Raw genomic sequence first — 66,171 nt, forward strand, 5'->3', positions numbered from 1 at the left:
GAATCTAGCATTTGGCCAACTGAACATTTCCTTTCAGATGGGCAACTTTTAGCATCACCTACCAACCTTGACCCCTGGTCTTGAGCTTAGAGAAGAAAAGCTGTAGCAATTTCCCATTATTCCTTACAACGGGCACCTGAGCTACTCAGAAAAAATAAAAAAAGATAAAAACTTGTGTAAAACCTGTGGGCCCTGTGCAGCAATTTGACTGCCACACAGCCAGTGTACCAATTATGTCATACAGATGGCATGGAGCACGGATCTCTAGCCTGAGGCTTGCCCAGGGGGCCTAGGGATGCAGCAAATCACCTTTCAGACAGCCCACATGTGGGTGAGTGCCGGACCTTGGCCTCTGAGAACGGCAGTGACTGTCAGTGGGATCTGCCTTCCCAGGTCCCTGAGCTGCCACATCTCAGACACATGGCCAGGGGGGCAGGAGGCTTTGTTCGGCAGTTTGGACAGGACACAGCTTCTGTGACTGTTCCACAAGCACTGCCCAGTGAGCACATCCATGAGTTCCCCTACAGTTCTCATTGCTCCCTTCTTGTACCTTGGTGTAACTTCCAGACATCACTGGTTTGCAGCAGTGCCCTTTCACCCCTAGACCAGAGAATGAACACTTCCTTCTTTGCCATTCATGTTTCACTGACACTATGAATATATCAAAACCCTCTAAGCACTCAGCTGAACACCCACAAAACCTCTGACTTGACGATATCATGCCTTTTCCTCCTTCAATCTACCTTTGCAATTGTTTCTCACAGAAACGTCTCCTTTGTTTGGGTTTGGTTTTTTTTTTAATCACTTAGCAATCTGGCAGGTACATACTCAGTTATTTTAACCTTCTTTAGGAATAAACCATTATCTTTAGTCAGCCTCAAATTGGAATCTGTGTGTCACCTGGTTTGCTCTAAGAAGCTGAAAACCCTCCCCGTCGTCATGGGTGAAATGTGCGTAGTACAACCTGCCTAGATACATAAATGACCTCAGGCACTGTAGTACATGACTCATCACATCCAAGAAAAGCGGGATGGGATGTCATTCCCACAATGCAGGTGGGAACAGCATAGGAACTGAGACACAGGCAAGGAAAATGTCTTAGGCAGAACCACGCAAAGAAGTTCTTACAAAACAGTGCTTCAGACACCGGTTCCTCATATCTCAAGCAAATACCCCAAGCAGGGGAGAACTCAGAGAACTGGAATCACTGTCTCAACTCTCAAGACTGTTTATTCCATGCAGCTGAAGAAAATGATGGTTGGCACCAGGCTTATGCTGTGTCTGTCCTTTCTCTGACACTCTGCAGTTTGCTAAAGAAGATTGGCATGTGGTTTACCCTGGCAAAAACGTTTGCTTGGAATATATGTTGACATTGACTAGTGGTATTGGAAAAAACCAATTCAGCTGCAGCCTGAGTCTTGGGGACCGGAAAGAGCTGGAGCCCAACTGCCATTATCTCACTGCCAGAAACAGAATGCCTCATGAGGAAATGACAACCTGAACGTGACTGCAAGTAGCAAAACAACTCAGGGAAATGCAGCAGTTGCTTCAAAGGGATGGTATGTAAAGGCTGTCTAATTTGGAGAAATGCTGTTTTCCTCAGAGGATAATGGGATCTGACGGCCTCTGTGTCCTTAACAGTGTTTTGGACTGCCAGTCTAGGGTGGCTGTTTTCTTCTTCTGTGGAGTGGGAGGTGATACAGAATAACTTTCATCTTGAAAGCCCTTTGTGATTATTAATTTTTATGAGGAAGGGATCAGCACCTGGAAACAGGCAAGTATAAAATGCAACATGGCCACTCAGCTAAATTGACAGTGGCCACCCAGGTCTGGGCGCAAAATGAATGGTTCCATGCTGGTACTTCAAATTCACAGGCTGTCTGAAAAGGTTAATTCTCAAAGTATCAGCTGAGGAAAGGGCCCACAGTCCTTCTGTTATAGGCATTTGGATGTAATGAGGCAGTAAATTCGGCTATGCTTGGCAGTCACATGTGCTGTCAAGGCTTTCTTTATTCATGTAGTCAATAGAGACATGGGAGAAATTGTCAACAACTTTGGAGGCTTCTCCAGAGAGCTTACCAGCAACAGGCAGCTTAGTTGGGTAAGACACATTTGAGGGTGCTGTTGTGAAAACGGTAGTAACAAACATGCAAGGTGTGAATTTTCACAAAATAGTTCCATTTGCCTTCTTGGAAATTGGGAATACATGTGGTTCTCAGCCAAGCCAGTGTGAAAGTGACCAGTCAGAATTCCAGGGGGGTATTTGATGCAAGTTGCACATTTCTGCATCTTCTGTTTTTCATAATTTTTAACCAATGAGAATTGTTCATCCCCCCCCCCCCCCACTATCAGTGACTTTTTCCCTTGCTGTGTTATCAACAGTGCTGTCTTTGAAACCACGGCAAACAAAATATCATTTAACAGAAACTGAGACATAGGTGAGTATCAAACCACTGTGGATGACACCGAGGGGTCTCCATTTTTTTGTTCAACAGATTGGACCAGAGAAGGGCACTGTGCACTTGGCTATAGCTGCTGTCCTGAAAGCTCTGTGAGCCAGAAGGAAAGGTGACACCCATGAGACCTCAGTGTAAGTATGCTCATTAATTCAGAGAGATTCCCTGCTCCTGGTTGCTCTTATTTGCATGAGGTCTTGATTTTGAAGTAATCTATACATATGATTGGCTTTAAAGTATCAAATAAAGTACAGCATTGCTGAGTTCTTGGACACTCTGCCCATGCTTAATTTTTGCAGGATGGAAAACTGTAGCCGCTGCACAGCGCTTAGTGGTGAAATTGGTCGGAACATTACAGAGTAAATTTGTGGAACTCTGGCATTTCTGAAAGAAAATATTTTTGCCTAGTCCTGTTTCTTCGTATACCCTTCTCTTGATTTCATCTTTCTTACTCGCATATTTTAATCTGAGATTTTCACTTTTTAGCTGCTTCCCTACTGAATATGCTCTTGATCTGGGAGCCAAATCTTGCATACTTAGCATGTTACTATTTATTAAAAATAGCCTTTTTAGGCAGAGATGTGAGGTGATAAAGACGGCCTGGTTAGAAAGGAAAATTAGTGAACGAAAGATATTGTCCAGTCAAGAAAACTGACAGAGAAAAGTCTGCCAGCCTGGAACTGTGAGCCTGGGGACCAGCCCTGTGAACTAGTGAAAAACATCCTTTAAAACGGCAGCTGGTCTCTTTGAAGTGCAGCTGAGGTACCTAGAAACCAGAGACATCCACAGACACCAAACAAGGAGACACTAACAGCAATTTGTCGTGTGAAGGTGAAAAACAGTCTGAAGAAATAAAATAGCTCTGAAGGAACAGAAAACACCATCCCCAATTGGCTGTGAAAAATAGAAATTAAACAGGATCTATTGGCTGCTCAATGCCCCACTCCCTCTGTGCCAGTTTGGACAAATTTGGAGGAAAATATTCCCTGATAGAAAGCAGGTTACGACCATCCCTCCCCCACCAGGTTCGGGAAAAAAATAAATTTCCGTTGGATGAAAGTGAAAGAGATAAAAACTATTTATTTAACAAACACACAGGAAAAGGATAATAATGCTAAATAATAAAACCTCTCGCTGTGGAGAGAAACCTGGGGAAATTTCAGAGTCCTTCTGTAGGTGTAATCTCTTTCCTTCTCCTTGGAGCTGGGTCGTGGGCCCACCTCCAGGGTCTCAGTGGAAAATTCTCCCAATGTGTTCTGATGTTGAAACAGTCCAGAAGAGAAGAAGGGAAAAAACGGAAGTCACAGGAAAACAAAGTTCAACTCTCCGTCTCCCTCCGGAGAAAAGGAGCCAAAAGCTGGCTGAAAAGCAAGCAGGGTGCTTCCTCTGCTCTTGCTACTGCAGCGGAAGAACGCAGAGAAGAGTGTATCTGTGTCCTTGAACAACTGCTTTGAAAAGTTCACTTGGTTTTTTCCTCTCCCCCCCTCTCAGGCTCCATTTAAAGGCACGGAAAGGCACAAAATTAATTTCTGGGCATAGAGCAGCGATAGGGGATACACAGCATAAAGTCACCCCAAGACACCCTCTTACAACTATGTGATATAAAAAACACTTAATGTTTATCCAAAAATGAGCCTGAGAACTTCTTGGCTGAATCCCACACAACCTTTCTATGAGCATTTAGGCTCTCCCTAGGGACACCTGGCTAAAAAAAGAGTCTGTGATATGGATTATTTTGGAATTGGGACTTTACCAGTTCTCTTACTGTCTGGGTCTGTCCTCCTCTCTTTCAGGAAGGGTTGGTCCCCCAGGTTTTTCCTGCCTTTTGAGATGGTTTGGTTGCTTTTGAAATCTAATTCACTTCATGTCAATAGCATAAATATTAATATAAGTAATCATAAAAATATCTGCTGTTATGTTGTTGATAAATTTGCTTCATTCATGATAAATAGTAGTTATCTAAAATAATACAGAACTACTTGGCTGCTCCTGTCATTGGCTGTACCACAGTACTGATTGATGTTATTATTGATTGATAACATGCTGTTGTTTGATAACATATATTATTGATGGCAGAGAGTAATTTGTAATAACTTGATATATATTCATTCATATTCATTTTATTAACCATAGAAATGTTTTGTAGTGGAAGTTTTTGTGGTATTGGTGGTAATCTGTACTAAAGAAGAGAAATTTAGAGGGCAAAGCTTTCACATACTTGTGTATTACAGACTCTCACAAACCCATAGTCATTATCTCTCCACACCTTTTCCAATAATCACTCTACCAATACTGCTTCCATAATGAAAGCAGGTCAAAAATAATGTTTCGTCCTTAATGATTTTCAATAGAAATTGTCAAATGTTCTTGTTCACTGTTGTTAACCACTTTGCTTTGGTGTCAGGAATTCATTTTGTGTGCCAAATGTAAATGTTACTTGTACTTTGCAACATTTCATCATAAAGACAAAAGCACCTGTGTGTTATGGCATCACTGTGGTCCGAGTTATTTGATTTGTTTTGTTTTCTACTTTATGTGAAAGTTACAGGTTGACATGGTCAGAAAGTCTAAAGGCAACTGGGCCCTATCAGAAGAGTACATGTTTTAGCTGGTGTCCAGACTAAAATGGTCTTGCAGCTCATTTCAGACAGAAGCTGTGTCCCTGGTGGGGAGTGTTGCTTTCTGCCCAGAGAAGTCCTTCCCTCCCAACAGACCCTCTTCACGTGTCTGCTCTCAAGCAGAGATGCAAACTATCCCCTCTCCTGGGGAAGCTGTACAGCTTGTCTTGCCCACCCTCACGTCACAGCTGGCAGTGGGGACTGATGGCTAAAGCTATAGGAAGCTGTGTACTTAAAGACCATGCTTTAATCTGTAGGTCTTTGTTTAGGAGTTGGACAAGAAGCTGCTTTTCTTTAAGTCTGGATAATTGGGAGTTTGGCTTAGTTTTTTAAATGGTTGGGGGCTTTTTCACAAAAAACCTCCTTGCTGAAAACTAAAAATTTGGTAATTGAATTGCCTGTGCTACCATTGTCTGCTAGTAAATGCTTGGGCTTAATGTGTTGATCTGTTTGCTGGAGTGATCAGTCATTTTGGGGGAAATTTCCTTCAGTATTAAGATCTAAAAGATCCTGTTCTAAAATAACTTGCTATTTCCTTTTCTGAGAGCAGGAGGTATGAGAATAGGGTTGCTTCTCTGTTTTAATTTGACAGCTAAAATAGTGTGACTTGGCTTTCCTGTTTAATCTCTTACTCCTGCTTGGATAGAGTTTAAAAAGAAGCTGCAAATGGCTTATTATCAAGTACTCACAGCCATGAAATTAGGCAAACATGCATTTGGCAGTGCAACACAAGCTGATGAGGAAGGGGGTTGTGAAGGTTTAGAATATCTGCTGTTTCAACTCCCTGCTTGCTTCAGAAAAATAGAGAAAAGACTGACAGCCATTCCTCAACTGACTAACATTACTTAATCTTTTTTTCATCATACTGTTTTATCATGCTATGGGGTTTTTTATTTTATATGTCATGCTTGAAGCAGGCTGCCAAGCATTTGCTATTCTGCATGGAATACATATACATTACTGGTGTGCTAGCAGAAGGGGAAGCTTGTGGTAAGTCATCTTTCCTTCAAAGCTGGAGTTTTGGTACCCTCCATTTTCCTAATCCTGGCCTTGTCTCATTAGTTTTGATGGGAGTAACTCTGTCAGGAATACACCACCAGCCTGTGAGACTGACAGGCTGGAGGAAATGTAATGATCACCTCTGGAGTGTGAGGAGAATTTAGTTCAGTTCAGTCTAATTTGATATTCATTCTTGTTCCCCTACAGAAATACTCCAAAATGGTCTGCTTGGGAAAAAAGAAAGGTGTGAGCTTAAATACATCTGTACCTGATGAAAACAGTTTGCATCTCTTAGAGAGTGGGAAGGGGACTGTGTGAGATGAAGCCTGCTGTTTGTTGGCATCTTCTTGTGTGTACCAGGAGAGCAATGTCAAAACTCAGGTTTGTGCCACACTGGTGATGTTTTGCCATGTAACTCTTTGCACTGGGTTAGCGAGGAGCTTGTGCTGTTCTCTGCTGCTGCCAAGGATTTATCTGCTTTGCAGTTGTCTTGCAATGAAATAGCTAGGGAGAAGAGGGAAGGGCTTATCTGGCAAAATTGGTCTATTTGATTAAAGTGATGGGTTTGGGGGAAAATAAAGAAGTAAAAATGCCTCCAATCCTTCAGTTTTCCCAAAGAACATTCTTTGATGTATTATTTAACAAAATTATGTGCTGTTGACTAAAACACAGCCTGACTTGTAATTGTTCTTATCTGCTTCAGAACAGAAAATGTTAAAGTATGGATATCTGGCTTATTCAGGATCCTCTTCCTGGCTGGGCTTCTCAGATCACCAGTTAAATCAGGTTTGAATGTTCAATTTTATAGCAGTAAGATTTTAAATAGTATGTGAAGTGGGAAATGCTAACAGATGATGATCAATTCTCACTGCTTGCTCCTAAACACTTAGAAGTTTTGCTGGACTGACTGAAAAGGTATCATTGCAGGTCCATTTGGGGAGGTAAAAAAGTGGGCCTAATACCATTTCAGTGATTTTCCCAGTAAGGCAGAGTGTTAATGAATGAGGATATACCCAAGGAACTAACATAGAAATGGAAGTTTCTTTGCTGGTATATTGTGTGTAACAATGAGTTTGCATGGGTAGAGCTGTTGTTGGTTTAAGCAAGGGGCTTATGCACATGGGGCTTCTGAGGGGAGTGCTATGAATTAACCAAAAATATGATCATTAAGAGTGTTAATGAAAATACATAAAATCTGTGCTTGGATAGCTGAGACGCACAGTACCCTTAACCTGTGGTAACTTCACAGATGAGAAATGGGGATGTCTTCTTCAGAGTCAACATGAACCTCAAAATGTGATAAATGATGGTTTATTCTAGAAATTCTAGTTGCCGTCACTTCGAGGGGTACTCTGGAACTGTCAGTAGCAGAGGGCCCTTGGCTTCCTTCATAAACAGCATCCCTATTGCCAGAGAGAGCTGCATGTGCCTTTCTGTCTCAGTTTATTGGTGTCAGATCAAATTAATACAGCTGGTATTTTTCTTTCAGAAAATATACAACTTGGTATACCTAGAAATAATGTTGCCAAGTTATGGGATGTTCACATCAGGATTAGAAAAATTTATTATTTCTTACAGTTAGCTGGGTTGAGGAGTTTGGTTCAGCTGTATGTTACTGATACATCTGATCTCATTTTCTGATGGTTTCTTCTAGCTACTTGTGAGGAAGAAATAAAAAGCTTATTCTAATTTTGTGTAAATTAATATTCTAGATGCAGTGTGGTGGAGTTATTTGGAGACGTATAACTAACTGATGTAGTTTTGCTTGCAGTTGCACACATAGGCCCTGAGAGAAGGCTGGATAATGTATTGTAAACGCCTGTATTGAGTGTTACTCTTCTGTGTTTTATGCTTTGAAAGGACAAACTGGGCCAGGTCTAACTCGTGCAGGTCTGTGGTATGGGCAGTGATGACTCTGCTTCTGTATCTCTTCCCAGACACTCCCCCCCTTCCACTACTGCATAATGCTGCATTGCAGGAGAACAGGAGTGGTGTGGGAAAGCTGAGGGCTGATCACAAGTGAAGATAGACGTGTTTCCGTTGGTTTATGAAACGCCATCGCTGCTTGATTTTCAGAGTAGGATGAAGCTTACTCACAAGGGAGGAGAAGTAACAAGAAAGTTCCTTCTGTAAGACAGTGATGCTAAAATTCTAAAATCTAGTTTATGGATTCCAGTTTATGGCCCCGTTAATCATTCAGAAGTGATCTATTCCATGTTCCAAGTATGCATATACGTTCAAAGTAAAAGTGGGCACTTATCTACAGGATGATATTTGCAGATTGAGATTTATGCAAGAAATGATTGGTCCAGACAAAATAACTATGAATATCACTTTTTTGCTACTATACTATGTTATTTTCTATTTAAAGCCATTAGATGAAATAGCTCTTATATGCATTTATTGAACAAATATTGTCTCTTTCCTTCTTCAAATCCTGAATAATGTCAACAGATGTTGATCTGTTTCAATGAAGAGCAGTATTGAATATGACCGAAGTAGTTGTATTACTAAGAATTTTATCCTGTACTTCTGTGCCAGAAATTCGAGTCTGCAGCAGAACCCCACTACCAGGATTTTCTTCTAGAGGATTTAAAGTGGTTTTTATATCCAGGGAGGCTTCCAGAGTAAAGCCTGTTAATAATTTTTAATGTGTATTTGGCCAAAAATAAGCTGGAAAATAAGTTATTCAAACTAAAATATTTGAATGAAAATGAAGAAGTAGATGGAAGTCACTCATTTTTGTTTTGAAATGCTTCTCTGTTGACTGCTTTGGGTCAGATTCTTTTGCCCCACATGTTCACTGGCACACCACAGCTGCTGACCTACTCTGGGTGCTGCAGTGCAGCACAAAGCTTTCATGGGATGCCATAAATCATGAACCAGGAACTCTGTGAATACAGGATGGCAAAGACCTGAAGAGCCTGCAGAGGAATTATGATGTAATTTTCAGATGATTCATTTTTTATAGACAGAAAATTTCTCCCTTGTGTGGGAGAGAAATTCTGCTTCAAAAACTCATCTTATTTAAACTACTGCACTTTTTTTTTTTTTTTTTTGTCAAGAAGCTTTTCTGCTGAAAATTTCAGGCAGCCATGTCCATGTTTTAGGGTGCTGTACTTAAGTATGTGCTGCCAAGATATACTCATTCCCACAGAAGACTGCTCTACTTCCTACAAGTCCTGATCTGCTTGGTTTGAACCTAGTCTGGATATTGACACAGTCATTGCAACTGTGCATAAGCATAGCCAAAAGTACAATACAGACAGAACAGCAATTCCAACTTTTCATTTGCTTTCTATTTCCTGAATTTCTACCACTTCATAAAAATTTTGCAGTTTGACAGAAAAAATAACTCTCTAGAAACCTTCACTGTATTTGAGTCTTATTTTCCTTACCCCAAATGCTGAATGCAAAGCAAAAATGGGAAATAAAGGAAGCAATAGAGTGGGTCACTAAACCAGCTGAGTTTAAATCCTCATGGATTAAGGAGGCAACTTTTCCAGATGAGGATATGCATATCCAAATGGAACATGCAACTGTTTCAAAGCTTGGAGGTTTAATATTTTACTTCACTAATACTACAGTGACTCCAGTCAGTACTGATGTAATGTTGACACTGTTCCTTCTCATGTTCAGAGCTCAGTTTGAACTAGTGATTCAGAATACTATTACATGTATTCACTACAGGATCTTGATACATATTCTGCACCTGTATTCCCTTAAGAAACTAAACAAATTGTTTCTTTCTTAAAAAAAATACGTAAAAGGACTGCAATGCTTGCATAAAGAAGGCAGCCAACATTTAGCAGGAAATGGGAATGGACTTTTTTTAAAAAATATGTGTTTCCAGTGAAATTGGAAATTTGGTTCAGAATGTGTGCTCCCAACATGTTGCACTTAGCAGCACTGTTAAAACCCCAGATGTACTGTATGTGCATTTCTTTACTGCTCTGCACACCCTGTTACATAATTCTTTACATTGCTTGTGGACAAGAGAGAGCAAGAAAAAAAATCAGTTAAAAAGTTTTATATGTTACATTTTCTATAAAATACATAGAAAACAGTGTACTGTTATTCCATCCTTTGTGCTACTGAGTAACTCCACTGGGAATTCAGAAAACCAGAAGCAAGTCTTGAATGTTTGTTATTTCCCTGCAGGCCTTAACAATGCTAGAAACTGGTGCAGCAACCAGGGAACATGTGAGTATATGTATAAGTGCTTTGGGCTTTTTTCTAATTACTGTTTGTTTAATGAATCTACTACATAACCTTTGGAGCAGGTGCCAAAACTCCTTTGCATGAAATTAAACACTAAAGCTGAAAATTTCTTGGTCTCTATTTCAGCTTTTCCCTACCAAGGTTGCCTCTCTTCCCCTTATCTCCCTGGTTCATTCTTCCCACATGCAATTTCTGTGAACAACCTGGAAATATCTGATCTTTTTTTCACTATTATTATGAAAGCAATTGCTAAAATTTCATATTCCTGCATCAGTGAGAAATATGAAAGAATGCACCCTGTGATTGTGATTGCCCATACGAAGGGTAGAGCGGCAAGGTACAAGATTAAGTCCATGCTGCTCTGGGGAGCACACTGCAGGTCCTTGAGACAGCTTGGATAACATCTGTGCGGAACAGTGCAGGCAGACAATGTGGTCTGTAGAGCACTGAAGGCCTGATGAAGCTCAGAACCCTTGTTGCCCAAGGATAATTATCCAGCTCCCATGTTCATTTTGCTCTGTGGGTTTGGTGCTTCAGCCAGTGTTTTGCTCAGCACAGCAGTGCATGTGTAGACATGACCCTGCAGTAGCTGTATGAAGGAGTGGGGTTTAGAGGGGAGAGGTTCCAGGCTCCTCTAATTGTACCACTTCTATTTGTGCTGCCCTAACTCAGCTGTAAATATCAAAATTCCAGGAAATCATGCTGTTAGCATGTTGCAAGTCATCCTCTCGGTGGCACCAGTGGCACTGCCAGAGGTGCAGGTGGGCCGGGAGCATAGCTGGCAGGGCAGGTGTGAGGGAACAGCCAGAACTGAGAAGGATACCAGACAAGGTTTATGGTGCGAAGATGGCTCTGAGGGCAAGCTCTGTCCCAGTGACAGGGACCAGGGTGAGACAGAGCCCAGGGACTGCCAGCCTGCCCATAGTGATGAAGTTAGACCCAGGTCAAGCAGGGCTCAGCCTATGGTTCAGGGTCTGGATCAGTGAGGTCCATGGCTCTGCACAGGTGTGATCACATCTGGGGTAGCTCAGGCAGGGACTGGGGCTGTGTTACCAGGGCAGGATTGATGGGGAAGGGCTTCCAGTAAGGCTGGGCAGGGCCAGTAGGAGGAAGGGGGATGTTTGGAGTGATGGCATTTGTCTTCCTAAGTAACCATTACTTGGAGAACATGGAGGTGTAATGGGGCCCTGCTCTCCTGGAGATGGCTGAACACCTGCCTGCCCATGAGAAGCAGTGAATTCATTCCTTGTTTTGCTTTGTTTGTGTATGCAGCTTTTGCTATCCCCATTAAACTGTCTGTATCTCTAACCGTGCATTTTCCAGTGTCTTCCCTTCTCCTGCTGGTGGGGCATGAGTGATCAGGTGGGGCATGAGTGACCTGGTGCACAGGGCTGGGCTGTTGGCTAGGGTTAAACCACGAGTCAGGCCAGACCTGTAGGAAAAAGTCTCATGCAGCTGCAGGCCTAACTCTGCACTGCTCAGGGCTTGAGGTAGCCTGAGATCCCTCACAGGCAGGATGCCACGGGGGCCAGCTGCTTCCAAGAACTGGAAACTGTTGGGTGTAGTGGTGCAACTGGCTGCAACCACGCCAACCCCTGACAAGCCAACCAATACCAAACTGTGGTGGTCAGGCACCGAGGTTTAACAACCCACTCCAGTCAGGGTGAGAACCCACAATTCCCCAGTCCGGTGGTTTGCATACTTTTGTATGGCTGGTTAACGTTTTCCGCTTCTTATTTTATGTACAAGGCCATGTATATTCATTTCCCTTAAGTTAATATGTATTAGTTCTGGAAAGTTCTACGCTACTCAACACCCCCATTGACTCCTTCCCTAAATCCCTCCTATGTGTTGTTCCCATTGGTTCCCTTGCTCTCAACCCTGCCTCCTATCCCGTATCCTATTGGCTGTATCCCTTATCCCGCCTTTCCTATCCCCACTATAAAACCCCTGGAAACCCTCAGATCCTTGGCTCTTTGTCCCTCTCCTTTCACGTGGGTGAATTTCTGTGTGGAACCGATATGAGGAGTCCCCTCTCTCCTTCTTGGCCTCCACCTGTGTGCTCTCCCATCAGGCTCAGAGACAGCTCCCTTGGGTGAGGGGCTCGTCCCCCCTCTGCCCCCTTTGTGTGCCGCTGTTACTCAGAGGGTCCGCAGCTGGACCTCCGGGCTTCTCTTGGAGCTAGCACGCGCAGATTGGCTGTAGTCGGGGAGCCCCACGGGGGCAGCAGGGCAGAGTCCTCCCAGCCAGGCTTGTCCCACCTCCATTCAGGAGCAGGGGTGACAGGGAGCAGGGACGTGGCCCCAGCCTCCAGCGCTGAGCACCTCCCTGGGGACAGGGATGAGCAGAGGCCAGGCAGTGAGGAGAACCATGGTCAGACATGGCCCAGGGATGGGACGTTGTTCCACGGCCAGACGTGTCCACAGCTGTAGCACAGCTGGAGGCAGGCACACCTGCCATGCAACCCAGGCAGAAACTAAGGCCTGTGAGCAGAGGGGGTGAGCCCCAGGTGAGACTGGTCGTGGTGAGGTCTGTCAGTGCACTCAGTGCCCTGTCTGACCTTAGGAGGAATTTGTCCGGTATATTTGCAGCTATTTTAAAAGGTTGAAACCTGTCCTTTCCCCCAGGGAATCTCATTGCTAGCATTAGTAGTAAATCACTGCCATCAGCTATATTTAAATACTTTTTGCATAAAATATTTTTAATGAGTCCAAAGATCAGAACTGACTCCTAGAGATATCATAAATAGCCAGGTGTCAGCAGACAGGCTGGTACTTTTTAGAATACCAGTCTCCAGATTAAAGTAAATTGGTTTTTATTGTGCCCATCTTTTTGCCAAGTATTGACACCAAATCTACAGAGCCAAACAATGTGAATTAACAAATTCTTGGTTCTCTGCAGCAACTGGAAACAACAGTGATGACATTAGCATAATTTCTCTTCTGCCAGTTTCTCATGCCAAGCCCTGCTATAAACATATTTAATTGTACTTCTCCCTCTCAGCTGTTGTCTACCAGTAGATAAGACACTTTACTTGCAGAGGGGGGTGTTTTATAATGAATGTCTAGTAGGATGGGTTTGAATTACCCATTAGTATAGCCTTGCTTTACAAATTAAAGGCCAGTCCTGAATTCTGGCTTTACTTGATGTTTTATATAACCTTTCTCTTTTTACTATAGCATCTGAAAACCACATAGCATTTAATGTATTTATCTGCAGAATTCCCATGTGAATAAGGGGAATACAATTATCTGTACTAGAAACATGGAAAATTAACATGAGGCCTGATCTGACTGAACAACTTAGTCAAGCTCGAGACAGGAAATCTGTAGCACAGATAGAAATTGAATCCTAACTCTTATCCAAGTGTATCTCAGCTACAAGGCCATCTCTCATCCTGACTGGTCTCCAGGAGGAAGAAATATTTCCTACAGCAGAATCACTGCTATTTTCACTTTAGCTGCCTCAAAATTGGAATAGCTGCTCATTCACATAGGCAAGCACATCCCAAAGCTCTGCAATCCCAAGCATGCTGAATCCTGTCCCCAGAGTGCCCCAAGCTCCTGCCTGTGGACACAGTTAGGTGACCAAAGTGGTGTGAGTTGGCTCCCAAAGGAGCCTAAATACTAAAAAGATTTTGAGGCAGTGTGTGAGGCAATTATTTGGCAGAGCTGCCCAATCAGTTTGTGTAAGCATTACAGAATAGTCTCATTACAAACTCAGTGTGCCTTTGTGCACGTTAAACCCATGTCCTTGGCCTGGAATGGAGCAGCCATTTTCACTTTCACTTACGAGATTCAACATCCAATTAAGTGGCAGTTATTTCCAAACTCAGTCCAGTACAACTATGCCCTTTGGCACACATTGATTTTTATTCAGTGTACCTCAGTTCATTGTGTCAGGTGTAGTGTCCTTGACATTACAGGTATAAGCTGATTTTTAATACTGACAACATCCTTGAAGTTCATCCAAATTCTCATGTGATCTCTCATTTAAATTTAAATAATTTGGATTTATTGAGACACACACAGGAGGCACACTGTACAAATGCTTTTGTATGAGTTGCCAGCAGCTCTTATACTATGTTAATTTGGGAGTCTCCAGGTCTTAACTTTCCATTTTTTCCCTTACACCGACACAACAGAGTGATATTTGAACATCTTCTACAAGCCAAGGCCTTGAGTTATCTCCAAATTGACAGCTGCAGGCTGGGAAGTGTGAATGAAAGCTTGTCTGTGCTGCTGATGGCCAAAAAGTTCCAGAGAAAGGCTCTGCAAAATGCAACAGCAATGAAAAAATCTTTCTCTCCCCATCCTTCAAGGCAGTCTGATTAGTTTCTTCAGCTGTCGTGCTTGTGATTTCTGAGCATAAGCTTGCACACACTGCTGTAATTTTCATTGTTTCATGTCATGCACCAAAAGACTTTGGATGTCTTGGTGTGGCACTGTCATCTCTAGGATGGATTTGGGGGCCTCTGTCAATTAGTCTAGTGCTTGATAATGTTTGATCATATCCAAGTATCTGAAACGCTTGAAAACAGGTTAGTTATATAAAAAAATTCCAGTAAGAAGTGGCTATGGTGGTTGCTCTTTTATTTCTTAACATATATGTTGCTACATGGTGGTCACAGCATACGCTTGTGACGCTACCCCACAAGCCCACCTTCCTGTGGGCTGCAAAGGGAAGTTAGAAGGGTGGGTTAAACTTCAAGCAGGTGAGTATGAACCGTTTGTGGTTTTAATAAAGGCACTTGAAACCTGGGCTGCATTCCATACTCAGACACTTCACAGGTGCCAGTCACTATGGTGACAAATTGACCAAGCCAGGCTCATTAGAAGACTTGATTTTGATGGCTGGTCAGATAGATGTTTGTCTCAAAAATTCAGCAGTTCTTTCTTTTCTGACCCTTTATCTACCTTAATCAGGTAACTAATATTCTTTGTAGTATTGCAGTAAGGCCAATTTTGCAACATACCATAACACGTCAGAAACAGTATGGGTTACAAAAGCTCATCTAAGAAGGTGGAATGTAGAAGTTGATACTTGACCAAAGTGGTAAGAAATTTCATTGCTATCTCCAGGTTGCTGAATGGCCCTTGGAAAGTGGAGAAACGATACAAGGATGCATCTCTTGAAAGTATCTAGCAATGTCCCATGTTTTGTCTAAAATACTGCTCTGAATATGGCCTGCAGTCATAGTAGTCATCTTTGCAGCATGAACAGTGTTCATATTTTGTAAATCAAAATTCCTTGAGTACCTTCTGTTTATATATTAAAATTCTTCAAATAATCATATTTTTGCACAAGAGCTCCTAGAAGTCTCATACCTACAAATTTTAAAATGTATTTTTTCTTTTACTCACATTAAAAGGATGCTGTGTAAATGCTTTTTACATCTTTCTGATCTTTTGAGCACCATAAACCTTCTTGGTCTTCAAGGTACAAGTATCACTTCAACCGCTCTTCGTAGTAAATTGTGCTGATAAAGGGAAACAGTCAAGTTGTAATTAATTCCTATACTAAAACTAAGAATACACTTCAGAGCTACTCTATATACTCTTCCAGAGCTATAGAGACTGGTCTGCTTATGCATGCTATGTATGTCCATACACCTAACTCCTGAGCAATTTAGGAAGAAAAGTAAAGACTCCCATTCTGAATTCGTCTCTTGGCTAGGTATTCCTGTCCTGGATAACCACTGAGACTCCTAATTCCCACTAGTCAGGCCCTGAGGCCAACTTCATTTCACATCCTCTCTGGCTATATTTGCTAAAATGTCCTGCAGAATCCACCTTATCTGCAGTGTTACATAAAGTGGTTTCCAGTAAAAGGAACTTAACTTGTTAAGTGTAGGCAGACCTGTTAAATGAATTTGCAGCTTAATCTATTTCCTTGTACTTTTAGAGGACTGTTGGAACACTCAAGAACCTTTAACTTGTAAAAGTATGCACATGGTAAGAAGTGGCTGACAGCCCACAGCTGGGACATCCCATTAATGAAAAGATGACTACTGCACTATCTGAGCTAGGTGATTTTAGAATATGAGACTAGTAGAGCTGAGATGAAGTTTATTAGGAGGAGCACGTGACACAGCTCTCAGGTGTGGTGACAAGAGTGCTGGAACTACCTTTGAGTTCAGTAATTTGAGAGAAGTTCAAGGGCAGGTTGGCTACTAAGTGTCCATTTAATGCAGCCTCAGAAAAGGATGAGGTTTGACCATTCCAAGCTTCTCACAGGATCTAAGCTGAAATAGCACATAGTCTGATCATCTCTCTTCAAGAATGATGGGCTACAGTGTGTATTAAGAACCTTTCTAATCAGCAGTGGTCTCTTTACATTTGGTGTGCTTACAACAGGCAGAGATTTTTTTTTTGTGCAATCTTGTGTTGGGCTAAATGTCAGGAAAAGAGAACAACTTTTTGTACTACAAAAAATTAATCTGAACATCAGTGATAAGTATAAGGAAAATCAGTATAATGACATATGCAAATAATTTTTATACAAAGTATGCTTTTCAAAGTTATGATTAGTTTGGTTTAAGAAAGATTCAATGGTCCTCTTTTGCAGGACCCTGAATGAAAGCACACAGATTATTAAATTCTTAGAATTATCTGAAATTGTACACTTTTCCAATATTTATCAGTTTATTGACTTTAAAATTTAATTTAAAAAATTACTATGAATTTTTCCACATGTTTAAATATGTATTGAATATCCTATGTCAGAATATTAACCACAGATCCACTCACAATTAAATTCCTGAAGAGGAATTTTATAAGTTATTGCAGAAGTTACAAGGATGAGGAGAGTGAAAGCTGAATTCTGCTACAATTTAATTAAGGAACTCCATTCCTACAAATACTATGATCTCTAGGTTTTACTGCTCCAGGCTGCAAAATTAGTCCATATGTTTGTGGGATCTGGTTTTAAATGGTGACAGACAGCTGATGACTAATATTATCTGGTAACCTCTCTTTAACTACAGCTCTGTTTAATTTATATCAGTCATTCCTGTAGGGCTGGGGAATAAAAAAATTGCTGCTACAGAGACACTGTGCAGAGATTGCATTTCCAGCAAGGTTCCATGAAAATCTTTTGCCTTCCTGATGGTTCATCTGTGAAGACTACGGGAAGTTTGTTTTTCCTTGCCAGATGTTACCCTCCAAGACACTTTGCTTTCCAACCCTATTTTACTACTAACTATAAAAAACCACACCAAAATTAAATATGCATCATCCAGAGGATTTTTTACGAAAAGCTTTATTAAACATACACTCTTTAGAATATATTTAACGATTTCTCCCACCTTGAAGGAATCCTCTATCGCACATACAAGTTCTTATTTTCAGTACCCAGTCAAGCATGTAAGCACGTGCTACTCACATACAGCAACTGAATGGTGACAGAGAGGGCCACTGGTAACTGAAACAACAAGAAAACAACTTCCTTTCTTGAAACAACTTCTTCAAACTTCCTTTTCTTGAAACAACAAGAAAAGGAGCTCTCTCACAACTTAAAACTGGATTAACATCTGCATAGCATATCAGGAATAACCATCTCTGCTGTACAGCTACAGGGTAGCAGCGAAGGCAGTTCTGGTCCGCGAGTATCTATTTCTTTCTAACAATAAAGCAGATATCTTTTGAAGTGTATAAAAGCACCACCACGTTAGAGAAACTATCTTAGGTACATTTCCACATTAGTATTTAATGCTGGTTTACAGCATTAGACAGCCATCTCCATTTTAATAGGTGGATGAGGATTATAATCTTCAATCTGAAAGTCTTCTGCCTTAAAGTCGCTGATGTCTTTAATCTCACGAAGAATTCTGAGTTTGGGGAAAGGTCTTGGCTCCCTCTGAAGCTGAAATAAAAGCAAGTTTACTGTATAAAGCTAATACTTTAAAGCAGAGACTTTTGTGTTCTCAGTCTCAAATCAGATTACACCATGTAGGCTTTCCCTCCCCACTGAGAAGATTTATACTAAGAAAAAAAAAATTAAAGAAAATTCCAATATAGTTAGGTAGAATCTGCCTTAGTATTTTCAGAGGGAGCAGTAGCATAATTTTCAAGTGAATTCCCTGATCATCCAAATGCATTGCAAGCACTTTCAGTTGGCAAAGCAATCCTGGTGGTTACAGATTATATTTCTTCCAGAGGAAACTAAGAAAATCTGACCCAAAAATGCATTTTTCTCACAGGACCCTTTGGGTCTGAAGCAATAACTAGTTCTCTGGATGGTTTTAAACCATACTAGTAGCGAAAACATTCAGTCTGATCAAATCAAATTCTGATTTTATCCTACTGCAACAAATTACTTCCTGAAGAAAATGTAGCCTTTCTCAGCCAAATAATATTACTGATTAACTCTTTATTAAGAATTTTAAGTTATCCTTTTCTGATATATTACAAAGACATCTTATTTTGTGTTACTGGGATTAGGTGGAATTATTTTCAAAGTCTAAAGTGGATTTGGATCTCTAACTTGGTTCTAGAGTAGTACACTGATGAACATTTCAATCATGCTTGTATTGTATTTGTTTGCAACCTAAAATGAGCAGATGTTAAGGTACTGCAATTATTAGGGTAGAAATGAAAAGCTGCACAAATTAACATCTGCAAAAGGATAATTAAAATATTGAGATAATTTTGCATTGAATAAGCATTGTGGAAGATAAAAGGATGAAAGAATACAGAAAAAGTACTTACTTGGACTTTCAGAGGTTCCACATGGTTCAGATATATGTGAGCATCCCCTAAGGTGTGGATGAACTCTCCAGGCTGAAAAGAATGAAGAATACATGTGGTTTTCAAACAGACAGGTTCCAAGAAAACAGAACATTACAGTGCTTACAGTATTGATTCTCAGCATCTGGCTAATGTGGAATTGCAGCTTCTGTACTGGATTGTATCCTTGAAAGCTTCGAAGGGCACAAGCTTCTCTTACTAATGCATAGTTAATGGAAAATATAATGAAATTTCCACTAGCTTACCAAAAAATTTTATCTTTGAAATCCTGCTACAACAGTAGCTTTGGTAAATGAATGGAGCAACACTGATCTACTCACTGAGACACAAACAGGTGCAGCGGTGACATCCAGCTTTTCCACTCCACTTATAGTAAGTACAACTCACCAAAGCTGGCTTCAGAGCAGTTGCCTCGGCCACTACTAAACAGCCATGGAGGTGTCAGGCACAGGCAAGCACCCAGATGGGGTTTGCAAGCTTGCAAGTTCTGTGACTTAGCAGCCCCTGAGCAATGGAATTTAATGTGAGGAAGTTTTATCAGCTCTTTTACCAGCCTCTGACCAATGTTGATCAGCCCTCAGATCTGAAAACCACCAAAGCCAGGAGAGGAAGTGGCTGAGAGGCAATAGCTGGACATAACATTAAACTTCACCTTTTTTAGTACCTTGGACTAATTCCTGCAATTGCTGTGAAGTCTGATCCTTCCGCGTTGCCCTGTTTTAACAAGTTCCCCTTCTTGTTGCTGGTAGCAGGAGGATTAGGCATAGAAAGGCCTTTCTAGAACAAATTTTTACATGCCCTAAAGAAAAGGGGTTGCCCTTGTACAAGATTGTCATGCATTTAAATTTCTCTTCCAAATTACAAAATACAGCTCTGAACTCAGAGCAGGAGCTATTTGAGCACATACTACCACTGTACGTAATCATCTACAGTAGGAAATCAAAGAAATACCCAGCTGAAATTATAGCTGGAAGTTAGGTGGGCAGAATATCCAAATTAGATAGCAATAAACACATGCTACAAAATCTAATCACTGGCATGTTACCATCTCATAAGGACAAGCATTCAGTTCAGATTTCTAAGACTAATGAACAGGTCAGTTTTGACACTGTCAAGACCTGAAAGCATCTTCTGCTTGACCTGAATTTAAAAATTCTTACACTGCTGATTCTAACTGCCCATACAAACCAGAGGGAATTCACATCAAATTCACAGGACCCTTTTTTACACATATTTCAGCAAGATTTCAAACAGTATGTTCATTCCAGTTTTTCTTGGGCATGACATGAAGAGTCTTATCTTTTAGTCCCTCACTTCTCAGAGAAGATTAAATAAATGATTAAATAGCCTACCTTCAGCCCTGTGACATGGGCTATCATGTACGTGAGCAGTGAATAGCTGGCAATATTGAAAGGCACTCCTAGTCCCATGTCTCCAGACCTCTGGTAGAGTTGGCAAGACAATTCACCATTCAGAACATAGAACTGGCAAAGGGCATGGCATGGAGGCAAAGCCATCAGGGAAATATCTAGGAATTGTGGTACAGAAGGTGGGGGGGAGAAAATAGTAACAGCATTAGTGTGTTATGAATGTAGAAGATGCAAAACCTAAACAAGCATGTAATGAGATCTAGTAGAGAGCCAACTGCACTGTCACTCTTTTGCTTTTTCTCTTGTTTAGAAGCACCTTCTGCCCAGGCAATTAAGTCCAGGTCATGACAAGCTGTCTCCTGGATTGTATGACCAGAAAGTCATAAAGAGATATTCCACAGAACAGATTTATGCCATAATGCTGCACAGCAGTTTATTTCTACTCACCTTGGTGACAGATGAATTCCCTAAAGGAAGACATTAAGAGTAAAATTAAGCATGTATCCTAAAGCAAATTCCAGCTGCTTCATCTTACTCTCTTCCCATTGCAATGTGCTTGTTGAGATATAAAAGTAATGATCAATTAAAAAAAAAAATCAGAAACCAGAAGATCTCTTGAGTGTTTTTCTACACTTAAAAAGTACAGAGAGTAAAACTACAGTGTGGCAAGGAAAACTTTCACCAGTTATCTTCTGAGAATGTTTTAACGTTGAAAATAACAGCAATAGCATGTGGCATACCCTTTCAGACACCAGTGGAAAACACTGTGTGGTTTTTTTGGAGCACAGATCTATCACTGGTGAAGTTAAACATTCTCTTGCAGTAGCTCTTGTTTAGAAGTTGTCCTACAGAGTGAATGGATATCTATGTATAAATAGACCCTATCATTCATGTGATACAGGTTCATCTATGAACCTATGTTCAAGGACAAGATTACAACATAAATAATACTTTTGTTCTCTAGTTTTAAGGGGTTTGTTAACTTTACGATAGATTACATGGCTAAAAGCCAGACACATTGCTTTAATATACTTTTTATGGTTTGTTATTTTACCTTTTTAAAATAAGAGTTACTGTCTTTGAATAGACTGTATGTCAAAGACACTGGTATATCCCTCACTTTAACCTGGAGAGAAAAACTCTGAAGAAACAGTTCATTATTTTTGAGGTCTGAACACAAGGATTAAGTAGCAAGAGAATCAGGATTATAACCCCTGGCCATTTTTACTGCACTCACGGTAGTTTTATAAAGAATGATCAAGGACACCAAATGGAACTGACAGGTGACACAGGAATAGAACATCATTTAGCACACAGCAGTATAATGTGCAACTGCATTCACTTTACACCAGCTGTTCAATACCTTTGGGATTCCAAGCACACATAATGATTCTTCTGTCATCTGGATTGGTTTTGATCGTTTCAATCACTTTTTGCAACTGATCAACTCCTTGGTTGGAATAATCTGAAGAAATATAACAAATAAGATCTAAACCAGACAGATTCAAATCATGGTATTTTTTTAACACCCAGCCCTTGTTCCACTGAAAAGTGATATCCAAATGACAGCTTCTGAAGGTTTTATTGCAACTTGGAAAGTGATTAATAAATTGGCACCCTCTAAACATGAGTTGTTCTTGGTCTTTCTTAGGATGCTCTAGAACTTCAGAAATTCTCATGATGGTATTTTCGTGTGTGCCCCCATCTATTTGGTGGGCTTTGAGTACCTTTAGCACCCACTGAAATAGGACCATCCCTATTTATTCCATTCACAACATCTTGACATTTTTTAAGACCAACTAAGAAGTCTGCATAATCACTAAATCCCAAGAAACAACAGTTACAAAAAATCTGGCTGGACAAAGCATGATATTTTATCACTCATGATGACTTGTTACCTAAATAATACAAGTGCTGTACTGGAATAGACAAGATGTTACCACCTAGTCAGTCATGGTATTTATACTGATTTGCTCATTGCATTTCTGGACTAAAATGCCTTTCTACACATTCAATTTGCATGCTACAGTTCTTCTTCTTATATATAAAAAAAATTATGCCCAGACCAGTGTGCCAGGTGCCAGAATTCTTTACACACTCAAAACCAGAAAGTTTTTGATAGATGAATAAATGCATCCATCTAGCCTTCACAAGTTTCATACATTTCATGTATGAAAACTAAATTTCCATAGCCTTTAGCTGCAGAAGAGAACTTTAATCATGTGTAGCACAGGATATTGCATTTCACCCAATGACACTCACTGGCTGAATTTTAGGCTTAATACCAGTTATGTAAGAAACTTTCTGAAATTAACTGACCATTAGAATGGATTTCAGAATAAAAAAGTCGTTAGTTGTTAATCATTGTTCTGACTCATGCCAGTGAATCGGCATGGCTGGTAACTACATATTTTCTAATAACTCTTATTGCAGCAACACCAAATTATGGTTACAGGGAGACCCAAGCTGGCAAACAAGGTAGTAATACACAATTAGCATCTCAGGGAACTCTTCTGCCAGCAATACCATGCCAGAAGTCTTGTCAAATGGTTATATTAGTTCCTGAAGCTAATTACCTATCCATTAGTAATGCAACTTAAGGAAATCTATTTGTAAGGAAAGCTGTGGGAATTTATCTTGTTCTGTTTTTCCATGCTGTTATGCCTTAGACCTTTTAAGCTGAGAAAATCAGTAAGTTTTCAGATGTGTCAGTTCACAATTTGCATCATTTGTGTTACCATAAAACTGTATTCTGCTAATGGTCAACATGCCAATACCAAGTCTAAAATCTGTACTTAATGTGAGTTTCAATTTGAGGCTGTACTGAAAAAAAAAAAAACAAACCAAAAAACCAAACAAGCAACCCCACCTAGATAACTAACCATGTTGTTAATCCAAATTAAAAAATCACACCAGATAGTGACAATCTGGTTTTTGAAAGCTTTTTCTTAATGGCAGTCCTCTAAACATTTTCTACATCCTCTCCTTCAGTGACTTAGAAAAGATGAATCAATACATTTGAGAGTCAGGAGGCTGGGCATACCCCACAAACCAGTTCCACTGAAAATACCAACAGGTACTGCATCACATCATAACTTGTCACAGCTGTTCTGTCCACAGCATCATCACCTATGGAAACGTCCAACTTTGTTCCAGATGCAGAATGGAAAAATCTTTCTCTTCTACTGCCTCCAGTGAATGTAGTGCACTGATGTCAGTTCTTTCTAGCACAACAATTTCATGGACCCTGCACTGGTATACAGAGATGGCAGCCTGTGCTCCACTGTTATCAAATGGAGCTAGCTCAGGTTTCTGGACCGCAGCACACACATCCTTCCAGCTGTCAGCAACCACATCTGCTCTAGGTAAAAGAGTAACAGTGTGTGCCTCGTGACTCATCTGTTCCACAAATACCCAACTGTAATACACAAAGCTACATCTTTCAGGATAATTAAGACTGAATAAGGAAAAAGAAGTTCACTCTCTCAAACACTCTTTACTCTGGCTATCAGTTTGCTGTGAATGGATCCTGAAGAACAGTCCATTCCATGCAGAATTGTGGAAGTGGTGTGTCACAGCTGTCTCACTGAACAATCAAGACTGTATTTGGATGTGATTACCTGTGTGCATATCTTTGTATTCTGCTCCAAAATGCCTCCACTGGAAACCATACACTGGTCCCAAATCACCCTCCTCTCTGGTGCTGAAACCCTGCTTATCCAGAAACTCACGGGACCCATTAGCATCCCAAATCTTCACACCTTTTGCGGAGAGCTCTTTGGCATTTGTAGAACCCTACAAAACACAGTGAAAAGTCTGCATTCTAATTCCAACACAGAGGACATGATCTGAAACAGCTGTATTAAGCTTTGCTAGTCTACAGTATTTCTCCACTCATAAAGGATGAACAGTGCAATTAATGTACTGGATGAGGTTCCTGCACATGGACAGAGCAAAACTTGTGAGCAGCACATTGGATGGAGTTTGAAGTGCCATGCTGCTGTTCTTTAACTCAGGATTCTCACACTTTGTGAATGCACAAACAGTACAGCCTCAAGGTCAACTGTGGAATGTCATTTCCTAGGCACATTTGTGTAAAGTAACAAGATGTTACTTTACAGATCAAAGAAAATAAACTAACAAAAAATGTATGGCCTAGGCACTGTCTTTGCCAAGCCACCTATAATAAGTTTAAGGTCTTAAAAATCCTAAATGAGATCCTTAAAAATCAAAAATGAGAAAATAACCCAGAAAAATGTCACTGAATCCTGCAAGATGTCCAAATCAGCACACTCAAAAATCCAACAAAGAAATTATGCTGTTTTGGGGAGTGTCTAGTCTTTTACATTAACAAAAAAACCCAAAAAACAAAAGCTTTCAAAAAATGAATGTGTATTTGAGTCCTGCTATCTAGCAAATGATTATGTAGATTCTCCCACAGCTGCATAATATGACAACATATAAAAGAACACTTACATTGTAATGCACTACCTATAGTTGAATTTTATTACAGTAGGTACAGCTATTAGCTCTCATTAGATCTCATTAGATCTCATTTTTTTTGCTACTAAAAAGCCTAGAGTTGACATCAGTCTTACTTCACCTGTGGTTCTACACTGCTTGTTTCTGTTCATATCAAGCTATCTCAATATTAAAAAGCAGATCATTAAATTGCCTACTGTCTATTTCATATTATTATTTCTGATTAAAACACCAAGAAAAGAGACTGCATTAGGCTTTATAGCTGTGGAGTATATTCAAATTAGACAAAACCCTCACTATTTCAGATTCTCTCCCTTAAAAAGAAATAGAAGAGAAACTGTTCTGATTGCCCTGGTAGCAATAGTCTGCACTAAAATGCAGAATGTCTTGAAGATAATGGCCTTCCATGTGCGGTCACAGTATTAGGGGGTTGCACTTCTTCTGCCACTGGCACAGAAGCATCTGCAGTTACCCAAATGCCTTAATCCACTCCCCACCAGTTCGTTGTGTTTATGCCACTCTCGGGCCCACCACTCAGAGAGACACTCAAATACCGAACCTTGATGAACCACAGCAGCTCCTCCAGCACTCCCTTCCAGAACACCCTCTTCGTTGTGAGCAGTGGAAACTGATCTGGAAAAGAGTTTCAGAGTGTCAGCGGGGACCAGCCATTTCCCAGGGTGAACAGACTTCGGCTTTTCTCCACACAGAGGGCAACGCCACCACCTGACATTGTGAGGCTGGGATATGAAGTAAGGATTTGCGAGAGGATGTATAATTCCCATATTCAGATCCCTCGGGTGGGTACGGAGCGGGACAGCCCTGGCTTGTGACACCCCTCCACTCAGCCCGGCTCAGGGGGTGGAGCAGGGCCGGGCAGCAGGGCCAGGGAGCAAGGGCAGGGGGCCTGGGGTCCCGGCGGTGCCCACCTCTCAGGCTGTACCGCGCCTGCATGCCGAACACGGAGATGGTGCCGGTGCCGGTGCGATCCTCCCGCCGGTGGCCGTGCTGCAGGATGTGCCGCACCTGCTGCAGGTACTGCTGCTCGCCGGGCTCGGGGCGGGCGGCGGCGCTCAGCAGCTCCCCGTCGGCGGGCATGGCGAGCACGGCGAGCACGGCGGGCACGGCGGGCACGGAGGGCACGGCGGGCGAGCGGCTCCCGCGGGCAGCGCTGGGCTCCGGCTGCGCGCCTCCCCCGAGCCCGCCAAAGCCCGGACTTCCCGCCAAAGCCGGCTTTCCCGCCAAGCGGCGCCGAGGGGCGGGCGGGGCGGAGCGGCACCACTGCCACCTCCTCCCTCGCCCGCCCCCTTCCCTTTCCCTTTCCCCTTCCCTTTCCCTTTCCCCTTCCCGTGCCCGGGGGTCTCGGCAGTGCCGCTTCCACCGCCACCCGCGCTGGTCCCGCACGGAGCTGTTCCCCCTGAGGGAGGGCTGGCCCGAGCACCTGGCCCGAGCCCGTGCTCCGAACATAGCGGCTCGTTTAGGTTGGATATTCGGAAGAGTTTCTTCGCAGAAAGGTTGATCACATATCGGAATGGGCTGCCCAGGGAGGTGGTGCCTGGAGGAGTTTAAGGGAAAAAAAGGTGGCATGTAGTGCTCTGGTCTAGTTGACCTGGGGTGTTCGGTCACAGGTTGGACTTGATGAGCCCAGAAGTCTTTTCGTACGTGGTTGATTGTGCGATTTTGTGACTTCGTTCTGCTCTAGCGGCACAGTAACTGCTCTGCAGGCTCATCCCATGCTGGAAGGTGCTTTTGGCATTTGTCATCTTTCTCCCTCTCTCTGCAGCCTCAGGCATCCCACATCAGAGCTGAACAAGACCAAAGCCTTCGGCTGGGTCTGGCAGGCCACACGCATCTGGCACTAGATCCCCCCAGCCAGGATATCCTGAAAAAGGCCCGGGTGCAGCCCAGTGCCAGCCTCCCTTGTCTCCCCTGGTGTGTTGCCCCTGCAGTGCCAGGCCCCACGCTCACCTCACCTTCCACTTCCAGCAGTGTCACCCTGACCTGCGCTTCTAAAGCCAAGATCCTTTCATGCCATGCCATGTCATCAGCTTCCTGCTTCATATTTTATTGGCACATTTGCTTTCTCACTAAGGCCAGTACTTGTCACTTGGGTTTATTGGGTCTCATCGTGTTGATGTCAGATTTTCCCACATCCCATTGTCACTTTGCATCCCCACCCGTGTCTGATTGCACCTGTTCCCAATGTGATGTCCTCTGAAAATCTTCTAGGTGTAATCTCTGCTGGTCGGAAGAAACTGATTGTTCTCTGCATATTTCTTTGTTAGTATCTCTTGGAAGTCAAGAATTTTTTAAGTCACTTATCTCTCAGATAAAGCCCAGCTTTCTGACAAGTGATATGTTTACAGGAGTTATGACTGATAATCTCTCATGATTAGGAGCCTGAAATGTGGAAGGTGAGGAGCACAGAGGACTTTCTTTGCAGCAGGCAGAAAATCATCTTTTCCACTAATAAAAAGAGTGAGATGGCTTTTTTCTTGTATGAAGTTTTATACTTAACATGTATGTATAGAAGCAAAGGAAAACAAAGTGTAAGTAGGGTGTGGATATTTTTCTCTGCTCATATCTAACATAGATGTTTCTGTACACTTCGAAATTAATATGATATATTTAGCAGAGCTGAAGTTGGAAATTGTGCATATACCTGTGTGCAGAAAATGCTTAGAAATGCTGGGCACAGCAAATGAAACCAAATCACCTAGAGCTCTGCTTCTAGCTGAGAGCTATATCAGTTCTTAACCTTCATTATAATTTACAAATACCATTGAAAGCTGATGTGTATAATTTAGGGAGAAACAAACTTCTTTACTGATAAAGCCTGTTAATTAATTAAAAAATGAAATCCAGAGGCAAACTGCTGTTTGTAAGAAATGCCAAAGGCAGAAGACTTACTCATTAGTTCATATTCAGATAAGTCATTTAATGTACACAATAAGCATCAAAAGCAACTGGAAGAAGAAATCTAATATTTTCATTGCAAAATAATATGCTACATGCATATGGAAATCTGGTTGATTCAGACTTAGCTGAATGTGCAACATCTGTAGGGATCAGTGTTGAAAAGGCTTAAGCATATGCTTGAATATAAGTATGCAAATAGAAATTACTTATATGCTTACAGCTGATTATGTCCTTAAATCTTTGCATAACCAGAGCCATAGCTTGTTATCAAAGATTACCTTACTGACAACATAAATAACATTTTTTAAAATAAGTTAATATTAAAATGGATTTGGGTTTGGGTTAAAATATGTCTACAGTCTTTGGTTGATAGCTCATATGTCACAGTATTTACTAAGCAACATTATATTTATATGCAGCTATTTTAACCATAGTAATTTAACAGTTAGCTGTGTTGAGCATAGGGGTATTTCACCTAAAAAGCATATACTTTATTTCAGGAAGAAAGATTTCACACTTCTTCTTTCCTAGGAGGAAAAAAAAAAAAAAAAAAGAAAGATTATTAATTTTGGTTTTGAATGGAGAAAAATATGTTAGAAAAATAAGTATATGTGGAATGTATTGGTGTCCTGCTGTAGAAACATGCATAACATAAAAACCAGACAAACAGATTTTTTTTCTCTCTCTCTTTCTGTTCTTATAGATCTGTCCAGTTTTCTTGTAGAGTTTTAACTCTTTTTTATGCATTACAATTACATGTGCTTTAAGTCTTGTGCAAACTGAATGTAAAACGGTGGTGTGATTTTGAAATCAACACCACTTTTCTCAGGTATGAAATGGCTACAGGAGAATCAGACTAAGATTCAGGCTAAAAATCATCATCAGACTACAGAAATAATTATTGCCCTGAAATAATTAGGCCCTGAAGATTAGTATTCTGTGATCTGAAACAGTATTTATTATTTATATTTATAACTGCTTATAAGTTACAGAGAATTTTGAAGAAAAATTGTAGAGAAAGTGTCAGAGCATTTTATTTTATATGTTTATAAATATTAAAATGTTTGTGCTTTAAATATAATATACACATAATTTCACCAACATTTACCTAAGCAAAGTACATGGTGAGGTTTATTCTATTATGTCTAAATTCTGCAGCCCACTTCAGCCTTTCTGGTCGGAGTGATTTCTTGCATCGGCTCAAAACTTGTGCCTCTGACCTCAAAAGAATGGCCAGATTTAATACAAAATGCTGAAATCTTCTTCATCTACTTTGTTAATGTGGAATGCTTTTTCCCTGCCTCCTGAGACTTCTCTTTGTGTTCCAGCAATGCTTCAATTGCTCAGCTGAGCAAGTCAGCTATGACCTAAAGAGAAACTGTGTCCAAATCTGGTCCTTCTGAGGAGATCTGGGGACACTGCAGTGGTTTGCCTGAAAGTCTCATGTGTCTTGTGGCTCTGTTCCCCTGGGAGAGACAACTCTGAGCGTCGGAGGCCGCTAAAGCTGTGCATCCCAGAGTCCCCAGGGAAGGGAAACACACAAGTTTTTCACAAGTTCCACAGCAGTGTGATGCCACCTAAAACCATCCCATCTTTCCTGGAAATTCCCTGTGGGAGTAGAGAATATGAAGCGTTTTTCCTCCCTGCCTCTCTGTCTAGTTTTTCTTTCCTCCTGAAATGTCTTAAACATGGAGAGAGGCTTCTTGTGTGTCCTTTCTACAAAACTGGTTGAAGCCCATGAGCAGGATCTTTCTGTGCATGTTCCTGCAAGTTGAACTGTAGCCTCTATTAATAAACACTGTTAATCTGACCAGAATGCTGCTAATGCAGGAATGTTACAGTAAGACAGTTCTTCCAAGTCCTGGTGGTGGTTCTCACTTTGTACTTCTTTATCATCAAAAATAATATGAGCACGCTCTGAAACATTACGGAAAATAAAAAAACCATAATGAATAGTGGTAATTCCAGTCCGTTCATGATGAATGAACACAAAGACATGGTTTTCAATGCCAAGACACTGGACTGTGATTGTGAGGCAATTCTTTTCTGAAGGAATATTTATCATCACATTACCTCATCCCAGCTGTTACTTAAAGATCAAGGGTTTCACAGTTTAACAAGTCACATCATTTAATATCATTGTGTCTGTGTTTTACAGGCTAGATCATTGAGTGTTTGTTTGTGTTTTCCATAATGCTTGTGTTTTTCTCGATGTATCCTTTCTGAGAAGACAGCCTTGTGTACACCATGACTGAATCTTGTACCAACTGAAGTTTATTGCAAGGTAAACACCCCTAATGAAGAAGTGTGTTCTCTATGAGAGCAGAAAGAATGAACTTACCACTTAAAAATTCTGCTTATACAATTGCAGTGCTTTCCCAGCTACGTATTCAATGAACTCAGGACTCTTTGTATCTAAGTTGGGAGGAACTTTAATGGTGAAAGTAGGTGACGTCAGAATGTTTACATCTACCACGGTTTCGTCTTTACTGGAGGGATCCCCAGGTACCACCTAGAAGAGATCAGTACTTTAGACACTACAAACTACTGTGTGCTTTCAGTTTTGTTTATACCTACTGTGCCCACTGTCTTTAATAGGGGAAAATTAAATAGGGGAATATTTTAGACTTACCTACTTTATTTAAATTGCTTTCTTCTGAAAAGACAGTGGGTGTCTAAATTTATGCCAAAGCTTATTGTAGGTGGTGGAAAGAGCTGACATGGCACTGCCAAGACCATATTAAAGAACTGCATGTTAATATTTATACCATGAGCTACATCTATAAGGAACTTCACCTAATGAAAACTTCTGAGCTGTCCCACTAAGTTCAACACAACATTTGTGTGATTGAATTTATTCATTCCTGTGTGTTTATCTTAATCAGACCTAATCAGACTTTTTCCTAGAACAGGTATCTCAGACTTAGTTGGGAAAGTATGCCTGTCTCCTGTTCCTATTTTGTGCTTTTTTTTGGTGGATTGTACCATCATTTTGTATAAAGTTCTGGTAGTAGTAGTAGTAATTCACTATATGTGAGTGGATTTCTGAGTTAGAAGAGAGAATAAGATTTGTCCCTTGCCCAAAGAAAATGGATTGAATTTACGTTGAATGTATCCTTGTGTGTGAGATACAATTAATCATTATGTATTTATGAAATATTGACCAATGCTGTCAAGCATGTGCAGCTACCACTGCAACAAGCTGTATAACATTTGCGTTCTTTGAACTTTGGAATATCTAGGTACAGCTATATTGCTAGACATTCATCAATCCAATATGGATGTGTTAGTGACTGCTGCAGGGCAATTTATCTGTGAAGGTAATCTGAGGCCCGTCAAAGCTGCTAGTGTCAATTTACTCTTATCAGACAGTGATTCAGGTTAGCCTGTCAGCCATCCATCAGACTAAAAGGATTTAGAGCAAAATGGTTTCTAATCTCAGGAGTTTCAGCTCACTGAGGGATTACCAAGCATACACAAATTCAAGATGAGTAGGAACATTGTGTTGTAAACCCAAACATTACACATGTACAAACATCCACAACCCACAGGAGTGTAAGCACAAGCAAAATGCAGGTTAAAGGCAGCAATAGCTCCCTTCAGAAGACAACCCTTACCTTAACTATGTTGAAAATGTTTTCGGGTCCAATGGTCATGTTGGATAACTCAGACACCCACCCAAATCTTTCTTTCATTTTGTTCAACAAGTAGGAAGTGTCTTCTGTGTGATGCCGAACCACCTGGAGAATCTGTTCATACTGCTCCCCTGAGAGATTAACTAGCTTAAAGGCTTCATCAAACTTTATGTGCAGCTCAGGAACATTTGGGCAATCTGTTAGAAAAGACAGTGTTATGTCTTGTACTTCATCTTTTCTGTCTGAAGGAATGAAAACTGCAGAAAGAGTCTAGCAAGGGGGCATGGTTTGGATTGGTCTTTAAATAATGCTGAAAAAAGGAGAATAATTTTTCTGACTTATTTTGGTAGATTTAGTTTAGGCTCGTAATGATTAAATGGATGCATTATCCCATTTGTTGTATTAAAGTGATTTACCAAGTAGTTCAAGGTTTATATCGTATTTCATGGCAATAGATTTTCTGTTAATGCTAAATAAGATCTGGTAAATTTTACATATAGCAACTTCATAGTTTCCTTACACATAATGGGTTTTTAAAATTATATTTAATTATATTTCATTATGAATCTGCCCCAGGTATATAGACTGCAAGGCAGGGACTGAGGGAGCAAAATTCCTTCCACTGTAAGAGAAGATCAGTTTTGAGTCCACGTGAGGAGCATTAGCGTATCTGAGCTGTGGGACTTGATGAGTCCTGAGGGTATTGGCTGATGTAGCTGCTCTACATGATATTTGAGAAGTCATGGAAGATAGCTGAATTCTCTGGTGACTGGAAAAAGGGAAATATTTCACTGATTTTTAAACAAGGGTAGTAAGAAGCACCCTGAGGATTACCACCCTGTCAGCCTCAGCTCTGTGCCTGGAAAGATCATGGAACAGATCCTCCAAGAAGCTCTGCTCAGGCACATGGAAGACAGGGAGGTGATTTGAGACAGCCAGCACGACTTCACCCAGGGCAAGTCCTGCCTGGCCAACCAGTCGCTTCCTGTGATGGAGTGATTCCATCAGTGGAGAAGGAAAGGGTTAAAGAAGTCATTTATCTGTACTTCTGTAAGGCCTTTGACATGGCCCCCCACAACATCCTTCTCCCTGAATTGGAGAGATATGGATTTGCTGGGTGGACTGTTTGGCAGATGAGGAATTGTGCAGAGGGTAGTGGTCAATGGTTTAATGCCCAGATAGACATCAGGGACAAGTGGTGTCCCTTAGGAGTCTGTAGTGGGACCAGTACTGTTTAATGGGTTCATCAATGACACGGACAGTGGGATCGAGTGCACCCCCAGCAAGTTCACAGATGACACCAAGCTGAGTGGTGTGGTTGACACACCTGGGGGATGGGATGCTATCCAGAGGGAGATGGACAGGATCGTGAAGTGGGCCCAGGTGAACTTCATGAGGTTCAGCAAGGCCAAGTGCAAGGTGCTGCACCTTGGTTGTTGCAACTCCTGGTATCAACACAGGCTGAAAGATGAACAGATTGAGAGCAGCCCTGCCAAGAAGGACTTGGAGGTGCTGGAGGATGAAAAGCTGGACATGAACCGGCCATGTGTGCTCACAGCCCGAAAAGCCTAACATATCCTGAGCTGCATCAAAAGAATTGTGGCCAGCAGTTGAGGGAGGTAATTTTGCCCCCCTACTCTTCTCTCTTAAGACCCCTGGAGTACTTCATCCAGGTCTGCACTCCTCAGCACAGAAAGACATGGACCTGTTTGAGCAAGGCCAGAGGAGGGCCACAAAAACTATTAGAGGGTGAGAGCACCTCTCCTATTTATTAGGACAGGCAGAGAGAGCTGGGGTTATTCAGCCTGAAGAAAAGACTCTGGGGACACCTTATTGTGGCCTTTGAATATAATTTGTGGCCTTCAGCAATTGAAGGGTGCCTGTAAGAAGGATGGGGACAAGCTTTTTATCAGGCCCTGGGGACAAGAGGTAATGATTTTAAGTTGAAAGAGGGTGGACTTAGATTGCATGTAAGCAAGAAGTTTTTTACAATGAGGGCGGTGAAACAGTGGCACAGGTTGCCCAGAGAGGTGGTAGATGTCCCATCCCTGGAAACATTCAAGGTCAGGTTTGGTGGGGCTCTGAGCAACCTGATCTAGATGAAGATGTCCCTGCCATGTTTTCTGGGGAGTTTGTCTAGATGACTTGTAAAGGTCCCTTTAAACCCAAATTATTCTATGATTCTGTGATAGAGGTTATTACAAGGAAGCCTGTATTCCTGTTGAGTGCTAAGACCTAATATTTATCTTGCAATAGCTAGACAGTAGTATGAGGCTAGTATAATCTGCCACGAATTCAGAATGGAAGATGGCTGGTTTTTTCTTTACTAAAATACGGATTTTAAACAAGAAAAATTTTTATACAAAAATTGCTCTGTAAAAATTCAGGGTTTTTTCTGTCAAATAGGATTATCAAGGGGCATCTCCAAGCTGATAGTACAGTAACAAACTGGTATCTGCAATATGTGGGTGTAGATAAAAAGATATTTATAATGATATGATATTATTTTAAAAGCACTTCATTGTATCATTAATGTTTGCCACGCTGGAGATATTCTGAAGAAATTTAGGTTTAAGCATATTCCGTGGATTTTAAGATCTAAATAATTCTGGAAAACAGGTACGTTATCCTGCAGTGGGAGTCCTGACAGCAGTTCTAGGTGATCAGTCTGAAGGTTTTTCAGGTGCCCATGGATGGTGCCGACAGAGCTCTGCCATCTCCTTTCATACTGACATGAAGCCCCCTTTTTGTCCTTCTTGTCAGTTCTCTTTGTGGACAGGGTTCAACAAAAAGTAATTACAGGCTCTTCAGCACTTGCTTTCCTTGCGAGGAGCTGAATGACACCTGAGGTCACCCCTGGTTGTCATCAGGAGAAGTGAGTGTCAGGAGTTTGAGCTTCTCCTCACTTTCTGCTCAGCACTGCTGCACCCAGCAAGGATCGACTGCTGCCTGACATCTTGCTTCTCTGCAGGATGGCAGCTCTAACAAAACATGTAGGTATTTTGTTAAGAGACTGTGGGTCGTCTCTTTGGAACACCAGCGGTATGTTAACAACCGATCTATACTGACACTCTGTGGAGACAGTGGGGAAAGCTAATTGAAATCATCTGGAATGAGGAATGGTTATTGTACCCGTAGTTACAGTAAAAACTCAGTGACTAAATGTTAATTCCAAAAATATGAAAATTGAAGTAGAAAATTAAAACTTCAACATTTATAAACCACTGATCAATGCATTACAGAAAAAAAAAAAAAAAAACCAAAAACCGGCAAAATAGTTATTTACCGTGCAGGAGATTGTCTTGACACTTCTGGCATCTCTCATGAAACTGTGGGCATCCAGAGGAGTTCTCCCGAAGCTCACTGCACTGAAGTCTCTGGCGCCCTGACACAATTTTTGAAAACATGCCACTTCTGTCAGGATCTAGAATGAAGTCATAGTATTTTTAGACTGCCATTAAACTTAGAGTCTTTATAAGTATGCATTCATTACCGAGCCTGACTGCTAGAATATAATTTCTTGCCCTTAATCCAAAGTGTTTTGCATAAATCCTCTTTCCCTACTCCTCCTCTTCCCCTCCCCTTGCCCCACAAAAATAAAAGGAATAAATTATTAAAAAGTAGAAGTCAGGAGAAGATACAAATCATGTTTCCTTTCAAGGAATTCATGCCGCTGTAGTATATTCCCTTATAAAGGCACTAATATCCAAATATCCAATATCCCCCACTAATATCCAAACAATTGCTAATATTATTACACATTATTTCTACAACATGCGAGTTCTGGTAAGATCTTTTTGACCCTTAGAAGTCAGGATGTTTCATAATCACATACAGTTAGATGACAACACAGTACCAAAGCTTATTTCTGAGGTAACATGGCTTATGATGCAGAAAAAACTAAAAACCACTGTTCAAGAGTCACTTAGCTTTGTATTTTCTGATGATTACATAATGATTATGTCACCTGCCACTCGGAGTTATGGCATGTTCTCACTCTGATTTCCTTGTAGACAAGGACCAGCATGTATTTGTCCTGTTTGCAATAGTAAAATATGAGGCTTATTTGTATTCTTAAAGTTGGTTATGGTCTTTTTCCTTCACTGAATGTTATCACCAATGGTATGCCCAGAATTTTCTGGTCACCGGAAAACCTGATGGCTGATCTTTGATTGGCTGGTATTTGATTGGCAAACTACATTGCTGCTGTAGCCTGGAACAAGACTTGGAGCTGTCAAGCTGAACTTAACATCATTTGGCAAGGACAGGGATCTGCCTTGTCATCTCACAGAATTACCCTAATTTTTTAGAATTGATGACTGTGTCAATAAGAGATGATACAAATCACATCCTGACAAATGCTGAGATTGCATTTGTCGGTCACCCTTATGAAAACCTGCATCCACCCAGAATTTAAGTGCTCCTGAGGAACTCCTGCAAATTCTTTGAGAATTGCCATGAAAATCAGGCTGTGTAGGACCTGTAAGTCCCCTGCGACGTTTCTATGAGATTTCTAGGTGACTTCTACTTGTGCATTTAACTGATAGTTATTCTTGACCTGTAACCTCCAGAGCTTCCTTACGTGTCTCACACTAGCATACTGGAAACTGAGTCATTCACTGTAGTTTAGCCATCCCAAAGAGGTTGATGTCACTAACAGTGCAGTCAATTTTCATTTTTTAACACTTGCCTTTGGTTTGTTCTGGCACATCTCTTCTATGATCTCTGTATTCATCAAATACGTCGGTGATCACTTCACTGACACCTTCGAACACCGTCCTACTGAAATCAAAAACTATCTGTAAGAAGCCAGGCATGCCCCAGCCTCTCTGGGAGCCGTCATTTCTGGTGGTGACCTCGGGTAACGCTGGCATACTGGGGGACTCACTCAAGTCCAGGTCAGACATGAAATACGTCTGAAAAGACTGGTCAAATTCTTTCTGCATGTGCATGAAAAAAATGAAACTTCTGTCAAATATTGAGCCTACATCCGATAATAGCTGGCTAAATAAATCTTCCATCTTTGCTAGCTGGGTATCCTCTTTCTCAGGCTTTTCATTAGACTGGATCTCTCTTCCTTGATCCTCATGAAAAGTAAATATGAGTGGAGGTATTTTCCTCAAAAAATCTTCAACCTGTGTGTAAGAAGGAGACAGATCAGCTGCCTGACAAGTTACCAGTTTCTCATTTCTCAAGTAAGTGTCTCTAATTTTTCTCCTTCAAATACTCATAGAAACGATGCACTCTTAATAACTGCCAACACAGCATATTCTCTGAAGTAATTTAAGACACTAGACCCCAAAGAGGGGAAGCGCATTCATTCGAAATCATTAGTTCCAAATCAGATCTGGAGTAAAAAAGTTGCCAGTTGCCCTTTAATCTGTAGAGGCTCAAAGTTATTATCAGCATTTGGGTTTCTTCCAACCGACAATTTGGACTTTATGTTGGAAAGATGTGAGATGCATTTCTGTCTGCTTATGTGCGGTGTAGGGAGCAGAAGGTGATTGTTCTCACCTTGATTTGTAAAAAGCCTGCTCTTTCTCACCAATGGGCAAATCCTCACCTCCTTGTGCAAGCTGAAACCAGCAAAATCAATAAAGCAGTGGCTCTGAGTCTGTGGTTTTACCATGTAAGAGGCCAAGTGTCAATTCTATACAGAGTTCCCTGTTCCTGGGTCTTGGCCACTGGTTCCCTGCTCCCTGCTTTCAAGCACTAATTTGGCCTGAGCCAATGGAGTGGATTTTGAGCCACACTCCATGGCATTACGAAATGGGTGAGGGTTAAGAAGTGCCCCGCTAAAACACACACAGAGGGATATACACAGATATAGACAGATACACATATAGATAAAGACAGTTATACATATTAATTTTTTAAAAAAAAATAGATCATCAGCTTGATCTGACCATTAGTGCAGCTCAGAGGGAAGGTGAAATGTGGAACAACACCGCAGGAACAGCCTAAGCCAGTATTGCTCCTGCTGTCTGTGTGTACTCAGCCACAGCTATCATCTTTGTCTTCTTTTCTATTTCTTTTTTTTTAGCAATTACTTGGGTCACAACACATTTCTTACTTTGAATGCTTCAAATAAACCAAATAACTCATGGAGGAAGTTACTAAGAGGGTCAAAGACAGTGACAATGCAGTGTGTAACTTTTACTGCAATAATTTCAGCATCCACAAACCCTTGAAAGTCCAAAACATCTGTATGAGGTATCTGAGAGTGGTATTTAAAAAGCTAAAAGTATCACCAATAGTCTTAAATTTATTATCTCCCACATTTTAACCTGAATTATTTTAAGAATATGCAGCAATTACAGTTTTGCTTCTGAAGTTCATTGCACTTAAAGCGTATGCCCAAACAAAAAATATGTGATTACAATTTTGTTAAGTCTTTTAGTAATAATAATGTGCCAGTCAGGAAAGCTTATTTTCTGTCTGTTAGAATTAGGGGAATCTCCTTTGCTGACAGGTTCCTTTGTTAAAAGACATTAAGCATTTTAAAGCTGGTTTTGTTACTTAAAGAGTTGATTTAAGATAAATATAGGAAAGAATGACGTTGTAATAAGTAGGTGAGTTTTTTTCCCCATGTAATTTTGCTAACTACAGCTACACTTTTAACTTCACTGATTTTCGGACAGACCATAAAGAATCTATGAGGTATTTTTCACAAACAGTTATCGTGCATCTTAATGCAAGTCCTACTGTGAGAGAAAATATGGTATATCTGGAATGAGTCTGTTGGGAGTCAAGGGAGTAATCAGTTTCCGTGGAGTCTTGCCAGGGTGCAACTGAACTCATTTTGGCTCAGCATTCAATGACCATAATCACATGTAATCTCTACCACATAACTTCATATTTCCAGACCCTCCAAATCAAATTAATTTTAGTAAGATGATATAACTGGCAGATCTGGATATTCAGAAAACAAGATGTGCTGTCTCTCAAACTTTGGGTGAACTCAAGAGTATTCCCCAGATACAAAGTTTCTTCCTACCTTTCTCTTAAATGTTGACACACCATGTTTGCAAGTCGTATAATATCTCATGCAGGTACTTTCTAAACAAGATTCACATTCATCCCATAGATTTTTCAAGGATACTTGACATTGTCTTTCCTCTTCTTCCAATCTCGCCTTTACTTCATCCATAAGTCGCAAGGCTTGCTAAGTAAGGAAAAAGATTCAGTTGAGGGCAATTTTCAGATGAGTATTCTAAGTACTCATCCCAGTGTTGATCACTCATTTTGGCTATTTATGGCTCCTCTTTTTGCTAATCCCTAACCACTAGGGTAGGTTGTCTTCTCAGCTGCAGTCACATATGGAGGGAACTGAAAATTGAAAACCTTTTCCTCATAGCTTTTTTCTGATGTTGTTCTCCCAGGGGGCACAGCCTACAGAAACAAACAGATCTCTACAGTCTACCAGGATTTTTGATGTTAAGAAAAAAACTCACCCATCATTCTGTGTAAGAATTCAACCTCCTACACGGTCATGTGTTCAACTTGTGTTATTTTTTCTCCGTATCATCTGAACAGTATTCATCTGTCCCACAAATAGTCCTTTGCTGTTGCTTTTCCTTACCCTTAAGGGATTGATATTTTCAGGCTAGGTCCTTGCCATACATAAAGTCTTTCTCTAATGCAGAAATATATAGAAGTATAGCATTTCTGCTGTTTGGGAGCATATGAATCAAAAGGCTGTAGGGAGGGGCTTTTTTTCCTGCTCTTGTGGAAGTGTGAGGCACTCCTTCCATACTGAAGGGAAACAAGATGCATTTTACAATGCTGCTTCTATTTACTTCATCCACTAGGGCACAAAGCTGAGCAGGTGAGAAGCAGCATTTTTGGAATAGACTTGACAATGGAAAGAGAGAAGTTCTTCCTATTGAAGTAGAATGCACATCATAAATTTCTCTCTCCAGCTGCAACATATTTTAATAGTTTTGGTTTCCAAGCAACGTTCCAGGTTATCTCTAAGTATGACAAAAGCCTTTTAATTGGTGGGGCTTACTCCTTTTTGTCAGCATTCCAATAGGGAAAAGACTCACATAAAAGAAGACTTCTGTCAGAATGTGCTTGATGGAGACAGTAACTGCAGTTTTCATAATCTATGTTTAGTTATTTTCTGATCTTTCTAATACATTTATTCAGTGTTTTATGAACTCTCACTGTGGATGTAAGTCCTGTGTAAATGAAATCATCCACTAAGATCTGACAAAAGTGTTGATGGTGGGAGTGCACTGGTGTTCCTTAAGATGTTAGGAAGCTGTCAGGTACTTTTTAGCTTGCTAATACAAATAGTTTAAACTAACTAGCAGATGTTGGGCCAGAAAGGAATTTTCCTTCAACCTCGTTGAAACAAAGTTAGGATATTTGTATTTTTTAAAATATATAGTAAACTTCTGTTTCTTCAGATCATCTGAGCACGTGGCTCTGAGCCCAGGCATTGCACTGAGACACTGGAAATTTCCCTGATTCACTGTACTTTCTTTAGAGCACATTATCATTTGTGGCTTTGATATTCTCCTGCAGGTCTGAAGTTTGCAAAGCAAGCTGGAAAACATCGTGTGTCCCCAGATGTGTAGAGACATGGAAGGCAGAACTGCTGGACCTTCTGCACAAAACACTGTTCTACAGTGGCCTGCAGTTGCCTTGGTGTGAATTCAGTGAAGCAGGGGTTTTTAGAAACAAGCAGTAAGTGCAATTTTCCTCTGCTAGTGAGACAAAGGGGCAGAAGCAGATTTTCTCTTGATCCCATGACTGCATAAAGAGATGTACTCTGCTTGTTTTGTACATACAATGTGGTTTATATTCTTCCCAGAATAAACATTAAAAAAAATCCAAACCAAACATGTATGCACTTATGTTACCTGTTTTTCTTCACTGCTCTTCTTCAAGGTTTTCATCAGATCTATGTGCTTATCTTCATTTCTTTCCATCATAATTTTCATCTGCTTAATACCAATCAAAGCTTTCTTCACCTCTTCATCTACATACTTCTCTCCAACTTCAGATAATTCTAAAAAAAGCCAAATTATATAGTAACTTAATCAGATTTTAACACTATTGCAAATTGTCATGCACTGATGCTGAAGCAGAGTGAAATCGCTCTGTGTTTCCCTACAGTGGGAGAGCCAAATCTGAGATAGCGAATGCTGAGTAACACTGAGCCAAGACAATTTCCATCAGATAAGAATCTGGCCCAGAGCTTTTGCAAGGATCATCTGTATGTAACTCAGTATATATATTCAGCTGTCCCACTGCTGATTACTGAATCCCAGAAAAATTGAGGCTAGAAGGCACCTTTGGAGATCATTGAGTCTGCCCCCCCGCCCCACTCAAAGCAGGGTCAGCTACAGCAGGTTGCACAGGTCATCATCCTCGGTTTTGGGTATCTCCAAGGATCATTCATCAGTTTTGTAATGACATAACCTTTATATTTATCTTTGGTCTGGTAGAAGCCTGGGACAGCTTCCCTTTACATTTTAATAATGCAGATTACAGGTGCCTCCAACCTGTTTTCATAAAAATTCAATTTCTAAACTTCCTGTGAAGTAATGACCATAGAGTTTTGGTGAAAACCTGGGCTGGGCCATGTGTTGCACCTTGAAGATCTGCATGACTGCCTATCCTTTATCCGTAGTTGTTTTCTTTGTGGAAATACCCTATCACTGGACCTATAGAAAACAAGTAAAATCACATCACCTTGAGACTGCCAAAAACACATTGATCACTTCTTCTCTTATATCTTTCTTCCTTAACCCTAACTTTTTTTTTGTTTATTACAGAAATCTTATTAACATAGACTGAAGCACAGGGTTGTTAAATGGCTGATCCTCCATAAAGCCATGCTTAGACGTGTGTGTGTGTGTGTGTGTGTGTGTGCTGAGTAGCTGCTATTTTCTAAATTAAGTAATTTTATTGGAGTTGTTTGTAAAGCCACCTTTTTCAGTGAAGTATGTAAGTGTAGAGTAAATATTTTCAAAGATAATTTAAACAAACAAAATAGTTCAAAATCTGTTGAATTGAATTATGGGTTTGGTTTATATTCTGATGATCTACAAGGAACCAAATAACCTATAAAAATCCTGTAAACACTCTTTTTTTTTTTTTTTTGGCAGATGATACTTATCTGTGAATCCCTTTGCTTTCTCATCCTGCTTGTTCTTATCTTCCTGTTGTGTGTGCATGTATTCATTCATGCAGCCAGCTTTATTGTGGTTTCTAAGCTCCACACATGGAAGTGGAACTTCTTGATGCCAGTGAGTGTGGAAATCAAGATGCATTACCCAGCTGGAGACCTGGGCCCAGGGACTTCCATACGTACGCTTAAGGTTATCCCGGAGATTCATGTCCTCCTGCTTCATCGGTACGCACTGGTGACCCTTCAGACACAGCACATGTATTATAAGTATCCAAGAGGACCTCATGTTCTTTCTGTTAAAGAAAAAGGTCAGTGCAGTTACATGTAAACCTTGTCAGGAAGCTCAAATGTCTAGGTATGCTAAGTAAATATAAATACTAAATATAATAGTAAGTATCTTACAAGATCCCATTAATTTTGTCTTATCTATGGTTTCTGAGGTGTATAGCATGCACCTAAATGCTACTCTTGGTGAAAACACGAGTAAGACGCTTGACCCCATTTGTAATTATCTATTTCGATTAATTAGATGAATTCCACTGAGTTTGCACAGTGGTTAACAGAATCAGGACATGTATATATAAAACCAAAAGCTTATGCTGCTCAGTCTGTCCCTTTTCTACTTTGTGAAACACACTAATTACTGATCTCATATTGTGTCCTTAGTTCATATTATAAATACATCCATGCTAAACACTATTGCCAGTTTCAAAGAGGGAAATTTCTGGAATGTTGTTCGCTTTCTTGTGTCCAAATATGCGATTTCTTTCAGAATAAGCCTTAATATAAGAGACGCAGCAATAGGTGTGCCAAGAAATTGGCAACTAGATTAGTTTTGTAAACAAACTGATCAACAAATGAAAGAAATTCCCGCGAAATAAGGGAAAGAAATGCCATTTTCTTTATTTCCCTCCTAAGAGCAGAGGCAAAAGGTTTATTTTTCAGAAACCATGCAACTGCACTTTATAGTTCTCATCTGATTAAGTGAACACAGTATGCAAGTGCCTTGTAGTTAGCCAATATAGCCTTCTTGGGGATGCAATTATCAGCCAAAAGAGCATATGTAAATTAAAAGCCTGGATTTGTTTCTAGCCTGGATTTACTTCTACAGTTACTTGCATATTATACCTTTGCATTTATCGCGAAAGAACAATTAACTTTGCAAAGAAATACAAACACATGACCAAAGAAAAGTAAAAAAAACCAAGTATATTTACCATTAATACTGAAACACCTCTTCTGTAAAATTGCTCCCTGCGTCAGGAAGGGGCTGGCCTGTGTTCTGATCTAATTTCTGGGAGTGTCAGGGATTTTGCCATGTTCTGTTTATCTGATGAGAAGGTACTTAATCCTATTAACGGGACGTTTAGTCATTAGGCTGGAGGATTTTGCATGTTTGGGACTTCATGATCATCTCTGTGGGCAAAACCACCAGGGGGAGTGTTGGGCAGACTTGCCTAATTTAATGTAATTTGGAACTGCTACTTTTCTGTAGTCAGTAGCCTTTTGTCATGCTAGCTCTTCCATCGTCTTGCTTTTTACTTTAGGAGACACCTGCAGCTTATGTTATTAGTGAAATTGATACCATTAGTTTGGCTAAAAATAGCTTTCAACATTTAATCTCTTCAGCATAGTTTTAGCTTGCTAAAAAAACCACTGCATTATGTAAGGGCCTTCTTTGTACACCTTCTGAAGCTACAGCAGTTGAAAAAAAGTCAGGAATCCAGATGCAGGCTGGCATATGAGCAGATTCTGGAATGAGATAAGCAATTTTTGGCATTTTGTACATCATTATACTTGTTTTGAGGGTTTGCCCGCTTAATGCTATTTCCTTCAGTTTCTCCATCTCTGTGAAATACGTCTGAGATCTGACTTGTACAAAGTTTTGGATACTTTGAAATGAGATATTTAAATACTAACAGGTGCTTGATATAAAATACAGACAGATATTGTTAGCAAATGATATCCCGCTTCGTGATACTCAGCAATATTACTCCCTTGTAATCGAAGAGGAGGTGGGGAGAGTGGGTGTCTGTAGCCCATGGTCTGTGACAGCAACTTTAAAACATTCTATTCTGTTTACCTAATCATTCATAAAAGCCAATTGATGATTGATGGCTAAGATCTAGCATGATTAATGCTGCTTAGGCAAGAGATTTGAAGGATTTATTTTTAAACACATAATCAGGAAGAGTGAAGAATCTGTTAGCTCTAATGGGAACTGCAAGTCCCCAGTTTGCACTAAAAGTTAAGATAGCTCCACAGGTTTTTTTTTCTGAATATGATGGATTGAATGGAATATGTATTTTGTTGTGATCTCTATGAATTGCTGTCTCGTTGAGTTGCTGCTAACCCCTTGACCAAGACTCATCACTACCCAAAATATTTCAAGTTCTATTCTCTGGAAATACCAAGCAGGCACCCTTGCAGACCTCGCAATCCCCTGGTCAGACTGTTTCTTAAGGATGCCTGGGTCTTGGGCTGAAGTAGAAGGGGCAATCTCTCTTTCCCTCTGAACCTCATGCTTGGCTCAGGAGAGTGAAAATGGAAAATACATTTGCATAAAGGAAGACAATCTAATACAGACACTTGTGAAATGTGTGCTATTAGCCTACATGTGTAATGAAATCTAACAAAGACTTCAATCTTTCAGTACAAGGGCTTGTCCACTCATTTTTGACATTTCTCTTTGCTAATATTCATTTACTAGTAGCATTCGTTTGCTGGTCTTTCTGAGCCTGACTTTATATAGGGAAAGCTTTACTCAATCTAGAGTAAAAAAGGGTTGTTTCAACACGTCACTCACAGTTCACAGGAGCTTGTGAGAAAGCAGGTGGCCCCAGCCCTGTGGGGAGGGAGAGCAGCACTCCTGCCCCAGGGGAAGAGGCTGGGGGATCTCTGGCACAGATCCCACCACTTATTTTCAGAATTGTCTGCTTTCTGAAGGTCTCCTTGGGAGTCTCTGGTCAAGTACACACTTGTACCTTGCAAAGCCAGTCCTTAAGCTGATGCTGAGACGTAGAGTCCTGGTGTGTGTTGGGCTCCTGTTCTCAACTCAGTTAATTTTGAACATTGCAAAGTGTCTTGCACCATCTTAGATGTTACTCCTCAGACTTTATTCTAGCCATTATGTAACCACATGGAAATAGGCACTGCTGGATGTTATCTATTTCTTTTTACAAAACCACAAAATCCTAGCTCTTTGCTCTCCTGTTATTTCATATATATCTGATGGCTAAAAGGGGAGGTGTGAGGAACCCAAGGGCAAAACTGATAGAGCTAGTATGTCTGTTAAATTTAATCTTGGGCTTAAACTTAACCTTAGAAGTGCACTTAAGAACACAACACCCTGTTCCTGAAAGGCAGCTGTTAATTGTGCTTACTCTGAAAAGCTTTTCCTCTCTCATTTCTGTTTTGAATTTAATTTTTAAAAAAATCTCATCAATAATACCTTCAGGTTTAATGTGAAATATCCGCTCTCTTCTTTTTTAGCTTTCCAAATCTGATTTGCAGTGACCTATTATGGAGATCTCCATTTTTCATCTCAGCTGCCATGTTCAACAGTTTCCTCTTAATATTTTATTTTCCTCTGAATTTGAATGCTTTGATCAGCTATAGTATAGCATGTCATGACATTGTGCTGACATTTTAATTTTTTCCCACTCTTATACAAGCAGATGATTCAGTGCTTATTGATGCTGTTGAAATTAATAAGGTACTCTTCTAATATTGGATCATACTAGAGACAGTCTGAAGAATGGGATCTAATTGTAAAAAGTGCCTTTTTCCCTGCCCCAATTTCCTACCCCTGTTATTTCACTGCTACTCTATTTTAATTGAAATAATATGTATATATTGAAAAAAAAAATAGGAAAATAGCTTGAAAGGGAATTTCAGTTAAAATAGATGTTTTTGCAAGATACTGATAAATTGAAAAGTAAATAATTGTAAGAAGATATATAGACATTGAGCTTGAACCTAGCTGAACTTGAGCAATGAGAGTTGTAGCTGCTTTGTGGATTTTTCTTAGGTCCCGTTGGACGACCTCCACAAATGTGTAACATTTTTTCACCATGTACTGTGACTTCTCCCTTTTTGTTGATCCATTCCACCTGGCAGGATTAAGCATCAAGAAATATGTTGAAATGGAATTTCCTGTGTTGTACATCAGCTATAGGATTTTGTTCTAGTTAGATATTTACACTATTATTTTCTGTTTATAAGAGTTGTTTCCTACTATGCTACACATTTCCTACACATTTCTTTCTGAGCTAGGCCAGGCATGTAATGATCAGGCTGAAAATACCTGTACGTATTTATAGACTCTATGAGTCATGGAAAGTGCTATACACTGACATTAAACCTCTTGGTATTTGTATGAAATAGTCCCTAGTTCTACAAAATCTTAATTAGCTTTATTTGTAAGCACACTATTAGTTCTACTGCTTTCAATTGAAATTAAATCCGGGGGGGGGGGCGGTTATGGTGTAATTACATGGCTAATCTAAAGCATGCACGAAGCTTTGCTAAAAGTTAGTATGGGTTTTAAGGGTATGGAATTGTACTTTTGTGCTGTAAATGTTTGTTTTGTTTTGGTTTTAATCCTTTCCAGTGCTTCAGCAGCCCCTGAGCAGCTTCTGCTTTCTCCTGTATTTAAAAGGCTCTTGGAGCTCCCTTGAATTAGTGTTCAGTCTTTGAGCTCTACCTGATTACTTGGAGTTAGGAATCAAGGCTCCTTCTTTAGCCCAGAGAGAGAGGCATGTTCCTGGGGTGCTCTCAGTCATGCTGGAAGGCCTCAGACAGAGGAGCTGAGGCTGCATTAAGCTGAATATCTACAGTTAGTCTAAGCTACACATCTTGCAAAAATACCAGCTCAGGCCCCCTAAGTAGCACAGCTGTGTTAGCATGACAGGATCCCAAAGTTCACGAGCCCTGAAGCTCAGAGTCAGGCTGACACAATTACCCTGTCTGGAGGAGGGTCAGGCAATGCCAGGTCAGGACTCTGTGCTGTGCTCAGCACAAGCATGAAGCCAGCAGAAGGCAGAAATCAGCCTGCAAAAGTTGGAGCATTACACTGAGTGTTAATGTGGCTTTAGTTGGAACTATTAAGCTACAGCTTTTGGGGTCAGCAAGAGCAACTTCACAAGGCTTAGCTAGCTTTAAAATGCATTTTCTGATTTCCTTTTGCTTGTCTATCCATGGATGATAAGGGTGACTCTGCAGTGTGGAAAAAATCTTCATTTCACTGCTGAAATTTTTTGTTTTCCAAGCTCTTCAGGGCTTTGACACAAAGTTCTAAATACCAGCCCCAGCAGTAACATGACAGCTGTTGTTCACAGGGCCATATAAAGTTTTTTCCCACCTTATCCAGAGGCATTGCAAAAGGGACCTGTGGTGATACTGAAGACTATATTTGGGAAGACAAAACTGTAACAAAAATTTAATTCATTTCAAGGAACAAAAAATTGAAACCTTAGAGTTGAATGAAAGGCAATACAAAGCTGAAACCTAAAATTATGCAGTTGTCTTCAGAACATGTGCTTAGGATATCAGCTACCTATTGAACTTGGAGAAGCACTATTACTGACATTATATTATCAGCAGGAGATACCAAAGTCAGTGCAAGGATAACAATATGAGTTAGAAACAATTTATTAGAAAGCTATGAAGCAAACCTGCATGGTACAGTTACACAAACAGATTTCAGGAAGCATTTAATATTAAAATGCTGAAGTTTTGAACCAGATGTTTTGCAAGGGTTTAGTTTCAAGCTTCCCTAGGAACATTAAAACAAAAAAAGTTTTATTGCATGCAGACATGTAATATATCAGCTTTCAGCCTGCAACTGAAAGGAACAGGGTTCCTTCTGTGTATTCATCTGGTTTGCTTAAGCACATCTTTGTCATTCAGCTCTGTATCACCTAGTTAAAAGAGTGACTGATTATTGAAAACAACTCCAGAGTTCAATGAAATTGAGAGGACTGAGTTACCAGTTTGTGAGGTGCTGAACAACTCCTGAAGATGGTAGCTGCCCTAACCTGCTGAAAAGGAATTGAAGGCACTCAGGATAGGGCCTCAGGATAGTATTCAATGAAGAAACTGGAAATTGCTTTCTTGGGGAATAATATCTGCCTGGTAGCTTGGCCTCTTGTTTCTGCTGCATTTAAGGTGGAACGTGCGCCAGTGCCTATGGGACAGCAAGCCCAAAGAAGGATGTCTGAATATAAAGCTTCCTCAACGTAGTTGATAGTTGGACACACACTGTCCCCTTGGTTGCAGTAGCATGAAGTGGAGGAAGCAAAACTGGAATGCTGCCTGAAGCTGACATTTTCTCCATTTAAAATATTAAGGACAATTTCTAACAAAACCCTTATTGCAATTACGATTAATGACTTCATGCTTCTAAGAGTTGTTGCTTAATTGCGGTTGCACATGTTTTTACAGCTGTCCTTTTATATAACTGGTACCCTGCCCCATGTATCTGCCTCAGTACTCAAAGCTTTTTAAAGCACTGTGAAAAAACATCAGTTACAGAGACCTGAAAAAGGGGAGGAGAATAAAAAAAAGAAAAATTGAGTTCAGAGCAAATGAGAAAAAAAGCAGAAAGGAAAAGGAAGGTGAAATAAGAAAGACTACAAAGTACAAAATACCAAGGGAGACACTGATGAGAAGAGTGTTTCCAACTGGAAGTATATGAATCCATATCCTCTAGCAACAGCCAAATAGTTATTGCAGCAAAAAGAATGTAGGAAGCCCATGAAGGTGCACATGTGGCAGAACAGGACAACTATATAACTCTTGAAATCCTTTCTTGTTCTTCATATTTCCTTCTGCTCTGGTATGAAGCCATTCTGGGGAAGATGGGGGGATTTTCCCACACTTTAATACATTTTCAGGTACTGTGAAGTGCTAAACATACAGAAAGGAATTGTGGAATTCACCAGTCCAGATTTGAGTGTGCACAGTGAGTGTATGCACCTCAGCTAGCAGGAAGCAACCTGATCTACAGGAAGATGTCCCTACCTGTGACAGGGAGGTTCGACTAGATGATCTTTGAAGGTCCCTTCCCACCCAAATCACCTTCTGTGATTTCTGTGATTCTGTGGCATGTATGGTACAGGCCAAAATGGGATACTTGGATATCCTGCTGGATATGGATTTGTGCAACATCTATCATGCATGGAAGCTGGCAGGGTCTGATCCTTCATACTTAAAGCACAACAAACATAGAAATTATTTCAAGTTGTAAAAAATCCACATTTTTTACAATCCAAATTCTAAGTCCACCATTTTCTACCACAACCTGCCGTCAGCTGAGTTGGCAGCTACCACGTTTAAGTCATCATCCTTTTTGTAAACTTGAATCAAAGTGTTAAACTCATAAAAGATGAAGGCAAACTCCTACAGAGCACAATAATATAGTTAGCATTAGGCTCTTAACACTTCAAAATCATGCTAGATTTTCACTTAGGTTTTGGGTCAGCTACATTATAGTGTCCAGCACAGTATCACACATCCTACTTTGTGGACAGTGGTTTGTAGGGATTCCTTATGCTGATGTTTTTATTTTGTTCCTGCGGACAAAGTATGTTTTGAAAAATCCTAGAAGATAGGCTCATAGTGAATATTTAGCACAATGGACGAAAAGCTCTGTCCAAATGAAGAAATCCATGAAATTTCACCTGCTGGAAGAATATTTGGGGTATGCAAATCTGGAATATTGGGACAATACTGTATTTTAAGGAGCAATCTCACTGTATATTCTCAGCACCTTGTAGAAGGGGTTTGTCTCTGCGTCTGATCAACAGACCAGATATAGAAATCTTCAGAAAGTAATTTAAACCATGAGCTGGGTAACACTTAACTTCCAAGCCTGACTGATCTGAAATAGCTGCTTCACATTGTTTGCAAAAGCAGCCAGAGCCCCTGCTCACGTATATGTAGGACACAGGAATGGTCAGTGACCATTACTAAAAATTCATAAATAGTGCAGATGCCTTTGAAACACCTTAGGTGCTAGAAAACTTTCAAAGGTCCATGGTACATTGCAATTTATGTTGCAAATATTATTCAGAAGTATTTTGCTATTGGTGCTGGGGAACAATACCACATAATGCATTTCCATACCTGACCTCAGGAAGAAATGAATTTTCATTTACCCTTTGCCCTTGTGCCTCCAATATCGTATCTCATATCCCCAGAGCAGATGGTTGAAGGCCTGTTCCTCTGCCTGGGTCTTACACATTTAGCTGCACACATAGACACATTTATATATTAAGACAGTAGACAACAGGTCAGATCGTTAGCTCATGTAAATAAGCGAAGCTCCCTTGTCTCTGCAGACAGCTCTGATTCATACCAGCTGAAGACCAGTACATTTTCACTAGGTCTGGATTCAGTAAACCACACACACACAGAGTGCAAAGCAGCTTATTGTTTGAAGGAAACCTTTCTTGTTTGGGGCATTGCTGAACAAATAAACTAGGCAGCAGAGGGAATTGGCAGGAATGAAGAGCATTAGTTCCTCAGAGAAAATAACATCAAAAAAAGCCCTTGGTATCCATCAGTCAGAATTCCTTTAGTGCTAGACAAAAGCTGCAATGGAAATTGCTGTGTTGTAACCTGTGTGATCCCATACTGAATAATTAACTTCAAACACTGTGCTTCCAACACTGTACAGATCAAGTATCATGAGCAAGGAAAGAAAATAAATGAGAAATTAGAAAGAACTTCAATACTATTCAAGCAAAGCGCTTAACCATGCATTTAACTTTTAACCTGAGAGCAGTCCCATGGAAGTCAATGGGATTACTTACGTACTTGAGTAAATCATGCGATTAAATGGTCCAGTGGATCAGGATTTTAAAAATCTGTATGGCTGTTACTTATAATGGATACAGTACAACACAGAAAGGAAAGGAGAAAAATCTGTTTTCCATCCTCTGTTTCAAGTACTGACGAAAGCATGATAAGATCTAGCACTAGGAAGTTAGAGTTGGAAAAATCCAGCCTTGAAATAAGACATTTCCTTGTAGCTGTGAGGAAAATATTGAGACAGCTTATGAGAAGGGAGTGGATTTACCCTCACACAGAGTTCTTATGATGGCATTAAATATATTAAAAGAAAAAGGGGATTAATCCAGATTCTGAGAGTAAATTCAAGGAGCTAAAAAATAAAAAATTAGGCAGTTCTTGAAGAGACACCTCCACCAGTTTATTGCAGCATACTGGTCCACATCCAACCTCCAGCTCAAAAGATTCTTAAACCACTGATTATGAGACAGATGATTTTATATTTCCCTGTTTTTTGTATTTCTTGTAAGCATCTGCTGGTTTTGGAAGTACTACTTGTCTGGACATATTTCTTTTTAATACTGTACTATACATACACACCCATCATGAGAGGATTAAGGTGGCTGCTATTTGCAGTCTTTTCTGGCCCTAAAGTACGTCAGCCTGACTTGTGCTTACCCCTTTTGTTCATGAGTTTGATAGGAAACAGCATTCATTACATTTCATGGCACAGTTGGACAATCCTGTGCTTCCTTCAGGATTTGGGAAGGAAGTGAGTACTGCGCTGCACAGTCCTCTGTGACTCAGTGGCTGTCAGTGGAGATGGAGCCATCCAGGAGCTTCTCTCCTGAGCAAGTCCCAGCAGCCAGGGTGCCACACTGTGACAGAGACACCTCCATTTCACCTCTCCATGGCACACGCTTTCTAATCTCCTAAGGCAAAAAAAAATGTTATTTTAATACTGTCATATCTGGATAAAACTTGCATATCCTGTGGTTAGCTAGAGACCAGACCAGATGACCTCGCTCAGTTTTTTCTGGCTCCAAATGCTGTAAACTCTTGTCCTGGGCTAGGGCCCATCAAAGACCATCTGAGTCCCTGGAAATACTTGTATTGACTCCACTCTGCATGAACAAGACTTCAACTCAATGTACAGACTATGCCTGAGTCAACGGGGGTCCAAAAAGAATGCGGCTCAGCTTGCAGTAAATAGTTACACCTAAATGACCACAAGCAGAGCTATTCAGAAAGGACTTGTAACAGCATCCTCACAGAAATGTAATGTGTGAAAGCTTAATTGGCTGTAGATATCAGCAGGAGATATTCTTCTCAGCTTTCTGTATGACAAGTCTACTGAAGTTAAAAGTATTTATAGTTACTTATGGGGGGGAAATTTGGGGCTGGCTATGGGACCCTACAGATTCAGCCACTGGAAAAAAGCTCTTTCACCACAGTTTGTTCATTTCCCAAAACGAAACTGAGATCAGCCCACGTAATTTACTGGGTTCTAAATGAGAAAAGACTCGTGCTTTAGGCCAGAAGCACATCTGGTATAGCCCTAAGGATCTAGTTCATAGCAGTAATATTTTTCTGCAGTTTTAAGTCAGAGCTTCTGCAAGTTTCACTATGAAATCTCTTAGCTTTAGACCTTAGACATGGCAGAGTGCTGGGAGCAATTAACTGTGCACTTTTACCCTAAATACCAACGTTTAATATGCCTAAGTTCTCTCATGGCAGAGACGTGATCCCTGTTTAAATGTTGGGCTTTTTGTTAAATACTGAGGTGTGATTTTCCTGTTCTTCTTATGCAGTGATATAGAATCAGTAAGAAATAGATGCATCTTTGCATATAAATGGAAGTCATCATTGTCTTAAGAGAGTTGTTTAAAAAGCAGTTATGTGCCTGCCATTAAAATAACCCCATTTAAATAATAAGATATTTAGGAATGTTAGTTGGGACATAAGGAATATTTCACTTTGTACAAGTTACAATAACACACCTCTTCAGCTTGGCATTGTTATTATCTTTATGCATAGGCATAAAGGAAGATTTGCATATGGTGGGTTTGTGCCTTTGTGGGTAGATTTGTCTTCTACACCTTCCATCTGTGGAATATAAAAGCTCAGGACTTTATGAGCAAAAGGTAACTTGAGACATAACCTTGTTCTACTTGGCAATTCAAAATTCCCACAAGACCAAAAATTTTAAAGAGTATAAAGATTAGGGTCTGTTTTCTCAAAGTGGGTATATTAAATTAGGGAGGTAGATGGTTAGCCAGGCATGATAACAAAGACCCCATGCAGAGCACAAGTGAGAGCCCAAGGTCTGGCTCAGCCTCAAGCACTGTCAAGCAGAGGAGACTACATTCCTGGACACTGGGTGTGATAGAGAAGCATTAGAGAACATGAAACACTAATTATGTACATGTGAGCAAAAAATGTGGTAACTGGGCAGATAGCAGGACTCTGTGTGTTTGAGAGAGATGACTAACCTGGAAAATTTACTTGTGGCTGATATAATGACCTGTTTTCATAAGACAGGGATTCTTTTTCCTCTGCTTGTTTGTGAGTTGTGCTGTGTTTGCATTTGTTTTCAGTTAGATTATTTGTAATTGTTGCATTTTGCTGAAAAGTTATAACTTTGGCACATACAGTTGAAAACCAGTTTTCATCTATGCAAGAGGCATGTACTCAAGGCAAGTAAAAGTGATGTGTTTGCTTTTTAACAAGAAATTAGCTGTCACAGAAAATTATCTTGGCAAAAAAATCGAGTGAAGGCTGCCTTTACTATATGATATATTTTAGAAATGTCTTAGTATTCTTTAAACTGCAAAAATGCTGCCTGTCATTTCACAACACTCTGGGGAAAGGCAGCTGAATCCCACTTTTAATTTTGAAATGATAGGCACAGTTTCATGCATTTGGAGGAATGTAAAATATTTCCATTATCATTTCTTGCTTTTCTCCTTATCCCTGCCTCCTCTGTGTCTCCTTTCCCCCTCACTACTCACAGTAACATTTGGGAGGGGAGAGACATTTATCAGGAATACACATAAAAAGCTTTTCCATGGAGTTTCATAGCAAATAGATATGGATTAAAGAACAGGGGGAACAGGCTTTTTCAAGAACAGGCTTAGCAGGGGAAATTGAGCATTTGATACAGGAGTGTGGAGAGAAACGCTGGACCATTGCCATAGGAGCTGGCAGCCGAGGAGAGAGCAGAACAGTGTGGGCTAGCACAAAGAGCTCAAAATAACAAAAAATTAGCCTAAATATCATATCCTGGCACTGTTGGACTGGAATAGAATCCAAAGGGCAAGTTTGGTGTTTGAAGATAGAGACAGGACATAGGATCTGAAATGCTTCCTGGGCAAGAACTGCACTGACAGGGAGATGGATGCATGTCTGTCAGCTCAAATACCATAACCAGAGACACAGGATTGGTCATGAGCTAGTAACTTCCACATGGTGATCACAGGAGACTGCAGCACTCATGCTGCCTGTTATAAATCCCCTGTGAAGAAGCAGGATACACAAGAAAGGTGTTTAGCACATGGACAAAGAGATGGGAGACCCAACTTCCATGTATCTCAATACCACATCCTTCCTGGTTTTCTTACTTGCTCAGATGCAGATTTTCCTCTGGAGACTGTTAGTTCCAGGGAGGCATCTCAATTATGTAGATCAGCAAATCACAGCTGTTTCTCAATCCAGATGTTAGGAACCACCTCCAGCAAGCTTCTCCCAGGAGCTGAGTTGCCTGTGGGTGATTGCACAGACATCTCCTCCTGTGCACTCCTCCCTGTACCGCCAGACCTGAAAGCTGCTCGGCGCCACCCCATGCTCCTTGGTGCCACCCCAGCGGGCTGGCTGTTATTACAAGTCAAGACAGGCAAGATTCAGTCTGACAGTCCAGAGCTGTGGCTGAAAGAGAACTGGATCATTAAGGAGCCCTGTGTGTTTCAGACTCATGAGTAATGATTTCATTGCAGACGAGGGTGCTAAGGCAATATGTAACTTATCAGAGTTGTCTTCACTTCCAGTTTCTGGGCACAGGCTGTGCTCTCTTTCCAGATTGATGTTAGGCACTGATGTGCATCAGCCAGCCATCTCCCCTGTCTAACCAACCCTGACATGCCTGCACAACCTACAGAGCCTACATGGTCAAGGTACTGGCTCTGAAGATCCGTGCATAGGTGCAAGCTCAAACACACATGGGGAAGCACGGCTTGATGTATCTTTCACTAATTGGGTGATGAGACCAAGAGAGATGAGGAACAGCTGTAGGAGCTGTACAGGAACTCATCTGCAGCTTTTTAAGAGCCATAGCTCCAGGGGAACTCTTGTTCTGCCAGCCACTGTTACACATTACCAAATAAAAGGGCTCCTGTCCTCTCCTGCCTCTGTGACATTCCTCCGTTAAGGGCTTAATTGTCTCCGTAGCTGTCACTGTCTGAGGGAGGGGGATATAGCAGAGAAAGAGTCATAGGAAAACTGATGGAAAACAAAGTATCTGGCCAGTGCATTTAATTCAGTAGGTAAATTCAGTAGGGGTGGATTTCTTAAGTACCTTCTGTGCATCTGACCTGGGCTAACATTTAGACTTTAAGTTTCTTCAAGATCAGTTTAATTGAATTTACTATCTAAAATTTAATTAAGTTTACTATATAGAGATGCAGCTCATGGTTTCCTGGTAGTAATGCAGCTCCTTCCATTAAATTGCATTTTTAAGACTAAATAATACCCATCCTTTTACCTATAAATGTATAAAATAGTATTTCTTGCTCTCTCGCAACAAAGGAATTTTATGCTGGATCACCTCCTGTTATTAAGTGCATTGAATATTTTTCACTACATCTGAGGAAACAAAGCAGACAGGGGTCACCTGTACTGCAAAATATATTTTTAAATGTTTATTTTGCACCTCTGAGCTATTTATTTCTTTTCACTGCCATTACAAAAAAATATGGGTTTATACTTAAGAAACATCAGTGAGAAGCTTTCTGTGCTTGTTTAAACAGAAGTTAACTTGAAGACCTTGTCAAAACAAGTAGGTTAAGCTTGACTAATCAGCTGAACTCATTCTATTAATAGCCAAGGTGGCATCATTATTCCATTAAGCTTTGTCTGGAATACTGGGGGCAGGTACATATTTCCATACAGAACACATTACAGCAGATGAATCTTTCCAAAATGAAAATACAGTAATGGTCATTTACTCTCTATATCTTCAGTCTGGGAAGGAGTATTGTGCCTGGCTAAAAAAAATAAGGGCTAATGAAACTGAGACTTTTTCAGACAACCTTGTTATGGATTGGTTAGGTGGAATTTGAAGTGATGTTGACATTCTCATGGAATATGGCCATAACTGTAGTTAAACTATGTGCCAGTGGAAACATTAAATGCAATCTGATGCAATTAAGATTACTGGGGAACACAGATACACTTTTGATTTCTGTCAGTCCTGTGGTAGAAGGATATAAAATTGCAAGAGAGGTAAAATCAGGTGTTACATTTTCAGATTAAGTAAATGCAAATTTATCAGCCTCATCCAAACCATGATTGACGGGAGCTCACACTTTGCCATTATCCACCATTTCCTTCAGCCATAACATGAGTCACTTAATCTAACAGTGCCTTGTGTAAAGAAGCTAAATCCACTTAAGGCATCCACTGACAACATTTGCATCTAATTTTCTTTTTTGTGATGGATTCCTCTCCGGCTCTAATGGATAAGTGTTTGCCTCTGGCTCCAAGAGGGAGTCAAGGTTTAGGTATTTCTGCACATGGTTTCTCTAGGTGATCATCAGCAGTACTGAAAAATCCAGGCACTTATTCATGAAAGTTCTTCTCCAGCAGAAGTTTCTACCTCTGAGCTCTCCTAGGAAAATGTTTCCATCTCTGAATCTTTAGTCCAACAAACAAAAATGCAACGAAATCTTTATCTAAGAAAAAAGGCCTGACACTAATTTCAGTCATTGCTTTTAGCCACCAGCCAAGGCAACAAACTGCAACTGAAACCTGCTATCTACATCCTGCTGTAACCATACAGATAAGTAGGACAAGCATCCCCAAGGTCCCAAGTATCTGGGGTTTAGGTAAGAGCTATGTGAACCACCCAGAGTACAAGGGTCTAAGAGAAAACCCTGTATTTTAGCTTGCATACCTCCAAAATATTAACAATATCACTGAAACATTTCCTCATGTTAGGAATGTGGAAGCATCAAAGGGACAAATGATCCCTATTTTCTCAACAACTGTCATAATACTGGGGAGCTATAGGGCACTCAGATCTCACTGTTTCAATAAAATCATTTAATAGGGTTGCCATAGTCCTTTGTTGCCACTTTCTCATTAGTAGTACAATCTTCTATTGCAATGGTTTCTTACAGGTGTAAATAGCCATGACTTGAGACCTTGAGGAAATCAAATCTGTCCCATAATTTATGGGGGCATTTAAGAGAAAAAAATAGACTACAATTCCCCATCTGCCTGAAACATGTATGTTAAAAGAGCAGCATGTGGAAAGGCATGGTGGATTAATAAGATGCTATCATGGTTAGTAAGTAGCAGGGGCTCCCTACTTTTCGTACAGGTCATTGTGTTAGCAAAGGGCTTACACTATTGAAATCACAGCTAATCTCTGTTCTTGCTACACATGACAAGGATTGTGGTGTCTAAGACAGGCTTCAGTTCTCACTTATGCAAACAGACTTAGGACCTTTTGTCACTTGAGAAGTGCACACACTCCCATGTAATTCAGAATGGAACAGCTTCCAAAGAAATTTTAATAAGAAGTCCTATTCTGTGACACAGCAGAATTAGAAAATAGTGGTTGTTTTAATTGTCAGATTGTGTCCAAAACCCACTTCCAGTTTTCTTGAAGAACGGAAGTGAGTTTGGAAATGAAAGATATGTGCTTAATTTTGCTGATAGCTACTATCTATTCACTCCTTCTTGTGAGTTTTATATGGGGAAGTTATCTTTCCATTCCTTTCAGCTCAAGGAAGAGCTTCCTTCCTGTTCTAGCTTCAGAGCTAATACACGATATTTCTTTTTTTTGTTCAGAGAAATGAGTATAGATACATTTCAACAGAAGCTTCTTCAATGAAATGCTTTCACTTCTGCTGTGAGGAACCAATAGGAGTGGTTGCCAGAAGAATCTTCACATATGCAACCTCATCAGAAGCATCCTCTTCTGGAAATTCAACAAACATTATCATGGACTGAAATAGCCATGGAAAGTGTTCTCCTATCCCTCATATCTCTTGACTTACACCTGTTGTCAGAGCAGGAAGCAGTTTAGAGAATAAAGCCTATTATGATCTACCTATTTCAACACTAGTCAATGCTAAAGAGAAATGTATAGCAACAGACTTCCAAGTGGGAGCAACCAAGCAGTTGTATTCACTCAGTTATGTGCACTTAAGGCAGTTGCTCTTTGCACAAAAAAAACCCCAAACAAATAAACCAGTGTACTTTACTCAATGTTTGTAATGTTTGCTTGTGGCTAAATAGCATTTGCTATCCTTGGTGTTTGGACTTACTGAAGAAATAGAAAAGGGATTTTTCATGTCATGGATAAAACAGAAAAAAATTAATTTTGTCAACAACTCACAACGCTTATCCATATTATGTGAAAAGTCTACTTAAACACGGACATTTGCCAGAAATACCAAATCTATGTTCTTAGCACATAATTTTTCTATTTCTTACTTTGCAGCTGGGTCCTCCAAGGTCTTTCTCTTCCATTTCTTATTCATTGTGTTCCAAGTAGCCAAGAAACTGACAGTAAAATGAAAAAGACTTATTGCCAGACAGCTCTCGTTTTGGGATTATATGAAAACCCTATTTGCATATGCAACTGGGGGCATTTATATTAGGAACCCAGTTATGTGGCTGCATTTTTCACTGCAGATTTTGCAAGATATCCCCATAGCCTCTCCAATCAAAGGTTTTTCACAAAGGTTCTCTATAAATCATCTTGCAGTTTCACTGGCAGGAATATTCACCCCAAGATCTGCAGGTAACCCCTCCATGCCAAAGGAAGCTGTGCTGGTCCTGTCTGTATGGCAAAGATGAGACTGTCCAGGGAGGAAGAACTCCTTGGGGAAATCCTGGGGCTGGGAGAAGTGCTCATGGGATCTCCTACCTTTTCTAGGCCTTAGAGAATGCTTTGAGTCAAGGTGGCAGCCTGGTATTGAATGGCAATAGAGATACTACCCACTGCTGAGAGACTGTGCTGCGCTCCCACCCATGAAGGAGCACTCTGTCTTGACGAGGGGTGAGGAGTTTTTGACCAAATGCCATTATACAGGTAAATGCATCCCTCTTGCCTAGCTCTTTTTGGGTTCTTTCCCAAAACAATGTGTTTTGTTCACCATCCTGTCTCTAAATGCTTTTGTGTTGATGATAGCAAACTGCAGTCAATGTCTGCACATTGCCAATGTGATCACAAAGGTAGATGCTTTTTGTCCCTCAAAAGCATTTGATATATGGTGCATTATCCTGCGTTTTAGTTTTATTTAATCCTACACAACCAAAACACCAAGCACAACAAATCTGAGAAAGGACTAGAGGAACATACCCTATCAGCAATTGCCTATTCTAAGTAAATGTCTCCTCCTATCTGATGATGTACCAAGCATAAATTGGAGAAGAACAGAGACATTCACTGTATCCTTTAGTTTCTTCTTCAAGTAACCCAGAATATTTGCAGAGATGAGGCCTGCTCTGCTTTGCCTGGAGTATTGACTCTAATACAGCAATAACTGCTTAGTACACCCAGCTCACACTTAATTTTAGCTTCTTCCCAGTTAGTCAGGACAGGAAAATTGACATTGCCTAACATGCCAGACATAAAGGTATTTGCTCCCATTGTCACATTTTCCATAAGTCCAAGTTTAAGGCCACCTGCTTCACCACTTTTCTGAATGGGCTTTCTGTCTATTTAGATCGTAGAGGTAATACACGTTTTCTGAAAGTTTTTGGGCTGCTTTTCCAAAAACTAGGATCTGCTTTTCCATTTTTTCAGTGTATGTCTCATTAACTAGAGCACCCTCTTAGGGAAGTTTCAGGGACTTTAATCCTAGTGCCTCTAACCAGTTGTACAAAATGGAGTATTTAGAGGTGGAAAGTACCCTTTCTCCAGGCTCAGGCTTGGATTTCAATATATTGAGCAGAGAATGTTACTAGTTCAGTATCTGGGGAATCTCCTGATGGAGATTTCTATGGGAATCATCTGAAACCATAGAGTTGCACGAAAGTAACCCTGCTGTAAAAGGGCAGGTGTTTGCAGAGTGGCGTCTTGCCTGCTGACAGGTAACCTGCTTTGCTAGGGTAAATAGTCCTTCTGCCCACTGAAGGACCCTTGGAAAAATCAGAGGTGGTAAGTTCAGTCTGGTTTTGGATGCTCTGGGTGGTATTTCCACTGAGGAAAGCAAACAGTCCTGCTGACAAGCCTTGGGGAGAAAACTTGGCTTGCAGACTACATCCTGTAAGAGCACCTGATCCCAGACAGTGGTCTCCCAAAGAAACCTGAGATGCTGCTCTTTGGTTTGGTCACAAACTAAGTGGTGTTTTTCCTGGATAACTTTTCCCCTTCTTTTTTTTTCTTTTTTTTAATCCCTTCCTGAAAATTCTGTACAATTTTGCTAGTTCCTTGTTATTCACCAAACAATTGTCAAAACTACTTGGTGTCTGTCAGCTTTTTGTTCTGTACGTGTGGATGGAAGCAAGTGGAATTGCTTTGCTGCTGTCCCAAGCAGTCCCTTGCAAAAACAGCCACTGTGATGTCAAAAGAAACAGTAAATCTCCAGCATAACAAAAGAGAATCAAAGTGACTTACAAAGAAATGTTAAAGCGGTGTTTTTTTCCCCAACACACACACCCCACAGTATTGTAGAAAATTCCTTAAGCAGCAGAAGTGGAAAGAGAAACAAAGTTTAACATTTCAGTGTCTTACTCAGCAAAGTTTTCCGAGGGAAACAGATCAGTTGAAATAGTAACCTTTGTTAGTTTTTCCATATACTTTATTCAAATAAAGATATGTGAGCTACATATGTTCCTGTTTCATCTGAAGACTTTATTCTAAATGCCTTGGATGTACATTAACTTGATATTTTTATTTATTAGTTATTGAAAAGAGTGGCACATAGGGATAATGTTGAATGTGCTGTAAATCAATGTAGTATTTAGTTTGTAGAGATTTAATCAGAAAAGTTAGATTTGTAGAGGGAGGAAACATCTTTTATTAGTCTAGCTGCCACAGTTGAAAAAAAGGACACAAATCTAAAAGCTTTGCCCATTTTTCTAATTAAGTCCTTCAGTCTAACAAAAAAAAAAAAATACTACCCTTAAACCACAAAAGTTACAGCAATACCAGTATAATGATACAAAAGATGAATCATTTGTGCAGACACGGCCACAAACCTCTATAACCTCATTGTCCACATCTTCCCTTCTGCCCAGAATATAAAATATGGTTATCACACTCACAGCTAATGATTTTGTTAGAAAAGGGGAGGCTATATTTGATGCATTTCATGAGGGAAATTAGTTTAAGCAGATAAGAGTAGTCTGTCTCAGCCCATGGAGCAGGCAGGAGGATGGTGCATGCAGGACAGCTGCAGTGTAACACAGACTTACAACCAGGAGCAAACTCTCCATTTCAAACCCTGAGCACTTGGCAACAAAACAAAATTAAAGCCCAGCTCTGTGATCCTTGTTTGAGTATTCCTCAGGATCATCAAAAGATGCAGGATTGAGTTTGAGTGACAAGTTTAGCCTCCTCTTAGGGCAAAGGTTTGAAATTCCTTTACCTAATGAGTAATTGTATCATACAGCACCTGCTGAGCTGCCAATGGCAAATGAGAGACATTTTGGGACAGAAGGAAGCTGGGAGTCCTGTCTAATAAAGTGTGCCCCTTTCTGAGTTGCTAGATAAATTCCACAATAGTTTTCAGTCCATGCTTGCATACTACACCTTTTTCTACTTTCCCTGTTTTTCCTGCATGCTCTGTCCACTCCTCTGCAGGGAGAAAATTCCTCTTGAATTCCTTTTGTGTCTGGTCATTCCATAGATTAAATCAGAGCCCCCTTGTTTATTATAAGGAATGCAATCCTCAATGTTATCAACATGTCTCTGGACCCTTCCTATTACTATTTCCAATTTGAAGGTTCCTTTGCGTCCTTTGTTTTATCAAAAGTCCTGTTTCCTAAATCTTCTTGAATCTGTGAATTTATGCATCATCTCCAGTGCATTGTCCAGGCCATGAAATACACAAAATGTCACAAGATGTCACAAAATGTGCTCAGTTCTGCTCTGGAGGTATTGCCACTTGTCTCACACTTGAGCTGGATGTGTGCCAGGTCGTGCTGAGCCCAGGAGCCATGGAATGGATGAGGTGCTCTGTAAGAGCTGGAAGGGCTTCACCTCAGATTTGCACCCCATAGCCTCTATGCGTCTTGGTGAATCACCCCAGTTCCTCTTTGTGTCTTCATGAACAGACCATTCTGCCCCATGCCTTCCCTTCCCCTCACATCTCACATGCTTCCCACCACTGCAGTATGGATATCCCCTCCAGCATGTTTCAGTGTCCCTAAATCTTCTGGGCAGCACAAGCTGTGGCTGGCTAGGACATGCCTGCATGCCAGCTGGCCAGCTAATGTGCATGAGGGGATGGCTTGGATGGCCACTTCAGACTGAACAAAGGCTGAGCTCTGTCCGCATTCTCATCAGGAACAGATGCTCCTCAGGCTCTTGTTTTCCTGTGTGGATAAATGGTTCAGTCAAATGTTTGGGAACTCAACAACTTTGAGCCCCTGTGTCTTTATGCTAAATCTGGTTGAAATGGGTGAATTGCATGGCAAAGTTCTTAAGAAAAGATGACACACTGGTCTTGAGAGTTGACACCCAGATTTGTGTACAAACAGGCTGCAAAAGTCACGTAGGAATCATTTTCCTAAGAAATAAGGCTAACAATGTAATAGCCTGGGTGGAGAATGTCATCAGAGAATGACATCTGGATTTGGCTTCCTGATTCTGAGACTCAGCCTGTGCATTGCCATAAATAATGTTGCTGACAGGCAGTTTTAAATTGCACAACAAATGAACCAGGACAGGGCTACTGGATGGAGCCGAGCAAAAAACATCCCATGTTCTTTCCTGCTTTTCTGCTCCTTGCTGCCATCTGCCTCCTTCTCCCCCTTCCCTTAACCAACCAATGTAAAGAAGAGATCTGCACTAGCAGATCCTAATTTTCCTGAAGGGAAAATTTGTCCTGATGGTTACTGTACCCCCAGATCTCCTCATGTGAAGTGCAGTCGGCTTGCATGAGTGGATCTCAGGCAGCAATGTTGAACCCCTCTCATCTATAGCCAGCTCTGGTGCTGGTCTGGGTCTGCTTCTTGTGTGTGGTTTGGTTCTGGTGCACCTGACATTTCACATGCTCAAGGTGGTAGACAATGTCTACCTGCATATTCTGAAGAATGGATTAATAAAGTAGTGGAGGCACAAACTGAGAAAATGGGGAAGACTAGAAAGGAAGGGAGGATGCTGGTGAAGCAGTTCATAGCGCATGGGCTGCTTGTAAAAAGCTTAACAGAAACTAAGAGAAATTCTCTTAGGCCTTTTGTTATATTCCATCTTCCTGAAACCTCCTCCTGATGCGAAATGAAGCTGTTTTGGCACTGGAATTTTGTCACTCTTCAGATATTCTAATTTGCTGCCCTAACAGGAGCCTGGTTTCCTAGTTTACTGTTTCTTTTTCCTCCCTTGAGACCATTTCTGGCATGTGTTTCCAAATCATTATGCAAACACCGAGTGCAAAAAACCTCTTTAATGTTTCAGCAAGACTGTACCTAGCTTATCATGTGAATACAAATGTGTAAATCTGTAAGAAAATCTGCTTTTTCACTGTCCCTTTTACCCTTTAGGATCAACTTGAAAAGCACTTTGTAACATACATAAAAAACTGATTTCCTCTCCCTTTTGTACTTCCTTACCTGACACACCTGGTGTGAAGCATTGCTGGCTGATACATTTATCTACTCTCCTCCATTTGGAGCCAAGTCCTCACTGATTGTGATGGATGTACAAAGGAAGAGAATGTGGTTCCTCACAGAATTCATCACTAGGAGGTAAATGAAAAATACTGAAGCTATCTTGAAGTTAGATTTTAAGTGTCAGGCAAATTTTTAACAGAGCAAATAAAACTTATTGGGATACTGTAATCAGACTTGGGTGATTTCAAGGACTTTTTTTGATTAAGCTGAAAAATAGTGGCAATGCCCAGAATATTGCTTGTATCTGGAGCCTCTCATACACTGAATACAGACTCCTGACTCTGCAGAGAAAATTAAAGAATGGTGGTATGGGTAGATCAGCAGAGGTGCTGAGGGCTTTGCAAGGTGGCCACAAAGAGGAGAAGCCAGGGCTATCCTCAAAGAGGAGGCAGGAGAAGCAGGGCTGCTGTGGGAAGCAAGCACACAGCAGAGCAGAGGGGGGCAGGGACAAGGGTCTCACCAGGGATCCCTGGGAAGGTTGGCCCTGCCAAAACTGCTGCTCTGAAGGCTGTAGCAGAAGCAGCAGAGAGTCCATGTGTCCTGAGCGGTGACCCAGGCAAGGGAGGCACCCAGGTGGTCCCTGTTATTTTCCCATGCAGATGCTCTGCCCCCATAGCTCTCCCATTTGCTGTCTGCTGCTTTCCCTGGCACTGGAAAAGAGCTCTCAACGTCTGTTTTGCCTTTGCTCTGTTGGGTTGTGCTAAACCAAAAGCCAGCCCTTCAATATGTGTGTAAAAGATGTCCAAACACCCATTTTTGAACTCCCAAGTGGGCTTTGCAACTTCTCTGCTGTCCCTGCCCTGCTTTAAAAGTATGTGCTGAATTACACTGTGTCTACAAAGAGAAACATGCCACTTTAGCAAAGGAGATAATTAAAATTTTATTGAAAACATACACCAGGAAGAATGTCTGCGTAAAAACTGCCCCCCTGCACGTAACTATAGGCTCTACCTTTTGTTTTCAGCTCAGGAATGAACAAACCACACAGCAAGGATTTACAAGGAATGCTTATTAAGAAACGGCAGTTTCAAAGAAGAGTCTGAACTGCAAGATGCCAAAATCCTAATGGTGACATGAAACAGGTTGGAGCTGCAAACAGACTGTCCTTTCGTGTTCAGTAATTTCACTCCTGGCAGCTGCTACTAGCTGATTCCCTGTTCTGCCCTGCCCAAGGGCTGTGTAGGTGTATACATACACATATGTCAAAGGAAAAAAAAGTATGGAAAATACTTTGTTCTTAATGGGAAAATACCCATCTCACAAGGTTTAAAATGGAGAGCTTTTTTTCTCACAAAATGAAAACCCTTTAAAATGTAGATACGCATAAAATAGCCCCCTCCGTCCCCCCCAAAAACTTTAAAGAACAAATTAGCTGGTTCTGTGGCATCTCACCAGGCTGTGGAATTTATGAAAACCACATTCCTTGGATTCTAAAACACTGGCCATCCCGCTGCTCTTTCAAATAATGTTGATTTTGCTGACTAGTCTCTCTGAGAGCCAGCACAGTTGTCTAATTGTAAGTAAATAATCTCAGAACAAATCCGTGTTTGACATACTGTCATACTAGCATTTACTGTTTTGCAAAAGGGATTTACTTCAAGGATATTGAAAAATTCCATTGGTGTTTAAGGGGAGTAGCAACTGTGACCCTCTATAAATTAAAATGCTTGACCCTGCTATATGATATAGAAGATCCAAAGTATTTCACAAGTTCAGATCAGTGAAGGCGGAAAACAAGCCCTGTTTCTGGAGGTGCGGTATTATGTTCCCACAAACATCCATGAGGACCATGAAGGTTTGCAAGGGCGAGCTATTTAAAGCTCAGGCTCTTAGGCTCACGTGCAGACCCCATAGCTTCTTTGGGAATGTATAAGGTTGATTATAAAGGTCTACCCTTACAGATCGTGTTGCTAGGAAAGGACATGCAGGCCACATTCAGAGCCTCTATTAATGTGCTTAAGAGGGACGCCGGTGCCACTTTGACGTCAAAGTTCAAGAGCTTCATGAGTCCTGCAGACCACCTACAACCTCAGGCTGCCAAATCCTAGCATCCTCTATATGCAAGGGAAGATGAAGCCATGAAATCTAGTCTAAAAGCCTGGAATGGTCAGCCTGAGTGTGGCCCACCACTGCTCTTCTGAGACCCTTTCAGGGCAGGCTGGGTTAACATAGGGTCTTGAGCACCAACTGCCCTACTGCTCTTGAATGTAATGCCATAGTTGTAGTGGTGACACTAACACAAGTGCCTGTAGAGAAGGGTTTTCTTGGCTGAGATGTCACAACTCTCTTTCTCTGGCCGTACAAGCCAGGACCTAGCAACCTGGCATACGAGCAAGCTCTGAAGAGCTCATCGTGATCTCGGATGAGGACAGCACAGCAGCAACATGGGCACAGCAGACTGCACGGCCTGTGGTGCCTGGGAGCCCCAACCCTGCAAACCTCTGAGCCTTGCAGAAGAGCTACGAACATCCAGGACAAGGCAGATGATGAGGGGAATCTGAAGTGCAGGATCACCTCCAGGAATTACATACCCACACATATATATTGAATATTGTGGCCAGAAATGGGAAGGATGATGGACCAAATTTCCATCTTTCACTCTCTGAATGAACATAAAAAGCTATATTATGTGTTGGGGGTTTTTCCATCACCAGTATGAAGTTACAGGTCTATACCTCCCTTTGTGGAATTCTTTAAGAGCTGGTATTTATGATGTCATCAT

General features: G+C 40.8%; 2 protein-coding genes and 1 long non-coding RNA gene across 3 annotated transcripts; 1 reads left to right on the forward strand and 2 right to left on the reverse strand.

The window, feature by feature from the left end:
• Positions 1–1,107: 1,107 nt before the first annotated feature.
• LOC116449362 lies at positions 1,108–10,566 on the forward strand. The gene is made up of 5 exons (XR_004242363.1): positions 1,108–1,559; positions 2,496–2,590; positions 6,281–6,454; positions 6,777–6,859; positions 10,235–10,566. It is a non-coding gene; the product is annotated as an uncharacterized LOC116449362 (long non-coding RNA).
• Positions 10,567–17,515: 6,949 nt separating this feature from the next.
• Positions 17,516–26,375, reverse strand: TYMS (thymidylate synthetase). Its single transcript, XM_032123178.1, has 7 exons — positions 25,823–26,375; positions 25,453–25,526; positions 24,032–24,206; positions 21,775–21,876; positions 20,394–20,569; positions 19,003–19,074; positions 17,516–18,157 (listed from the first exon to the last, which is right to left on the reverse strand). Exons 1-7 carry the CDS (start codon positions 26,358–26,360, stop codon positions 18,020–18,022), a joined length of 1,275 nt encoding a protein of 424 aa, XP_031979069.1. The 5' UTR covers positions 26,361–26,375; the 3' UTR covers positions 17,516–18,019.
• Positions 26,376–27,806: 1,431 nt separating this feature from the next.
• CLUL1 (clusterin like 1) lies at positions 27,807–42,914 on the reverse strand. The gene is made up of 9 exons (XM_032123187.1): positions 42,809–42,914; positions 41,775–41,884; positions 40,318–40,466; positions 38,445–38,612; positions 36,138–36,582; positions 34,734–34,871; positions 31,430–31,644; positions 30,154–30,324; positions 27,807–28,339 (listed from the first exon to the last, which is right to left on the reverse strand). The coding sequence occupies exons 2-8, from the start codon at positions 41,875–41,877 to the stop codon at positions 30,157–30,159; spliced, it is 1,386 nt and encodes a 461-aa protein (XP_031979078.1). The 5' UTR covers positions 41,878–41,884; positions 42,809–42,914; the 3' UTR covers positions 27,807–28,339; positions 30,154–30,156.
• Positions 42,915–66,171: the final 23,257 nt, after the last annotated feature.

Source organism: Corvus moneduloides, chromosome 1 (assembly GCF_009650955.1).
Source record: "Corvus moneduloides isolate bCorMon1 chromosome 1, bCorMon1.pri, whole genome shotgun sequence".
In the NCBI taxonomy this organism is placed as follows: Eukaryota; Metazoa; Chordata; class Aves; order Passeriformes; family Corvidae; genus Corvus; species Corvus moneduloides.

Bases quoted from the DNA above. Each gene is read 5' to 3' on its own strand.
- TYMS (XM_032123178.1), bottom strand. From the start codon at position 26,360: ATGTTCGGAGCACGGGCTCGGGCCAGGTGCTCGGGCCAGCCCTCCCTC. The intron at 21,877-24,031 runs GTAATCACATCC...ATATTTCTTCAG, and splicing joins ATACAAAGATATGCACACAG to ATTATTCCAACCAAGGAGTT. The intron at 18,158-19,002 runs GTAAGTACTTTT...CTTTTATTTCAG, and splicing joins TGGAACCTCTGAAAGTCCAA to CTTCAGAGGGAGCCAAGACC.
- CLUL1 (XM_032123187.1), bottom strand. From the start codon at position 41,877: ATGAGGTCCTCTTGGATACTTATAATACATGTGCTGTGTCTGAAGGGT. The intron at 38,613-40,317 runs GTAACATAAGTG...TTCCTTACTTAG, and splicing joins AGAGCAGTGAAGAAAAACAG to CAAGCCTTGCGACTTATGGA. The intron at 30,325-31,429 runs GTAAGGGTTGTC...GATCTCTTCTAG, and splicing joins ACATTTTCAACATAGTTAAG to GTGGTACCTGGGGATCCCTC.